The following is a 72089-nucleotide window of genomic DNA, read 5'->3' as shown; positions in this document are numbered from 1 at the left end:
TTTGGACGTAGGCTCTGAGGGGCCTTTCCCAAGTTACCCCAAATTATGATACCTTGACATGCTGAATATTTTAAGCTGAAGGAGTCTGAGGAAACAGTAGAAACAGGAAGGTCACTTTGACCTCTTCCTCCATCGCCCTTCGTCCCTGAAACAGGTTATAAAAACCTTGCGTGAAAGGTGCCCTTACTATACACAGAGGAGAGGAGCATCCTTATCTCTGAAGAGAAAGGTGTGCCAAGAGGAATCCTAACAAATAGGTCTTGCTAACTTGCTTCAGTAGAATTGCCTCATACTCCTTCACCTGTCATATTCTTCCACAACGATCCACTCTTCATCAAACCTAGTATACAAATACAGCACTGTTTCTTTGGGTCTCCATTTCCTTATGGAGACTCCCTTGTCACATAAAACTTAGATCAATTAATTTTGTATGATTTTCTCCTGTTAATCTGTCTTTGGTGGTTTAATTTTCAGACTCAGAGAGGAACTCTTAGAGGGTTAAGGGAAACCTTTTCCTCCCCTAAAATTTCAGAGTCTTGCTCAGTTTCCCTTCCAACAGCCCAGCTTGACCTGCTGGACGATAAGGAAACACTTGGAGTATAACTGAGCCATCAGACCACGCAGCCCCCATCTGACCTGGCAGCCAGCTGCAGACATGAGGCAGCCCAGAAACATCCAGCTGAGCCCTGCCCAAACTGCCGATCCACAGAATCATGAGCCCAATGAGCCTCTAAGTTTCCTGGCCATTTGTTAAACAGAAAATGACTATTGATGTACATATTTAAGCGAGGAAGTTAGATTTTAGCTAGTCCTTAAAATGAAATAAGAGACTGGCAGATGAAGAAGAGGGAATAGGGAATTTGAGGCAGGGCAATTATTGACAAACAGGCTTAGATTCATGAAAATTTTTCTTTTATTCTTAGAAAATGAGAAATCCAGTAAATCAGGATAATACTAATTACATGATGTAGACTATAGAATGTGTGTGTGTGTGTGTGTTTGCACGTGCATGCACGTGTGTAATCATGGTTATGCATGTTTGGGAAATGGGAGGATGTGATGAAAAATGAATCTGGAAAAGCAAGTTGGGACCAAAAAGCCTTGTAAGACCTATAAAATCTGATGAAATGGATCTTAAGTGTTTTTTCCTGATAATCTGTAGACTCTTTGACTTGGGCAAAAGCATTAGAGAATGAAGGGGGGGGGGCTACTAGTCATTGAAAGCATTCCGCATGCCACATGCTATGTTGGGTGCTTTGTACACCCATTGGTAACTCTTATAGTCCTCCCATCACTTTTAGGGATATTGCACTAGTCTATGGAAAGAGAAACAGTCTTAGAGGGAGGTAGGGAGACCATATGGTTTGTCAGGGAAGCCCTGACTTAACTTGTTGTCTTGGCAGACAACACTGCCTCTTTCACTACCAAAAAGTTGGCTGTTGGATGACAAGTCATATTGTTGTACTACTTAGAGGTTATATGAATTGCCTGATCTTGCACAACTTAATAGGTGGCAGACCTGAGGTTTGAACCTGTAAGGCATACTAACATTAATTATTTTATTAAAATGAAAATACCTCTCAATGTTTGGCACATATAGGTGGATTAAATATTTGCCCAGTATTTTGTTTTTATAAGTATTTGGGGATGAACATTTTTATCTTATGGAATGCATCTCTGGCATGATATTTTCAGTTGGAGAAAACTTGCCTCAATTTACAGAAAATCAAATGGACATAAGAATGTACCTCTTATACAAATTCAGATTCACCTATATTGACAAAAAAGAAGAGACTTTTAAAGATGATAGCACACGGACATGAAAAATGTATACAGATATGTGTGTGGTGTTGGTGACGGGCAGAAAGTTCAACCATTTTCACTTATCTCCCAGTCACATTTGAAGACTAATGTTAAATCAGTACATTTGGCATCGGGTTTGTTCTTGAACGGTGATCATATCTGCCTTTTTCTGCCAACCACCATAATTATCGAGTATATACAATTTAAGCCAATCAAAGCACAATTCTGACTCAAAAATTCAGTTAAGTGTCATGGTACCCGATTTAAGTTTTGATAATAGACCATATCCCTTTTCCTCTGTTGGGTCCCATGTGTACCTCTCAGCAAACTTGATGTTAATTGCTTTGTTCTAGAGTAGGTCAAGTGTGCTGTCACTTATTTCTGATTATACTTTTCCTGGAGCTTTTTAGTATCCAAACTTGTCTTGCTCTATCACACACAATTGATGTTATACATGAACAGCAAATTAACACACTGCCCAAACAATTTCCTGTGGTTATTAGGCAGTCTGATCAGGAGCTGCTCTAAACTTCAGCACAAATGAGTAAGTCTAATGTGAAAACCATTTTTTAAAAAATTGATGAAGCAAAGCTTTGAGCTCTACAGTGTAGAATATAATGTTTCCTTTATATAGAGGACATGTTGGATGTGGCATAGGTGTGTTTACACGAAGGATTATAACTCTGGGAGCCGTGACCCTTAACCACATGGGCTTTAAGGAAACTGCATTGAAGGGCTTCTGCATTGGGCTTAGCAAATATTCGCTGATCATCTGATGAGCTGTCACTGCAGGTATAAGAATCAGAAATAATTTTCGTCCATATGCTAGTGAAAGCAGCACCAAGTCAAACTGATCTGAGTTCAAATCCTACATTCCAAACTTCTCAAGGAAAATGTAATTGATTTTTGAAGACTAAATTTTTGTTTTTCAGATTATAAAAGTAAAACACTTAGAATTTGAAAAATTTGTAAAATTCAAAAAAGAATACAGAAAAAATGAACATATAGACTTGGCAACTGTTAAAAGTTTAGTTATTTCCTTTAGTCTTTTTTTCCTCTGTTTATACTTTTATGTATAATTATATCATACTTGTGTTTACTCTAGATCTCTATCATTTGTACCTTGCTTTTTACCCCATAGCATTAACAAAATGTGTGAACTTTCTAAGGTATTAATGTTCTTTGAAAACATTTTACTGGCTTCATGCTTTTCAAAGTTATGGATGCGCCAACATTTATTTAATCCTTTCCTTGTTTAGAGACAGATTATTTCCAGTCTTTATTATTATTAACTCCTTGAGGAGCATCTTAATACATTTGTGTTTATCTGTACCTCTGATTATCTATTACTACTTTCCAAGTTAAAAACTTAAATTTTTACTTTTATATTTATATAGTAATCCTGTTCATAATTTTTAAAAGTTCAGTAATTCTGATGGCTTTATGATTAAAATAGCACTGAATGTTTTTTAAACCAAAAACGAACCTGGCCTTTTCCTTCTTAGAAGAAATAACTTGCAAAATTTTTTGTTGTTTCTTATAGTATTTAACATCCTACCACCTAATAACATGCTTATATTGCTATATCATAATTTTTCAAAATTAGATATCAGTTATTATCCTTCTGGTGTGAAGACATTTAATTCTCTCAAATCTTGTCTCTTTCTACTCAGCATTTTATCAAACACTTCTCTCATTCACCCAGTTTAATTATAGCTAATTGGTTGCATCAATATTGTGTTTATTATTGTGTATATATTATTCACAGGTGGGTCAGAGTGTATATGTTAGAACTCATTTCTAGTAAAACTTGATTTTTCCTGAAGTTCATAATTGCCTTTTATTAAATTGATGAATTTTCTATGTACCTATGACCAACTCATCCCCATATTCTCTAATAAAACTCTAAAATAAGCATATAGGCAAATATAATAAGCAAATATGTAAGGAAGTATATAGCTTCTCTTTTTTATGTAGTATACCTCCTGAAGTCCTCTGACCATCTATATAAACATGGCAAGTTGTTCCAAGGGGATGCCAATTCCTGGTAAACACTGATCTGATTTCTTTCTTCATAATGTTATCATTTCAAGAATGATATACAAATGGAATCATACAGTAAATAAATTTTCTTCAGTCATCATAATTCCCTTGAGATCTATCTAAGTTGTGTGGATCAATAGTGTTCCTTTTTATTACTGGGTAGTGTTCCGTGGTATGAATGTACCACTATTTATTTAACTATTTACCCCACTGAAGGACATCTGGATTATTTCCCGTTTTTGGCTGCATGAACATTCATTTTCCACGAAAGTTGTCTTAATTTTTATGTCCAAAAGCATTACCATAGTTAAATACGTGTCTGCTCCCTCACTTATGAGCAGAAGCGTTTGGTAACCTATCAATGTCTGTGTCCCAGAACTTTGCATCGTTCTACCATATAATAAATACTCAGAATAAATTCAATTTCTGAATGTCATTTAAGATGTTCTAAGGCAGAAGACTGATAACCACTGTAGGACTCCAGACATCACTGTGTTTGAGGATTCTGTCATGGCTTCATAGAATAAAAGGAACTTACGTTGTCCTTTGCAGAGTAAACAGGATATGGTCAAGAGGCATGCAATGGGGAAACTATCCCATTGCTTAATTAAAGGTATCTTGCAAGGAAAGTATATTAAAAATAACAGAATGGATCAAGTTGGACAAAGAGTAGAGTGTGTGTAGATGAGTCAAGGGAAATGGGATGAAAAGATAAATTGGGACCATGGTGAACGTGGCCTTGAATATCCAGCTAAAGATTTCAACCTTTTTCTCATAGACTTCCAAAAGCCATGTCTGGCTCATATTTGGGGAAGGCACGATGAAAGTTGAATTTTAATAAGTCATTTGCTGGCATTTACTGCAAGAGTGCAGTTATTTATGTTCAGATGATATGTATATCCTTGTCTGTGTTTGGAGAAATCTCAAGTGCTATATTGTTTTTGGATAAGCAGTCACCACATCGGGCATCAGAACTTATGAAGGGTTTCTGATACCAATGAGAGGTAGGATCTACAACAGTGGTAGGAGCTCTGAAGGCAGTCACCAGAATCCTCACCAAGCAGAGAAGAATAGAGACTGGAAATTTTAGGCTCCTAAATTTGAGCCATTTTTGCCCTGCTTCCTGTCTTGGCTGTTAAAGCCTCATAATTATAGTAAAATATTGCAGCCCCCATGACCTGTGCTCCTTCCATTTAATTTACACATAATATATCTTTTAATCCTCACTGCAAGTTTGTATGGAAGATACAAACTTTTTACCCTCCTTCTAGAGATGAAGTCCCCTGGTTCTAGGGATGTGTCTTGTGGGGTTACAAATAGGTCAAGAGAATACTACTTGTCACAGGAAAAATAGGAGAGAAAGAGAGAGAGAGGGAGGGAGAAAGAAATGAGAAAGTTTGGAGGATATTCAAAAGTCAAATTAGAGCAATTCTGGTACCATCACTAAATTAAAAGGGCAGTAATGAAGTGATGCATGGAAGAAATTAAGTACGCAGAGCAGGAAGGAATTCGGAGTGAAATAGAAACAGACGACCCAAAGAGAGTGCTGGGGCAGGACCTCTGAAAGTACTGCAGTGATGCTGGTTATTTGCCTTATTGATCCCTGCTGTATGAGTAGGTTAGCTTGATTTAAAGAAACAGGATATATCTCTGATTCTATTTCTTGAAATTTTATTTTAAGGAGTTGGCTCACCCAATTGTGGCTGTTCGCAAGTAGAAATCTGCAGGGTAGGCCAAAAGACTGAAGACCCAGAGAAGAGTTGGTGCTGTGGTCCTGAGTCTGAATTCCTTCTTTCTTGGGAGACCTCAGACTTTTCTTTTAAGGCCTTCAACTGATTGAATGAGGCCCACCTCCACTATGGCAGCTAATTTGCTTTACTCAGTCTACTGATTTAAATTTAAATGTTAATCACATCTAAAGAATACCTTCACAACAACATCTAGATTGGTGTTTGACCAAATATCTAGGCACCATAACCTAGACAAATTGACACATAAAATTAACCATCACACCCTTTAAGCTTCCAGGCTACCTCAGGTCACTCTCCAAAGCCAGGATGAATTTTTTCCTACCAAGTGTTGGCCAGGACTCCTACTGCACTTCAGCTGTTACCAAGCCATCAGGATTGTCCAGAGCCTCAGATGGGGCTTAGAACCGTGCGAGGAAGATTCCCCCTCAGGGCTGCACATGGTGTTTTGTAGCAATGAACTTTAGACAGCCAGTTCCCTGAACTCTCAGCCACTTCACTGAGAGGGAGAATAGAGCCCTGGCAGAGAATCACAGCTCCATCCAGGACTGAGAGCACATTCTCCTGCCTGGGACAGATAAGTGTTCTTGGAAGGATAAGTGAAATATAGACCTGGCTCTCCTGCCCAGTTGAAGAGATAGGCATAGAGAGACTGACGCTGGCAGGGGCCCAGCCAGGCCTCATCAATCATTTTAGCTTCTATAATGAGGTCTCCGTGGGACAGAGCCATAGATCTAATACGGGCATGCAGAAACCCATCAACATGTTCTATGTGCTTATAAAAATGGACCAAACATGCACCAATGAGTGGTTTCTCTGGAGACTGGAAAAATCCATTTCCTTCCTGTGCTGGGGAGGAAAGAGTGACTATTTTCAAAAGCTTGATTGCTATGGAAATCGTGACAGGATCAGATGTGGGTTGGCAAACTATAGACCAGACACTGCCTGTAGCCTGTTTTTATATGACTAGTGAGCCAAGGATGGTTTTTACATAGTCAAATGGATGAAAGAAGAAAGGAAAGAAAGAGAAGAGGAAGAGGAGAGGGAGAGGGAGAACAGCAAGAAATAGAGGCCGCATGCGGCCTACAAAGCATAACCTATTTATTATCCGGCTCTTGCCAGCCCCAGACCTAGAAGAAGATGCACATGCACCAGAATTCAACATTTTACCAGGAGTAAGTGCTGCCTACGGTGCAACTCTAGGAAGGTTATTTTGGTTTTCAAGCCAGATGTCCCCATGTGGGGCACACTGCACACTGATCCTCCCTGATGAAAAGTCTTACAGGAAAGAAACGTGTGTAACTCTTCAATTCAGTATTTTAGAGGACAGCGACACAACAGTGGGATACCGTAAAGCTTCCATTTTGATAAGATTCAAAAATAGGCAAAACAAATCCATGATGTTAGAAGGAGGGTGCTGCCCTTATGGGGAAGCTCCTGGACTGCCTCCTCGGGGTGTCTGGAGTAAAGCTACCATTTTTTTTGTTGTTGTTTTGTTTGTTTGTTTGTTTTTCTTTTTTTTTTTAAGGAGTAAAGCTGTGTTTTTCTTTTTTTTTTTTGAAGATGTTGGGGGTAGGAGTTTATTAATTAATTAATTTATTTTTGCTGTGTTGGGTCTTTGTTTCTGTGCGAGGGCTTTCTCTAGTTGTGGCAAGCAGGGGCCACTCTTCATCACCGTGCGCGGGCCTCTCACTATCGCGGCCTCTCTTGTTGCGGAGCACAGGCTCCAGACGCGCAGGCTCAGTAGTTGTGGCTCACGGGCCTAGTAGCTCTGCGGCATGTGGGATCCTCCCAGACCAGGGTTCGAACCCGTGTCCCCTGCATTGGCAGGCAGACTCTCAACCACTGCTTCACCAGGGAAACCCAAAGCTACCGTTTTGTTTCTTGATCTGGGAGCTCCTTACACTTTTGTTTGTGAAAATTCATGAAAATTTATGTTCCCTTAGGAACACTTTTCTAAAAATAAATTATACTATATTAAAAAGTGCATCTAACTAGAAAACTTTTTTTTTTTTTTTTTTTTTTTTTACAAACTGCTTATAAAATAAATATTTTGCCAGGGCTTTGTCCTTTACAGAAAAGGGGACAGGCCAGGTAATTCTAACCTGACTTAATCTTCTTCCAAGAAGTCACACTGTAGATTTTCCAAACCAAACCCTTTTCCTACTGACTGTTAGCCCAGTGCTCTCCACTTCACACCATCTCCCACTTCTTCTGGACCAGGAGAACACCTTTCGGGTGGTTGGTGATGAGAAGGGGATTTAAGTTCTTCTTTGCCCATATGCTATCCCAGTAGGGTCAAGGCTTCCTAAAGATCTAGTCTTGCCCACTCCCTCCTGGTGTCTGGTTGTGTCCACTGTTAAAAGTTAGACTGAGGTATATTACAATTTTTAAGAGTTTATCTAAGTAAAAATCAACTGGAATCAAGCAGCGTCCAGCTGGATAGTTTCGAGTATTCCACCACTGACAGGAGCTCAGGAGAGACTTTCATAGAGAAAAGGCAGAAGCGGAGTAAGAAAATTATTGATTGGCTGTAGGTTACAGTCTAGATGGCTGTTTCTGATTGGTTGTCCTTAGCGTTTTGATTTCACAACCTTGAGGTATTTACAGGCTTAGATTTTGGCTGGCTTACTCACTTAGACTGCCATGGCATGAGACCTCCCTCAGTTTAATGGCTTCTTCTTTTAATTAGCTTAATACCACCTCTAAACACATACCCTGATCACACTGAACTTTTCCCTTTCCTGATCATGTTGAGATACTTCGCCAGGTCTACTCCTCATCTCCAAATGCCCTTCGCTTAATCATCAACTTGGGAAACTTCTGTTGATTCTTTCTCTGCCGATCAAGTGTTTCTCTATGTGGAATCTTCCCAGACCTACATCACTACAGAGCTAACCAGTTTCTATTGTGCATTACACAGATGCTTCTATCGGTGTGTCCATGACATATGTGATTATTTTTCGGTATGTTTGCTTATTCTGATAGTCAAGAGTTCTTTTTAAAAAATTTTTTTCTCTTTGTGTTTAAAATTATGCTTCTTCTTTTTTTTTTTTTAAGAATGAACTATGCCATTTATTGTACTGTCCCCATGCTTGACACCTAGTAGGGATCTAAAATACATTTATTGAATAAATGAATGAGTCCTTATTACTTGAAGATAGTATTTTAATATGATAGAATAATTAATTTTTCCCAGTTGTGTGATTCTCCCGAGGGAAGAAATATTCCTTCACCAATTTGTTACAGTTTTCTTTTAAAAAGCAAATGAATTATTATGTGTTAAACACATAATACTATGATTTTTAAAAAACTAAGTCATTTATTATTTAGGAAGCTCAAAAAAAAAGTTAAAGACTCAGAGAAGTATAAAAATGAGTCAGAATATTATTACCTAACTCTGGATTACTTTTTCCATGAGAGAGAACCAAAACCAAAAATAAGACAAACCAAAAAAAACCATTTTCATGAGCTATTAAAATTTTACCTCTAGGCAAAGGAATAATTAACTAGAAAATAATACAGAATTTGTTTTATAGATTAATTTTGAATTATTAAAAAGGTATTCACTGATAAATAGCAATGCAAATTGCAAAAATGTTGTTAGATAAAAATGAAATAGAATTAATCATGGGTCTAAGTAGTAAAATATTGTATGTGAGATGCCAATTATTTTGAACTATTTAAAAAACATCATTAACTAATGGTGAGACTTTGGGGAACATCTTTCAATTCACCTGCTTCAATTTCTCAACCTATAAAATAGTTCTGAAATGCTACAACTCTAAAATGAATCAAGATTTAACTTTACCTATTTCTATAGTATGTCAAAAAATGGTCTAAGACGTGATACCAAAACATCCCACTAGATGGCAGGGTTCCCATTTCAAAGGAAGCAGTTTTTTTCCCTGTTCAAAATGAGAGCCTCCAACAAACAGAATTTGAAATGTGTTTATTTGTACAGCTATAAATTATGGCTCATCTGATCCAGTTTTCCACTGGGTTCCATGTTTTTCAGTGACTTGTAGCCAGTGTTTTTCTATTTTTTTTTTAAGCCAGATTGAGGAAGTCATTTGATATGCAGCTACATTCCTTCCAAATAATCAAAGTTAATCCTGATTTCTTCTTTTTAATCAGACATTGCATGTCCACAGTGTCATTAGCTGAAAAAAAAATTATGGAACCACTCATTAAATAGTGTGTAATTTTTGAGCACATTTCCACAGAGCCCTCAGCAAGTGTGAGTGTGGACATCTCTGGAATTTCTTTACAGTTTCAGAAAGCCAAAGCAACACCTGCTAAATTTCATTCGATTCCTGACTGGCTGAGAGCAAATATTGTAAAGGTAAATCCAACTGAATTTTCAGAGAAGTGAAAGTGCTTTCTTTGATAACTAAATACATGTATGTGGCTAATCTTTGAAAAATAAATGGCATGCATGAAAAGGAAGCTATTTTTATTATTACCAGTTATCATGATTATTATTGTGGCTGACATTTTTGTTTCTAAAACCTTCAGAGGAGTGTTTTCCAAGAAACTTAAGAGTCAAGAAAAAGAAATGCCTTTCTTCCAAATTTAACATAGCAGACCCAATATGTTTTAACCCAAAGGAATTTTTTCCACTTACAGAGTTCATACTGAGTAATGCTTTATTAAAGAGAAAAAGGAATCATCCAGACATCTCTGAAAATTACAGATTTGCTTATCCCAATATTTATCAGAAATTGCTAGACTTTCTAGTTTAAACAATTGAAAATCATCCCAATGCAGAGTTATCTAAAGCATATATAACCCTGTCTTTCTATTTGCAAAACAACGCAACACACTAAAAAGAATCCCTTCTAAAGTAAAACACGGTGGTAATATCATGTAGTTTTCGGGGTAAAATATGAAACAAATACACAAAAGAGCTACCTCCCTCCATTAAAAACAAAAACAACAGCGACAACAAAACTAGATTATTCTTGAAACTACCCCCTTTGTGATGGACAATAGCGTTTTAAAATCCCTCTCCAACCTCTGGGCAGTGTTTAGACACAAAGTATTTTCGTATATCATGAGATCTCTGTCTTTCTGCCTAATCCTACTGTATCGTAATGCCTCATAACACAATGGAGATGCATGCATGCCTAATTTCCATAAATTACACAGCCCGATGTTTTCATAAAGACAAATTCCAATTGTAAACTATTAAACGTAATTCAGCATCTTTTGATGTCTCTGAGAAAAACTGTGGGGAAAGTTTAAGCATTCCCACATGGGAATGTGTCCCCTGGGGTAGGTGAATGGAAAGAAAGGAGGTAATATTCTGCCCCTCATATCTCTTCATTAACTTAAATATGCTCTTCTGAGGCTGAAGTTAGTCTCTTTATAGAAAACTTTTTAAAAAATTCTAAACACTGGGGACAAACTAACATACAACCCCTTCTCCTAAAATCTCTAAATCTGAATCAAAAGAAAGTCCGTTTCTCTGAGCTCCTGATCTGATTTCTCCTCTAAGGTGGAAACCCAGTCCTAGCTGCCACCAAACAACAGTCATACTCTTTGGATTATTTAATGTTAATTTTTTTCCTTTGTTTCTAAACTCTCTCCTCCCAGACCCTCTTGTGACTAGGTCCTTAGATCAAAGCAAACACCATCCAGGCTTCTCCATTCCAGTACCATCAAGTTTCATCATTTAGTTGTGGAATTTCCTCGACAGATCTTGTTCTCAGCATCCTGTTGACATTATTTAACATACAGGTTATAAAGAAGGGTTAACCTTCTCCCTTCCTGTTTACTTTCACTCCTCAATGGAGCCTAGTGCTCAGAAGCGGGCTCTTTTAAACCTAAAAGCCGGATCACGTCCCCCTGAAGCAGGAAAGGTGTCAAAAGCAAACAGAGGAGAGCAAATACAGTGGCTTTTCAGTAGTTCCTCAGTGCTGGCTGTATTCTGAGAGGTGATTCAAGGAGTGAGAATTCTAGCAGGAAGCAGGATGGGGACCATGGATACATTTCTGGGTCCTGCTGAGTTACTCCTTCACAGGGTGGCTTTGTTATGAGACGTGAAGTGTTATGAATTCCTGGAACCCCACACACACCAGTATGCAAATGTAAGCACAGAGAGAAGGCTCTCAGATTCAGGGCCACTAACTAGAACCAGTTCCTTGGTCCTATAATTACACTTGATGGGATAATCCATGCACACCTCTGGGAAGAGGATCCTTCCCCAACTATGTTTGTAAAGGCTGGCTGGAAACCCAGGGGGCTGGGCCAGAAATCTCCATGTGGGTAATCTCAGGTCCAAATGAGTCAGTGTCATAACAGAGAAGTAGTGCCGTAAGGTCCTTTAACAGCAAGCTGAACTTGGTAAGCGCAACACAAAGCAGCTGTTGATGGTCCGAGCTTGTGGCATGCAGGGGGTGTGAGCCCCAGGTGTTGGTGGGTGGGATGGATGTGGGTCTCCTGTGAGGTGGCACTTTGAGGCAGACAGAGAGAGACCAGGCAGATCAGAGACCCCTTTACATGCATGGCAACTGGTGGAGGGACACAGATTAAGGATAGGTAGGGCAATTCTGAGTTACCTGGTGCACCATGAAGATTTCCTTAAACTCATGTTGATAAGTTGGCAGCAAAAAAGCTGGCATCTGGACAAAGAAAGGACAAGGGGAGATCAGTACCCAGCATGGATTCTGGGCATCTGAATTCAAACTTAAACTGCAATTTCATCAATTCAACACACCCCTTTCTTTGTAAATCCACTTGTTTTAAAAAATTAAAGCTTGTGTGATATTTAAAAAAAATTTCAACATCAAGTAAAAAATGGTATGCATATGTATATTCTTCCCGAATAAAGTGGAAACTTTAATGTGGTTTTATTCTATGACTTTCAACCCAAATCCCAATTTTCTTTTTCATAATCTGGGACTTAAAACCCAGATACATAGTAAATGTGTACTTTATCTTATGTGATTATAACATTCTTAATATTATAGGTATAAAAATACTTATATATTATTTTTATTTATATTGTATTTATAATACTTTGCAAAAGTGTTTTCTCATTTGCTTTAAGTGTATAATCTTTAACAATAACTGTTTAGACTTACTCTACATTTGATTTTATTTCTTCTCACCAGTTGTTTGTAATACCATGATGCCCCCATATCTTCATGTCTATACTTTCATTCATTTTTCAGCCAACTGTCATGCATGTTTGAATATGTTTTTCTCAAAAGGTATGGGAGAAAAGTATACTCTCTAAATTCACATATGAGGTTGTCTTTCTGTTTTTCTCAAACCAGGACAACAATATGAATTGTTGTAGAATTTTTGGTCAAAAGTTTGTGTACTTAAAACACTGAAATTTCATTTCTTCATCCTATCTGTTGAGCACCTACTTTCTGCCTGTATCTCCTACATGCTGTGGACAAGTGAACAAGATTACAGTCTTTGACAATTTTAAACTTACGTTTTTTGGAGGTTAAAATACATCATTTATGTCCTTTCTCCCTCTGTCACTTCTTTCTCTTCCTTCTTATTTTGAGTAGATGCAAACAGTAGTTTTTCTCCTTTATTTTTGAAATTGAAAAATGTTATTGAGTATATATCAGAGACAATACTAATTTTTCCTGGTACTTGGAGGACCTGTCAAAGTGTGAAGTGTTATGTTAACACACTAATCACGCTTGCGTCTTCAAATTTTATTTGAATCTTTTCTCTCATTGTTTTTGTCTCTTTAGCTTTGCATTGTGACACCCAAGGTAATTGATTAGGCTAGTTCTTTTCTTCACTAATTTGTTCTTCCATCGTATTCAGTTGCTATCTACATTGCACTTTTTAATTCAGCAATTATATGTTTGATCCCTGAGAATTCTTTCCTGATCTTAGATGGTGCTTTTTTTTAGGACTGCCTAATTTATTTGTTTTGCGATGGATGTCTTGTCTAATTTGTTAAGAAAAAATTGAGATATTTTCAAAAATATCATTTCTTGCAGCACATCTCTTCCACTGACATGCACTTGCACCTTCCTCAGACTGTTCTCTTTCTTTTGAACCATGGTATCTTTCTTATGTCTGAATATTTCTCTCTTTTTGTTCATCTTTAAGAAGAAAGAGCTCTGCTGGTTTTGTGTAGACTGTGTAGGTGAAATGAGTCCTGTCAGTAAGGTTTCCTGTCTGATTCTTACAGGCCCAAATAAAGGGATAAAGAAAAAGTTTTGATTTATTCTATATCCACTTAGCCACTTCTGAGACCCAGCCATGAGGAATAGGGGGATGGTGGGGATTGAAAAGGGAGCTAATGTCAAAATTTTTTCTAGGCTGAGTAATCGCTTTGCCATTGTGTCGAGACTCCCAGGGGCCTTCTGGATAATTCTGTTTTCCTGACACCCACAGATGCTGCTATGGACTTTCTGCTCTCTGTGGCCTCTGGCATCAGAACTGTCCCATCTTTACCAGGGGTCTTTAAGAATTACACAATCCATCCCACCTCCTCCACTCCACTTTTGGTAGGCATGGTTTTATCAAGTTCTCTTCCATTTTTTTTTCACAGAAAACAGCGCTTCCTCTTCTTATGAAAGGAATTTCTCTCGACTTTCATATTAATCTATGAAATTATGTCCAAACTATACTTCAGCACAGACTGTTAGCTCTTCCTCCAGTAAATGTCTCTTTTTCTTCTACAGAATTAAATATTTTAGTAAGTCACATGGCTGACCTGCCAAAGACAATATAAACAGCCTCCCTTCCAGTTGGTTTTGACCAGATGATTGGATTGGGGCAAATGATAGAAAAGTAGGTGTGGTATGTGCAATATTATGCCTTTAAAAGGAAAGAACGTACAGTTTCCTTTTCTTTTCCCTTCCTGCTCAGTGGAATGTGTGTGTGGTGGAAGGAGCTAGAACAGTCCCCTTAGACATAGATGGGAACTACATACTAAGACAGCAGAATGAGATAGAATAAACCAGAGTTTAGCCACGTGCAATAGTATATTACACCTGGGATTCCTACGTTTGGACTATCCCGTGAGTGAGAAATAAACCTCTCCATTGTTGAAGTACTTTATATTTGTCTTTATCCCATCTAATAGAAATCTCTGTGCATGTCATCTGGCCCTGGTTTCCAGTAGGGGGTAAGTTTTTCCTTATTTCCTTATTATATCAATCATTTTCAGGGAATCTGAGAGGAGGAGAGGTCACCATTCCTCCCATTCTTGAAATGACTTCAAAGACTGGTAGAATTCTATGTCAAGACAATGTCACTTTACCTGTGAGTGGTTTCTCCCCTCCTTCACACCATACTACTCTAGTGGTGCTTTTATTAATTGATGAAACACACATTATTTAGAACCTCCTACTATCCAGCCTCTGCTAAGCACTAGAGATGCTTCAGGATTCCTCAAAGACCTTATCACTTAGTAGACAGAGACAGAGGTGCCAAACATAATTACACTAAAGCTTATGGGGAGGAATGTACAGGGGACAGTGAGAGCCTGGAGTTGGGGTGGCAGTTGAGTTTTGACCCAACAGGGCCCCTGCTGGTCTTATTTATATGCTCTTAAGAAGTTCATATCCCTTTAATATTTTATTTCCCTGAGACTCTCAGTCACATAGGGTGAATTTTTTCCCTCTCTTCCTTGTGAGGAAAGAGCGGTTAAAGGCAATTAGTTAATGAGCTTGAGATAATTGTTCATTAAATTATAAGCACTAGTTATAGTTAAAAGTGACTTTAACTAGTTGTACAACTCAAGAAATACCTAAGTACTAGCATACAGGATTCCTTCCCTTCTGAACTCCTACAACAGAAGATTTTCTTGTTGTAAGTTTTGCTGTAAGTTTATATACTTAAGATAAGGCATAGACCTCTCAGTGCTAAGTAAAGTGTCAGAGAAGCAGCAAAATCAGCAGTCATTTATTTAAGGAAAGAAGAAAAGAAAGAAGGAAGGAAGGAGGGAAAGAGGGAAGGGAGGAAAGAAGGAAGGAAACAGGGGAAAAGGAAGGATTTGAATGAAAGCATTATGGCATAGCCTATTTTACAACTAGATTACAAGAAACCACAACTTCTATTTCTTATGCATGAATTGATGCCCAAAAATGATGCTTATTAAGTATGTCTGATGCATTATTTAAATTGTTATTATTGAAGCAAAAATAGAAAACCATAGGTAGCTGTGTCATTTGAGATGGTGTCCAGAGACCTCAGTTAGATTCTCAGTTTGGCAGTTTACTAGGTGGGTGGTCCTTGGCATGATACTTAACCTCTGTGTATCTCAAACTCCACATCTATTGTTTGGGCATCGTATCTGTCCTGCAGTCATTTTGTGATAATGAAATAGGGTATCTATGAAACTACTTAGCAAAGATCCAAGCACATAGTAAATACTCAATAAATGTTAAGGTAATGTGCATTTTTTAAAAAATTTTTTTATTCTTTTGTCTTTGGCTGTGTTGGGTCTTCATTGCTGCACGCAGGCTTTCTCTAGTTGCGACAAGCAGGGGCTGCTCTTCATTGTGGTGCGTGGGCTTCTCACTGCGGTGGCTTCTCTTGTTGCAGAGCACGGGCTGTAGGCACACGGGCTTCTGTAGTTGTGGCTCGCGGGCTCTAGAGCACAGGCTCAGTAGTTGCGGCGCACAGGCTTAGTTGCTCCGCGGTATGTGGGATCTTCCCGGACCAGGGCTCGAACCCGTGTCCCCTGCATTGGCAGGCAGATTCTTAACCACTGCACCACCAGGGAAGCCCGGTAATGTGCATTTTAAAAATACTCCACTTTCTTTTTTTATTCACATTTTAAATTTGTAGAAAAGTACATATTTTCAATAATAAATATCCACTTTAAAGATATGCACAAACTCTCATAGTTGCTCAGTAGGCATCATTTTTTAATATCTTTGAAATTATTTTTCCATTACAATTTACCTATATATTGTCCCAATATATATTTATTTTGAAAGACTTATTGATCCACCGTCATCCTTTGCTGTGGCAAATATATGTAAAAAATTGGAAAGTAAAATTATTTTTGTGGACATCAAGCTCTAAGTGTTTTGTAGTTTCCTCTGGATGAGATTCTCAATTCAAAAATTAATATGTAATTGATAAATAACAACATAAACATTAAAATATTGCTACTATATGTTAAATGCAAAAGGTAAATTTTGTTGGAAATGTGTCTCTTGTTGACATGGGTGGGGCTGGATTATCAAGGTTTGATTGAGGGAGGCTTCCCTGACATTCCTATTTTGAACTGTCCTTTTGTTACATACACCAGAGGTTCCCCTCTGTAGAGCAACTCACCATAGTTACATTAGGAATGAGGGTATCTTCTTCTTTCCAGAAACCAAGGATAACTGGTTATGAAACAGGAAGTGAAGGGGGAGATTCTCCCAGTCACTTTCTTGGACAGTTTAACATTAGGAAACATGACATATGTTGAGGATACGGAAATTGATTCCCCACAAATTATCTGTGCACATTTAACCTTGAGGTGTGGGAAGTTGTGAAGAGGAATCAAAGATAAATAAGACAAATAAGAATAAAAACACAGCATCTTCCTTTTGTATATTTTTATAGCATTCCTTTTTTCAAGCATAAACATGCTAGTAGTAGAAATTTCTACTGTATAGTAATTTTTAATGGACAATTGAGGTACAAAAAAATACATATAAACCCAAGATTCTCTGATAAACACTATACTTTGTGTATTACACTTTTCAATGTATTGTTATGAATATATTTTCATTTTAAGCATTTTTCATTATACACTGTATATTAGTAAATAGATTTTCTTTTCCAAGATAAGCATTTAAATCTCCATATTTCTATGCAAGAGCAAAATTTTATGTTTTTCTTCATTATAATTCAGTTCAAAATATATTCGAACTCCCCATGTGATTTATTTGACCCATAAAATTTGTACAAATATGTTATTTATTTTCCAAATAATTTAGGTTTCTTTTTAGGCAGCCCTTGGTAGCTTTTTGTCTTTTCTTAAACAGCAGCAAGACTGATACTATTAATATGTAAGTCAGATTACTACATTCCTCAAAGTTAAGACAACACAGATTTTTACAACACACCATTATTTTATGTATGACTAAGTTAGAAAAAAAGTTACCCACTAACGCAACATTGATTTCTAGACATGTCTTTATTTCAGTGATGTTAAAATGTGAAAAACAAAACCAAAGCTATGCCTTAGAATTGATGAAATGTATTATTGTCTTCTCAGCTCAAAACTCATGACCTTCAACCTCTTAGCAGAATCCATAGTGATTACAACAGCCTGCAAAGCCCTCCTGTAATCTACCAAGTCCCCTCCCTGCCTTCTTACCTCTCTCCCCTTATCTCCTGCTATACTCACTCCTGCTCATATAGCTCCTGTCTCTGTGGTCATTCTTGGGGCCTTTCAAATATCCTATTTCTTCTCCCAAATGTTGATTTTCTCCCTGTGAAATTACCTCATGGTGTACTCTCTCTCCTCTCTCAATCTTTACTCATCTCTCATCTTCTCAGTGAGACCTTTCTCAACCACACTCTTGAACTTGCTAACACCTGTTTCCTCTCCCACCTTCCTGATCTTCCTTCCTGTTTCCTTTCTCTCCATTGTACTTATCAGAATTTAAGCTATGACAGAAAAATCCTACAGAATATCTCCCAATTAGTATTTTCCCAGTGGAATGAATACCTCTTCATTATTAATACCTAGGCTTCACAGAGCATTTTAAATGCAATAGTTTTTGGCCAATGTTTAAAAAGAAAAAAAAAATTTATGCCCACAAGTCTAAACACTGCATTTGTAACAAAACAATGTGCATGAACAGTCTTGAGTCGTATTCCAAATACAATTGGTAGAACATAAAAATTTTAAGAAGTGAGAGTTGAATGCCAACTAAGGAGACGCACATCATGATACTACACAGCCAGAAGCCAGAAGCCAGAAGCCAGAATATTTGTTAACAACATCATCAACTTTTTGGTGAGCAAAAGCAGTGTTTTAAGTGTTTCACATCCTGATGTAAACATTTGTCATTAATATTTTAGGCATTTGACTGTATTTTAATTATGTTGGGGGATAGTGGTTGGGTTTGGGGGCTGTCAGCTTTGAGTGGAACCTGGAGCAGAAAAGGACATTATAGAATGTCTAGATCAAGAGACAACCAGTGCTGCCATTGGATTCTATGGTCCTGCAGACTCTGTGGTGTTGGAAGTGTCTGTAGTGGGCAGGGGGGCAGTGTGGAGTCTATGGCAGGCTCCAGTGGGAGAATTGCCACAAAAACTCCTGGGATTCTGGAGTAAGACTGTACCATCGATCACAGAAGTTTGCATGCTATGTGAGAAACAGCTTGTGGCGTGTTATTAGGCCCTGGTAGAAATGGATCATTTTACCATTAGGTACCAAGTGACCCTATAGCCAGAACCTCTCCTCATGAGCTCGGTTCTGACATACCCACCAAGCCATGAAGTTGGACAAGTCCAGCTGCTGTCCATCATACAGTAGAAATGGCATATCTGGGATGATGGACTTATTAGAAGGACCAGAGGGCATGTGGATGCTACAAGTCACCCTCCACAGTTGCACAAATGCCCCCTCCCTGGCTTGCACAGTTAAGGGAGTTTTGTAAGAACATTTGAAAGAGGAAGAATAAAAGTGAGTTTGGCTTACGAATGGATTGGCTTGATACATGGGTGAAGCTGAAAATAGATGTTAAATATGTTACAGCCCCATTCGGAGGTACCCCCGAGGACAGTGGATGGGGAGGGAAAATCCTCCCAGTGGGTGGAGCTGCCAGCAGGGTACCTACTCATCTACTTGATGTGGAAGGAGTAGTGGCCTGAGGAGACTGTATACTGATTCCTGGGCAGTGGCAAATGGCCTGACCCTCTGGTGGTGGGAGGTGGGAGTGGAAGACAAGATTCTTTGAGATAGATGCATGGAGACGGACATAGGAAGGTCGGCACAAATTGTGAAGATGTTTGTATCATCAGTTAATGCCTAACAGAAAGTATCTACTTAGAAAGGGCACTGAAAACTCACATAGACAACATTACTCTACCAGTTAACAATTGGTCACTCAGAACCGGCATGATGGGCACATGATTGGAGTGGCACAGAGGTGGAGATGGAGGCTAGGTATGGTTGCAACAGGATGGACAACCCACCACTAAGGCTGATCCAGCTCTTTCTGTCTCTGAGTATCCAATTTTTCAGCAACAAGAATGAACATTGAGCCCAAACTCTTATATGGCACTTGTCTTCAAGGACACCATCTGGCCACTTGGTGCCAATGTGACACCCTCAGGCTCCTCCCATCTTCAAACAGTCATTCATCTATTTCAGGTATAGATGTGCTTTTCTTGCCTGCAGTGTCTTAGCTATGACTGCTATCCAGGTACTTATAGAATGCGTGATCCATAGCTCAGGAATCAATTCCACACAGCGTCCAACCAGGGGAACTTTACAGTGAAAGACGTACAGGAATGGGCTCATGGCTATTGGGTCCACTGGTCATATATCATGTACTAAATCATCCAAAATCAGCTGCCCACCCCTAGAACTCTAGAACAGCCTTCTAGCTGTACAGTTGAAGTACTAGTTCACAGGAAACACTCCAAAAAGATAGGGTGCTATTCTTTAGGATTTAGTATATCTATTAACTCAGAGACCTTTATACGGCACTGTGTTCATTCAAGAATAGGTACATGAACCAAGGCATGGAAGAAGAAATGGCTCCATTTACCATCACCTACAATGAGACACTAGGGGATTTTGTCCTTACTGTCTCTTTAACTCTGAGCTCTGCTGGGTCTTTCTGAAAGAGCCTTTTCCAAAAGTTAACATTTTTAAGAAAGGATAACTAATCATTACCACCTAGTCTTGTCGTAATCTGTGAATAGCACTTTCATGATCACAATAATGTAAACGTATTTAATTATGTTGGGAAGTAGAGGGTAATAAAAATATGGGAGTGTATGTGAGAGCTCGTGTGTGTGTGTGTGTGTGTGTGTGTGTGTGTGTGTGTGTGTGTTGACTTCCATGGAGAAGTCAACAGGTTAGACCTAAAACTTAAAAAGCAAGTAATAGTGGTAAAATTATGATATGAAGGAGAAGGCAAATAAGAATATTCAGCTCAAAGAAATGGAAATGATTGTTCTGGGGAAAGAAAAAATGAAGTAGAGTGAGATTACTCTTTGTTTTAAAAGAAGTTCTTAAATGCATGTGTGTCTATTTATGATTGAAAACAAAAAAGAACAAAAGAAAACCTGATTGCCTCTTGAGTAATATGAATACTTTAGGATGATTTTATTTCTTAATTTCTCACCCCACTTCTTCTTAGAATATCATTTATCTTCTGGTTCATGTTTAACTTTAAATTTGTAATGATTTTATAATCATATTAATAACATTTTAGACATAGCAATATTTGTTTATTCTCTCCCCACTTCCTCCTCCTTCCCCCGCTTTCTCTTTCCTTGTCTTTTTCCTAAATTTAATTTCCTCATTTTCCAGTTCTTTATTTTGTCTAGCTGGACTAAATCTTTGGAATATTTAATAGTACATTCAGGGAAGGCAAATGGCCCTTGCATCCTGGGATAAAATTCCAGAGACAGTATTATACAAGGCTATTATAGCATAAAAAGTGCTATATTTCAAGTAAGTGAGGATGATGTGCTTTGGTAATTGGTGTTAGATGAGTTGAAACTTATCTTCTATGATGATAAAGGCACTGATGTTGAATATGTATATGAACAATTAGAATAAAATAGATTCACAAAATATGAGTTCAAAAAGCAACATTTTAAATTCAAACACTATTTTCATAAAACATTATTTTACCTAGGAGTATATAACATATAACTTATTACAAGCATGTGTTTGAATATATATATATATATATTTTTTTGTGTGTGTGTGTGGTACGCGGGCCTCTCACTGTCGCGGCCCCTTCCTCTGCGGAGCACAGTCTCCAGATGCGCAGGCTCAGCGGCCATGGCTCACGGGCCCAGCCGCTCCGCGGCATGTGGGATCTTCCCGGACCGGGGCACGAACCCATGTCCCCTGCATCGGCAGGCGGACTCGCAACCACTGTGCCACCAGGGAAGCCCATGTGTTTGAATATTTTAAACATATCCATAAAAATGTGAAATAATCAAATTTGCCCAAAATTTACCTTTGGATATTCTCATTGAAGAAAATGTTCTCCGTCATTGTTTAGAGATAGATGGTATTGACTATTCAATCTACAAATGACCCAATAAGTTACAATCTTTACAGATGAATAAAGAGAGGCTAGAAAGCTAAACATATACTCAGTGTCATACAGCTAGTAGAGGGGAGGTGAGATTTGAATCCAGTTCTAACTCGCACCCAAGATACTCTTACCTTACTGTCATCTATACCAAATCCTTTCTTTAGGGGACCCAGTGTTAAAATCTGAGCTAGGGATGGGAAAGTCTGGGCAGACACGTTCCATGTACAGAAGAGTCTTAAGTTGAAGATTACAGTAGGGGTTCTGGGAGAGAAGAATAGAACTCTAAAGAGGTCATCACTCAAGTAAGGGGGCATATGGTAAAATACAACAAACCTGTGGACACAAGGTACTTACCTTGTCATTTTCTCATAAATGGTCTTTGCCATGGCTTTCACCTGTGTGACACCCCATCTTTTCTGTAACTGCCTAGGCGTCTCCTGTTTCTCCATTAAGGCCTTCTGAAGTTTCTTCTCTGTTGGAATACCTTCTCTGACCTACCTCCTCCTTCCTCGTAGCCCCCTGGTGCACATCACAATGTGATGCCATCATCATCTTCATCACCCAATAACTTATATGATAATAATTTATTTGCATGTCTAGCTCCACCCTGGATTGTAAGATCCTTGAGAGCAGTGTTTATGTTCTTTAAAACCATTTCTCTACTCAGCCTAGCTGAGTATCTGGAACAGATACTCTTCCACATGTGTAATATCTCTGAGCCTAACATTTGCATGTAACCAATAGTAGAGCTGGGCTTTGAACCTAGCTCTAGTTATTACATGAATGATTGAATGAATGATAAACATATTCCCTTGCAGATTTATGTGGGCATTGGGGTTTGGAGTACATTTGAAATATTTTTTTCTTGTTTTGGTATTTTTTACCCTGGAGAAAAAAATTTGTGTTGTTTCACAGGATGGTAGATTATGGTTCAAAACTCAGGTGATAATTTAATGTATGACAGCCTATCATTCTGTAACTTATTCTTCCAGAGCTAGTTGTGTTTTATCATCTTGAATAGTCAGACCTTACATAGAGAACATGAGGTATTGGGCTATTAGACTTGGGCCTAAAGGATGAGCAGCAAATTAGCATGTCAGGGTTGGGAGGACTGCTCCCCCACCATGAGACACTTATGGAAATTTCTACTGTTCTTAATCTGCAAGCTCTTAAAATTACAGAACCAATTTTCCTATTAGACCCTTCGACATAATTGAGTGAAAAAGAAGTAATTGCATTCAACTGATAGCAGAAAATGAGCCCCAGTTGGTGACTCTCTAGAGGTGTATGTCTGAATTGTCAGGGTGTCATGGTGCCACCAATTGTTCTTTGATCAATCAGTCTGAAGGAGAAGACACAGGGTTTGCTTTGGAGACTTTTTTTCAGAACAACTGATTGCTTAGATATTTGAGAAGCAATGGTGGGAGAGTACGCAGTTTTTCCTCCCAGGATGTGCTATCCTTCCCTTGGGCAGTCATTTTTATTCATGTTATAGAAACACAGCCACAGACTCTAAAATGTTTGTTCTAGGAGGTTATTCAATTCTGCAACAAACCAACATTTCTACTCTCTCCTATAAAGACGTCTCAAACGTGCTTTTTGTCCCTCACACCTAATTTATGCAAAGGATCTCTTGCCCTGGGGGCTGCTCTGTTTTTTAATGAATTCACTTAGATGACAAGTAAATGTGGCAGGTGTTTCAGGAAGCACATATAGCAGTTCATCCAGGGATAGTTTAAAATTCTTTCACATGTATAATATCTCTGAGCCTAACATTTTGGTTGAAATGTGTAGATTTTGTTTCCTTTTTCATCTCTTTCCATATGAAACATTATCTTCCTAACTTATCTTGAACCTCATTGCTGGGCTGGGAGTAAAGAAAAATTTAGTTTGCTCTGCCAAAAAGTGGCCATTTGACCCTGCATACATCACTGAGTAAGCTTCACTGTGCCTCAGACTTTGAACCTGTAAAATGAGTTGGTGACAGTAGGGGAAGGGGGTTGGATGAGATGATTTCTCCATGGCCTCAAATACCACTTCTGTGCTTAGGATTTATACATATGGATCCTCAGCCCAGTTTTTGAAGCACCAATGGACATCTTCGATCAAATATTCCCCAAACACCTCAAGACCGGCAGGCAAAACAGCCAAGCATCTTTCCTGTTGTCCTCTGTGTTTGTGAATAATGCCACCAGTTACCCAGAAAGATACTTAGACTTCATCCACAGTGTTACAACTACATCACCTATCGCATATCAGTCTGTGTGATTTTGCCCTAAATTTCTCCTCACTCACAGCTCCTGTGTTAGATTGGTAGTGATGAACTTAGAGTGGGATCATTGTTTAATAAAGACAATATTTCATAATTCTTCTTGATATATTTCCTCTTTGAAATAGCTACAACTTTTTGCATTTAAGACTAGATCATGACATTGAAGTAAGATGTTAGAGGGACATAACATAAGGAAACAGTGGCGAGAAAAGAGGGCATAGAAAGCTCTCTTCTGCCTTGGGTGTCAGCCAGGGGCTTCGGAGGAGCATTATTCTCCACTCATAATGACATAGCCTAGGGAAGTTTCAAAATTGCATTTAGCAAGACATCAGTGAATTCCGAAGCATGGGAAGTAGTTTACATGAGACTAAAGAAGATATCTAGATGGAGTTAAGTGGACTCCCAAACAAATGGAGGACTGGGGTTGAGATGAGAAGGACAGAGGGGCAGGGACTTGGATCTAGAACTAGTAGCTATGGCACAGATGTCAACATTGAGTAGAATGTAAACACAATCAGGCAGGGATTTCTGCCTCTTTTGCTTATTACTGTATATTTCCAGAACCTAGAACACTGCCTGGTATATATTAGGTACCCCTAAATGTTTATTGATTAAATAGGTACGACGAGATACCTAAAACACCACCAAGATACCTAGACACCACCAATTGCACTTCTGTAGACATCATTACAGGATATCCAGAGACCAGATAGGGTGAGGGGCATCTCTGGGAGATGGAAGAGGCATCTGATATCAACACATGGGTCTGGAGGTGAGGCCAGGTTGGTATGTAAATAGCCCATTCCCACCTCAAAACTTAGTTCCTAAGTTAAGGGCAGGAGAAAAGGAAACAAATTCTGAGTTCCTTTGTGATTAAACTGATAAAAGAGATTTTAAAACTATAGCAGAGCATAAATTGTCCTACAATGACTAATTTAATTCCTTTTATTTCTTGAGAGAACATGAAGTCAGTTACAGAAAAGGGAGTTGTAAGTTATGTCTTGGACCTCACTGCGATTCCTATCATCTCCTGACTTCTCTCTGCTGCTGGTTTTGTTCTTTTGTAAAACCTCTTTAATGGCTCCACATATCATGGGAGAAAGTCTAGTTCAGAACCCAAATGGCTTCACTATGTATTCAATCTTACCTCTTGTCCTTTCTCTATCTCTTTTGCATTCTCTATTTCAAGGCCACAACATTAGGTATTTGCCCTAGGGGAGAGTGACTGCAAATAGCTGGTCCAGTTAGGGGCACACTTTTCTGATTCACATTATTATGGGCTAGTGATAGCCAGCTCTCCATTGCCATCACCTACACACCAACTCTCTCTCTCTTTCTCTCTCTCTCTCTCTCTCTCTCCCCCCCTCCCTCCCCACTCCCCCTCTCTTTCTCTCCACACACACAAACCAAATCCCAAGTCATGTGGAACTATTCATAGTTTCACCAAGTCCACAAGCCTTTAGTTATACTAGTTATCCACCCATCACCTCTTCACTCCTCGCTTCTACTTCAACGAACACCTATACATTTAAAAAGTTCCAACTAATGTGGAATTTTAGTACCTCCTCTCTGAATCTCTCCCTTTTCTGTGCCTGGTAGCAAAATTAAGTATTATTTGTTGTACAGATGATTAGCATTGTAATGTTATTTGGAGCCATGGATCGTGTCTTACTCATCTTTGTATCTCTAGGACCTAATGCGATCTCTGGTCCATAATAGGACCAAATAACGGTTCTTCAATGAATGTTCTCTGCAGTTTCTTCCAGCTCTAATGAGCTGAGATTAAAAGAGTAATGGATTTTACAACTAGAAACACAATTAGATTGAGTTCCTAAAGCAACATCTTAGACCTCAGGTTTTACCTGATGTTGATGATATTTCTCTCAGCATTTTCTAGGCCTGAGGTAAATAAAATTAGTTCCAATGTTAAGATGTGATACAGTGGACAGCATGTGACTAGATCTGAGTTTTGACTCTCATCTTGGCTGCAACCTAGATATATGCAACTCTGGGAAAGTCACTGGATATTTTTGTCTTCAATTTCTTCTTTCATTTAAGGAAAAATAATATCTATCTTCAAGTGATGGTTTTAAGTAAAAAAAAAATGTGCTAATGTATGTGGCGGCTCTTTGGAGATTGTAAAGCAATATTCTTTCTCAGGATAATGCATTTGGGGAAGTTATTTGTCCCCTTTTTACTCCTCCTTAAAATCAGAAGCAGGAAAACAAATCCTAGAATAGAAATTGAAGAGTATTGATTGGGAGAATAAAATAAGAAACATTTTTATAATAACTAGTGCTGCAATCACTAAGATTGGCTCTCATTTCGTAATGAAATGTGATTCTGTGAAATAGTAGTTAGCTAAATGTCAAATGAAGGTTATTCCATTAAAATGCTCTTCTAGTTTAATCAAGCAAAGATAAGCTCAAGCCTTTACAGAGTACAGCTATTAGTGTTTTTTGTGTCTATGCAATTTTCTTTGGCTGGAAGAGTTTCCGCTATTCTTTATTCAGTCTTCCTATAGTAAAACAGCTTGGCTGGAAATCTCTGTGTTAGTGAAATTTACACATTTCAACATATAATACATATTAAAGTAACTATAGTGCAATATGTGTGTCTTTGTGTGTCTGTGTGTGATTCTAATCTGTTATTTCAAAATGGGACCACGTATTAAGGAATAAAAACTATACAGTGTTTTGTCTTGATACAGAGCTTGGTGAAATACAATATGCTCTACTTTAAGAAGAACTAGCTTTAAAATCAGATAGCTGAATACTTGTCTTAGGTACTACACTTAAATGAGTTTGGGCAAATAATTTAAACTTTTTGGGTCTTAGTTTGCCTCTCTATGAAATTAAAGTTATAATGTCTCAACCTTGTTATCGCTTACTTGTAAGGTGAAAAATAATTAGATAAGTAAAAAATAATTAAATTGAAATGTACAGTAATAGATGAAATAAAAGGTGTTATTATGAAGCCCAGACCATAGCCTTTGGGGCATACATAGCACTGGGCTCATACTGTGTCTCTACCAAGTATTAACTGGATGACCTTAGGCTGGTTACTTAGAACATTCAGTCTTCTATAACCCCATCTATTAAATAGTGGGAAAGAGATTGGTCTTACAAAGTTGTGAGGAATCCATGGTGACATTTGTAAAAGACCTCACATATGATGGACATTAACATATTAGCAATCCCAGGACTCCCCCCTTCAACAGTGCCTGAGTCTAAACAAACTAAGCTTTGAAATTTTTCTGGAAAAACTAGTGGAACACATTCTTACTTGTAGTGCCCATAACTTGTTTCTGATCATAGTTGTGGCAGTTCTTTTGATTTTTTGCTTTTTACCAAACAAGGTACCTGGGCTAGAACCTGGATAAATTGAGGACCATCTCTCCCACTCATTCCACCTTCTTTGGTCACATTGACTTGACAAATGAGTAAGTGGAGATGAGTCAAAGGCTCTCTTAAAGTCCCACACTAGTGTACTTTCCCATCTCATACTTTTATGAAAAATGAAGAAAAGGTTACTTTATTATTTCTTATTATTTTATTCTGTTTTATTTAGGAGGAATTTAGGGCCTAGAAGAATCTAATAAAATAATGGACATAACAGAAAACATATTCATTGCTAATCCATCCCATCTTAGCTTTGTACTCCTTGTTGACAAGTATAGAGCGATGGCTTCACCAGCCGCGTAATGATAAATATCTTCATAAGGGTCCATTTCCTTTGTCTTTTTAGTGCATAAATGGAAAAACTGTTTTATGTCAACTCAGTGGAGTCAGTTCCATTTCTACCATATCTCTTTGTATTTTTTCTTGTTCTTTTTGCTCCTTTAAAGCTTCTATTTCTTGAATGTTTCATAATATATACATAAATGCATATATATCTCTATATATGCATATGTATATATGTATACACATACATGAAATACATATGTATATATACAAAATGTGTGTATATGCACATATATACACATCTGGATAGGTGCATCTATATGTACCTATATATCCTAAGAACCAGTGTTCAGTATAATTCAGTATAACTGTCTTTTCAGTATAATTCAGAGCCTCACACACAATTCTAGAATTTTAGAATTGGCAGGTGGCATTATTGGTAGCTGGCATTATTTTTTCTTTCATAAATAATCCTTTTCAGAATTTCCTCTAAAATAAGCCACCAGTACATGTGAGTTATTCCTAGCCACCATGGCAAATGACTCTGTTAATGGCGAGCCATGGAATTTCCTTCTTAATTTCTCCTTATTTGGATAAGTATAATACGTTGGATCCAAACTACCCACAGAAGGATGCAAGATGGACCTAGGCATTTCCTGAGCTGGACAGACACATAGAGGGTCTCTGTTTAACTTCACTTCAGAGTTCAGAGGAAGAAATAGGGGCACTGGACACTCTCAGGGGTGTAGCCGAAGTACAATGTGCTTAATACCAGAGTCCAATCCAGTGTTGCCAACAACAATCACTTTTTCCTTTTAAAGCTTTCTGTGTAATTTTGTTCATGGTAGAAATTAAGAATATTTTCTACAGTGAAAATATTTGCAGCCAATATGGATATTGTAATCAATTCTTGTCCTAAATGTCATAAAACACAAGCTTTAGAAGAAAGATTAGCTTATGAATTATGTGAGCCTTTGACCATCTATTCATCCATCAAACCAGCCATCCAATAACACTGATCATTTACCTTGAGTACAGATCTATGCCAGGCTTGAGAATGAACATAGTGATGAAGACGTAATCCATGCTCTGAAAGTGTTTACAGCTTCCTGGAGGCTAAAAGGCAACGGAAGAACAGGCTGTCACTGAGGGTAATGTACAGTAAGTGTCTTGAGAGAGGTGTGGTAAATTGCCACTGGGGTATGAAGAAGGAAATGTTACTTTTAGCTGGGGCTCCGTCTGAAGTGGGCAGGATGCCTTGAATCCAACAGTAAATGAGGCAGATAGTTAATTCTGAGAACAAACTGGATAATCATACAGAGATAGGGAAAACATTGAAGAGTGAGGAATGTTGGAAGGTTTCATACATGAAGGAGGTAGTGAGAGGTAAAGCTAGAGAACTGTATGGAATTTGATCTTGAGGGGTATTGAATGTCAGGGCATAGCATTTGATTATGATGCATTGAGGGGGTCATGTTTCATGCTTAGTGGCTTGGGGAGGAAAATGAGTCCACGGAAACCAATCTCCAGAGGGGAAAAGTGTCATTTTATGAGATAAGAGAGGGGGAATTTTAAATAAAACGTGGCAAACAAAGACTTTGAATAAGATTGGTATGATGAAAACACACACATACATAGACATTGGAGTAAGTGACTAGAATGTGACATTTGAGAATAAAGTTAATTAGAGTAATTGTGGTGGAAGCCAGGTTGGATTCAGTCAGGTTGTAAGAAATAGACTAAATGTTGTAGATGCAGATGTCTTGATAAACATTTTGAGAAATTTGTCAGTGTCTACCATGGTGCCTATCACATTGCAAGCGCTCAGTTAACATTTGTGGAATAAATCAGTGAAAGATACATAAAACTTGATAAACCACACATTTTCTCTCAGTGGAATTAGCTATGGCTGCACTTATCACATACGTAGAACCAGCCATCTGGTTCCTCAAGGAAAACACAAATCTGCACGTCTGACAATTTGAAAGTGTGTATCTAAGTTTGAAAATATTTACAGAAATTATAGAAATTTAATATGGTGAGGATAAAAGAGTCAGACTACCTGAGTTTTAATATTCCCTCTAACGTAGGCAAGTCCTTTAGCCTCTCTGTGCCTCAGTTTCCTCCATAGAATGGAGGTAATAAAGCTGGTAGTTCTTCGCCGTGTAATGAGAAATAGGCATTAATACGTGTAAAATGCTTAGAAGAGGCTCTGATACGTGGCACTCATGGTATTAATGTTTGGTCATTATCATTGTTATTTTAAGAATGTACTTTTTAGAATTTAAACGGCCGCTTGAATTCCACTTCAGAATGTACAGGCTATGTTCATATACAATATCTTAACTTATTCCTTCATCCCAATTTCATTCCTTCCATGCGGTCAGTGAGGAATCTTAGGATCTGTCAGTTTAATTGACCTGCCTAAGGTGGAATTGAGTCTCGAAACTAGATCTTTTAGTGAAGGCCATTAATTCCTAAAAGGTCATTGTGTACCAGGCATTGTTTTAAGAACTTGGTCAAAATAATCTCATTTAATCATTTTTAAGCAAGAGTAGGAACCAGAGGATCAGAGAGGTTCAATGCCTTACTTAAAGCTACATAGCTAGTAAGCTACTAGCCACATAGCTAGTAAGTCATGAGGGGGAATTTAAGTCAGGTCCTATGTCTTCAAAGCCTGTGCTCTTAGCTATCAAACCAGAAGTGTCCTAATGTGAAGTGAGAAGAAGAGAGGGATCACTTGGTCAAGGGGAAGAAAGGCATCTCTAAGTATGTTCAGTAGACTAAGACTTCTCAGCCTCCCTAGGATCTGGGTTCAGCATCCCTGCTGGGCACAGATGTTTTTCTGAGTTCTGGCATGCCAGAGCTAGGTTCTTCCTCCACCTTCACTTCTGAGGCCCATCTCTTTGACTCCCCTGGCCCAGCTCTGCCTGGGCTCTGAGTAAACAACTGCAGCCATAAACCTTTCAAGTAGGTGCAGAGAAGAGCTGTTTTTCATCAGGTCATTGTAGGCAGCTTGGGCTGCCAACTTCCCATCAAAGCCTCATAAACTCTTTTACGAGGCCCATAAAATGCTGCCAACTCCTGTTAGGGGAGAGGAGGATAACCATGAGAACCAAATCATGCTGGTTTCAATTGCTTCATTTCCATACATAAGACTCCTTGGAAAACCAAAGGCAGGCCACAGTCAGATAATAAAGTGGTCCTTGTGTTCCTGTGGTGTTCCTTTACCAGGCCTCCCAGGCCCTGGGATGCACAGAAGTGTTTGATTACCATGGAGAGCAATTCTGGGTGGTGGAGTCAGCAGCAAGTATTGCAGGGAATCATGTCTCCCATTCAGAGCTGGAGAAGTGTTGGCTGCCGGGTGGGTTCTGCTTTCTCTGCATGCACATTCGGAGAGAATGCTTCCTGACAATATCTTATGGCTTTTCGACTGCAGTTGCACATAGAATCTGCCCCTATTTGTATCTATGTTCCTGGCATGGATTGCGGTTGCCCAAAAGAAAAGATAACCACCTTGTTAATTAGGTTCATGGAGCTGCCCAGCTTCCAAGGTTTTCGTATCCACCTGCCCACATAATGCTTCATCTTCTCTGCTTTGTCACAGAGAAACAGGCAGTTCTGAAGTCAGGAATGGGAATATAGTCAGAAGGCAATTTGCAGGTAATCCACCTCTCTAGTTAGTAGGTGTTTCATCCCACTCTACTGTAAGCTCCCTCAGGGACAGGTGCTACTTCTATGTTTTATTGACAAGTGTCTACTCTTGTGCCTGGTATATATACAGAGAGAGTGCAAAACTGTTCAATAAATCACTATTATAACATGTATCAGTCAGCATATGCTAAATTATGCTGTGGTAACAAACACAGCACTGAAGATTTATGTATTATTCTTGCTGTAAGCCCATCTCAAGTCAGTTGTTCCATGCCATCTTTACTCTGAAATCCAGACTAATGGAGTAGTTTTTACTTGGAATATTCCTAGTCTCTTGGCAGAGGAAAAAGAGGACAGTGATGTGAACCACATGCCGGTTTAAAAGTTTCTGCTTGAGAGAGAGACACCTTACTTCCACTCACATTTCGCTGGCCAATTCAAATGAAGACCAGGTCTGACTTCAAGGGGCTGGAAAATTAAAATTCTCTCCCACACGATCCCTTCCCTTATGTTTTGTCAGAGTTTAATATTTACTTGCAGTGTTGCCCCTAAGATATAATTTAAGGAACACAATATTTCATTGTAATTCTAAACAGCCAAAACTAATCTGAAACCTTGAACAGTAGATATATGTTTTGTGCTCAGCACCCCAATCTTATACGTCTACGGTCCTGGCTAAGAAGTGATGCCACGAGCACTGGAATGATAGTCAATCATTAAAGACAACTTCTGTTATTGCCATCAGCTAATAGTTACTAAAGCAAAGCAAAAACTTGGTATATCTTAGGAAGATCTTCAACAAAAAAGTAATTGAAATAAACACAAAAAGGTTTTCTACTGAAGCCATTTTTCAATTCCTACAGGAATATAGGAATATAAGAACATCACATTCAGGAATGGTTTTATTCTATTTCTTATATTATTCCATGCAAGAAACCATTCCCCTAAGTAAATGACCTGCAGTAAGATTATAACTGAGGTTGAAAGAGTTGGCTAATAGACTAGAAAGGGAAAAATAAAAATGAAATTAAAAATGAAGTCCTTAGCAATAAAGTTAAAAAGGCATTCTAAGAGGAACTGTACTTCAAATCAATATTAAAGATTGAAGAGGAAAGAGAGAGATTAACATTGACTGATTTAATGTCTGCAAAACATTGTACTGCATGCTTCTTATATATGGGATTTTATAATAAATGACAGTGCAGAAGTTACCACCTGTGAGAAATCTCTTCCTTTACCCTTCAAAATCAGCTAATGATTAAATATAGTAACAGCTAATACGTGTTGGACACTTAATATGCGCTAGATCAGTGGTTCTTAATCACCTGTGTGATTTTGCTCCCAGGAGACATTTGGCAATGTTTGCAGACATTTATCGTTATCACATCAGGTGAGGGAGGATGGAAAGTGTTGTGTTAGTGGATTGAGGCCAGGGCTGCTATAAACATGCTGCAATACACAGGACAGTCTCCAGTACAAAGAGTTATCTGGCCCACAGTGCCAGCCCACAGTGGTAACTAATTTAATCCTTACAATAGTTTTATAAATATATAGCATTGTGATTTACCTTTTACAGATGAGAAAATGGAGGCAAATCTTATTAAGTAACTAACTTACTCAAGGTAATATATCTAGTGAGAGTTGGGGCCTGTGTTTGAAGACAGACAGTCAGGCTCCAGCCTACAAATTCTTAACCACTGTCCCCTGAGTCTTCCCACTGTCATGTAAGTCTGTGAGAGTAAGAATTCTGTATATGCACTACTGTTTCCTGTCAAACACTTAGTACAATGCCTATAATAGTGTTTATAAAACAGCTGTTCAGTGAAGGAATGAAATAAGGTGTCCACCGTCACAGTTTACCAGGAAGGTTCTAGTTAGTTAAGAATGTTGTTCCCAATTTTCAGTCTTAAAGAATTTTTTACATAGTATTCTTCTACAGATTGTCTTCTTAGGAGCTGGGGAAATTCTAGTGAAAAGCATGAGACTTACATTCAGTTAGTCTGTGTATGCTAGATAAACAGATTGTTTTCATCAAATTTTAATAATGAGAAAAGCTTAAGGACATCCCCATCCCCAAATCCAGTTATCCCAGATTAGGAACCACTGAATGATGACAGTACATACTCTACTGGTTTGATAGCCACATGGGAAAAGGGAAAACAAAACAAGACACCTTTTCATTCCCCTAGAACTGGAGTTGAACACTCCCATTCCACAGGCCAAATCAGGCCCATGCAAGGTTTTGATAAATAAAGTTTTACTGGAACACAGTCATGCTCATTTGTTTCTATATTGTCTATGGTTGTTTTCACACAAGAGCAGAGTTGAGTAGTTGTGATGGAGACCATGTGGCCTGCAAAGCCTAAATATTTACTATCTGGGTATTTTCAGAAAACATCTGCCAACCTCTGCCACAGAAAAAAGCTGCCAATACTTGAAAAATAATATTTTTTTGTCAATTACACGGTACAGTATTATTTTTCTTCCAGTAGTATTATCTATTATCCAGACCTATTATTTTGGCTTTGGAAAGTACAAACAACCTGGTGGTTGGGCTCTTGTTTTTGTAGAGATCTGAATGACTGTGGCTGTGGCCTGATAAATCCGTGCACCTGCTTTACCGAGTAAGTAGAAGGATTTTTGGAAGCACAATAATATGGCTATATACTTTTATCCATAAATGAAAATGCTTAGAAAATTCTAGGAGGTTTAATTTCTGCCAGAGTTCCCATGATAAATAAACCAATATATTTTTAAAGCAACATGCCAACAAATCTAAAAGAGATCTATAATTAGTTGTTACTACATATGGATTTCAGCACAAATTAGATGAAATACATCAAGGTGACCAGATTTCCTTGCTAGTGTTTTGCCTCCAAAGCACATATTTTTATTCATAAGTTTTTAGACATCATTTAAAACTTTTCACACTATTTAGATTCTCTTAGTGAATAATTTTTTAAAATATAAATCTTATGACTTTTGACATCATGGCTTTTGCTATAGTACTGAATATGGAAAACTAATGGACATAGAGGCCACTTTTATAACTTTATACTGAAGTACAACACATGTACAGAAAAATGGACATATGTCCAGTTCGATGTATTTTCACAAATTAAACACATCTGTCTAAACAGCACTTAGATCAAGGAATAGAGAATTACCAGCAGCCCTCTCATGCCCGTTTTGAGTTAAAACCCACCACAAGGGTAACCCTTACCCTTACCCTTCTAACACAATGCATTAGTTTTGCCTGCTTTTCTTTACTTTTTTGTGTCTTTTACTCAACCTGGTGTCTGTGAGATTCATTCATGTTTTTGCATATAATAGTGATTTGTTCATTCTCATGACTGTAAAGTATTCTATTGCATGAATGCGTAATTTTTATTTATTCTACTGTTGAAGGGCATTTGTGTAGTTTCCAGATTGAGGATATTACAAATAGTTACAATGAGCATTCTATTACATGCCTTTTGTTGAATATATATATATATATATATATATATATACATTTTCTCATTCTTTTTGCACAGTGGAATCATTTATATATATATATATATGTAAAAGGAATTACATTATATATATATATAATTACATAATGTAATTAAAGGAATTACATATGTAAAAGGAAATACATTATATATATATATAATTATGTAAAAGGAATTAGCCTATGTAAAAGGAATTATTGTCTTTTAATATATTATTTCTTGCTTAGAATAAAAGAGACTAATTCATTTGGAATTGTTCTTGATAACACTGTCATAGAATCATTAAATCTCATCTTAGATCTTCAGAGGTCATCTCCAGGTCATCTCCAGGATTAATTTGATGGATGTGTCACTTCTCTAATATTCTCAACAAATTGGCAACCAGCTTCAGTTTATTTACCTCCATGTTAAAGAAACTCACTTTCTGAAGAGGAAGCTACTTCAATTTTCCCAAAGCTCAAATAAACTGAAATACAGCTTAGTAAATTTTTGATTCTAGTTCTACTCTCAAAAGTCCTACAGATTTCCATTTAATTTCTCTTCTGCTTGGTGAACTTGATATTGAGAGACACTAATTGTGCCTTCGAAAAAAACCATTTTTCCTCTTTTTTTGTATTAGTAATTGTTTCTAGATTCTTCACCATTGTGTAAACATTACATTGACATAATCTAGTCTGTCACCATCTCTTTTAATGATTGATGTTCATTTAAAAGAGAGAGAAAGGGAGAGAGACTGGAAAACAGATGCAATAGTCATCAACAAATGTTATTTCTGAATGTTAGGACAGCAGATAATTTAAATATTTTTTGGCTTATATTTTCCTAGGAGTTCTAGATTGAACTTAGAAACTTTTAGGAAAATTAAAAAAAGCCATTAAACAATACAGTGTCCAAAACTGAGGAAAATTCCCTAGAGAATCACTAATCCAGTGTAGAATAGAATGCAACTATTTTCTTTCTTATACCGAACCTGAATTTTTTTATAAACACGGGTTACGTTAGTTATTTTTGGCAAATGTGTGTAATTATCATATCATATGTGAGACATAGTCAATGAAAGTCTTGTGATAACTTTCGCTTTTTCATTCAACATTGTTTATTAAACATCCATTGACCAGACAGCATGACTTACTCGAGGCTCTGTTCTTAAGAAGCAAGTAGCTGGTGAGGGAGGTAGATTTGTATATTTCCCAGTATAAAACTATGACCATAGATGCAACATTGGTGACCACAAAGTAGCACATAAAAGGAGCACCCAGTCCATTTCAGAGCCATTCACGAAATACTGAGCCCAGAAGTGAAGATACTCAAGTTTTCTTAAGAGGAAAACCAGTGAATGAACAACATGCTCTGAAGGGTGGAGTGTGGGTGTGATAGGATCCTGGAAGAGGGTTCGGAAGGTGGGGTGAGTGGAGTTTAGAGAGAAGGCTGAAGGGTCACCCTGAGATCATACACTTAAAGACTTTCTGAAAGGTATCCTGAATTCAATGGGGCATCAGTAAAACATTTAAGCCCAGAAGTGACTTGATCAGACTGGGTACATCCAAAAACTCATTATGGCTCATACCGCTCCATTATAAGTCAGTTTTACAAGAGTATATATTTACTCTTAATAATTTCGATTTAGACAGAAATTTCATCATAGAACAAATAGCATTTCTATAGTCAATATATAGTTAACTTTAAATGGTCAGGGTGAAAACTAATGGAATTAGTTAGGAATATTTTTTCCTGAACCAGATTTGAAATTTTCATTTTTCCTGGCTCTCCCATAGAGGATAACTTCAGACTTCAAATATTTATTTAATTTTACTGGTGTTGGTGGATTTACTATCTTTGAAAACCAAGTGTGACATAACTTTATTTTGTATTAATCATGCTGTCTGAGCTTGGTTTCTATGACTCTTGGATACATTTGGAATATAAAGACGATCTTCTGGAAGTGGAACAAGACCTTTGCAGCTGTGCTTGTGTTCAGTGGTTTCAGTCCAAAAATAATCATGCTCTAATATTACCATAGGGCACTGGGCTTTCTTTTGTGTTCAACATTGATTTGGATCTGTAAAATTTAGTATGCCAAGTTTGTCATCAAATGCTTGGAACTTAGGAGGGAGAATGGAGTTTGAGGTTAGGTTGCAGAAACAGAAATTTTTATTAATATTGGAAAATAACCACACTGATTGAAGGAAGGGTGGAAAAGCAGTACTGTGTCTCTTTCAGTTTGAAACAACATTCAATCTCTTGCAAAGTACTTTACTCCAAAGAGCTGAAAATGTACAGTGTTGGGCTGCCTGACAATTAGCGCTGGAGGGAGGAGGAATAATTGAATAATGTCTTTCCACCAAAAAATGTCAAGCTCTTCGCCTGAGCAGGCTCATTTGCCCACTGCTCTTTGGCAGCCATCAAATCCAGCTCTTGAATGTCAGTCAACTTGTCTAGGTGATAAACACAGAACTTGTTCTAGCCAATGGCTCTGTGCCTGCATTTTCACGTTTGGCTTCTTGGCCTGGGTTTCTTCAGCAGGCCGTCACTGGAGTGAGTAAAGGGAGAGATTACGCCCTCACAGAACCTCGCGTTAAAAATTACTTTCCTCTTGGAAACCAGTTCAACCTACCTGTGCGCTGGGTTATTGGTGGTTGAAATAAGAGAACCTTGTTATTACCAAGCCCTGCCCTGCAAAACTCCTGCCTGGTTTGCACCTTTCTTTTATGGATTCTGTTATTCTGTGTTATGGGTTGAATTGTACATCCCCTCCCTACAAAAAAAAGGTGTTGAAATCCTGACCCTCAGTACCTCAGTGTTGAAGGTACCTACCCCCACTACCTCAAAATATGACCTTATTGGGAAAATACGTTGTGACAGATGTAATCAGTTAAGATGAGGTCATACTGAAGTAGGGTGGGTCCATCATCCAATAGGACTGTATCCTTATGAAAGGGGGACATTTGGACGCAGAGATACACACACAGGGAGAACTCCATGTGGAGAATGGAGTTATGCTATCACAAGCTAAGGAACTACCACAGGCTAAGAGAGAGGCTTGAAACAGATTCTTCCTTAATGCCTTGAGAGGAATCATGGTCCTCTCGACACCTTGATCTCAGATGTCTAGACTCCAGAACTGCAAGACAACAAGTTTCATTTGTTTAAGCCACTCAGCTTGTGCTACTTTGTTATGTCATCCCTGGCAAATGAATACTCTGTTTACTCAAATCTCTCTCTCTCTTTTTTAAATTTTGTGTCATGTGCATACCCACTGAGCTAAAGATAAGCTTGACACCTTTGTATCTTGGTTTAGAAAGCAATCTGGGCTTCCCTAAGGTTGTTCTCTTTGAGCTGTTCTAATATAATTGCTCTATTTAATTGGATTTGAGACTAACACCCAGGCTCATTACCAACCAGCAAAGTGGCAACTGTGCCAGGCTTATTCTAGATGCCCCATGGGAGTGATTGTAACCCTCCAAAGTCCAGCAGTAGGCTACAGTGGTAGACCCTTCCTCATGCCAGGCAGGACAGACCATGTTAAAAACCTTCAAGCATAGTCCTGAAATTACTTCCACTGGCCAAACTAGTGCCAACATTCATTTTTATTATATAGGTCCTTTAGTCTATCTTTAACTCTGGAAATAAATTTGCCAACTTAGAATGTTAGAATTATTTTAGAAGTGGCTTTAAAACTATCAGGGTAATTTAAGATGAGGTTAACTATACTTCTATTTAGAAGAGTCTGGTAACCAGCCCCCAATCTTCCAAAACTCTCTCGGTGGTGTGTTCAACAGACACATTTGAATGTTAACCATATTGGCACATTGTGTAGAAGATACAAAAGTGAGTGTTTAAGTGGAGAGCTTCTCTATACATCTAAATTAATACACATTTATTAAGTGAGACTAAATTAAGGCAATTATTAACTCACTCAACAGTGAATTACTTGGAACTCACCTTGTGCTGGGCACTATGCTATGCCTTGTAGGTCATGGAATGCGTAAGATAAAATGGACCCTGCTCTCAGGAACTTTCCATTGTAGGAGAGAATCTCTTTTCAGTTCTCAAGGACTGTGTCCTCTAGAAGGGAGATAAGATAAATGCAAAAATAACTATATTAAAATCAGATGTGAATAAAGTGACTTAAGTGATAGGCAAATTTCTGTGAGCAAATAGAAGTGAAAATAGATGCAGTTATACAATCAAAAAGGAAGTGGAACAAATCACTGAAACATTAGTCCAAACCAAGGATACTAATTGCATCAAATTAAGTTTTTAGGCCCATGTGCTGGCAAACTATAAAATGTCTGTGCTGCTACTATTCTACTACTCCTTTCCACCCCTTAATGCCTTTCCCTTTTGCCCCTATTCCAAATTTGTAATCTCAGAAACATGCTTTTATAAAAGATACTTGGTCAATTTATAATGGCACAGACAACAAGCAGAATATTATTAGAAAATTTCTGAGGTTGTTAGCACAAAAATGCAATTATAAGTTTTACTGTACAGTAGAGGGGTGATGAGGTCAGCACAGCAAGGGCATTTCCTTTTTTACCAATAGTCAGTGGAAGGGGACGTGATGCTAATTTACTTGAGAAAATCTGCTCCAGACTGCTATACCAGAATGTGCTATTATAATTAAAATCACTAGTTTTAATTACTGTAAAAGTAGAGTCAGTTTGGAGAAAACATTCTAAAATGGAAAAAAATCTATTTATTTTTTAGATTTTAATTTCTCTGTGTCAATGCAGATAATTACCACTAATGATTCATCTAACAAGATATAATGAATGGAGGTAAGAACTTAACAGGGATCTTGAAGACCTGGTTTCTCGTTTTGGTTGTGCTACCAACTTTCTGTGTAATTATGGATAAAATGTGTTCTCTCTCTGAGCATTATTTGTATCATCTGTAGAATCACGTGCATTGGACTGGATGATCATTAAGTTTTTTTTCAGCAGTGGGATTCCATCTTACAAAATTAGGGCAAGAGGCCCATGATGCACATGTCTTGGATTCTCTCTGGCTGGATGTTGACCAGCTGCTCTTGCCCGCATAAAGCTTAGCCATCTCCAATAATGTAAGTTATTGAGGAAAGAGCTAGTAATAATAGGGAGTATTTGTGCCAGACACTATGCCAAGACTCTATTGTGTGATTTTTCACCATAACCCAGGGCTTGGGTGCTTATATTATCCACATTTTGTAGATGAGAAAAGTGCTCTGGGTCATTCAATTGGGAAGTAAAGACCAGATTTGAATCCAGGTGTACCTGACTCCAGAGTCTGTGCTCTGGAGCTCAAGGCTTCTGTTCTACCTCTGGAACCTGTGAATATGACCTTATTTGGACAAAAGCTCTTTGTAGATGCAAGTAAATTAAGAATCTGGCGATAAGGTCGTTCTGGATTTAGGGTAGGTCTTAAATCTAATGACAACTAGCCTTAGACAGAAGAAGGAAACTCACAGAAACACACAAGAGAGAAGGCCGTGTGAAGGCAGAGGCAGAGATTGGAGCTGGGAGAGGCAAAGGGGGATTCTCTTCTAGAGTCTTTGAATGAAGGATGGCCCTGAAGACATCTTGATTTCAGACTTCTGGACTCTAGAACTGTGAAAGAATAGATTTCTGTCGCTTTATCTAGCAAGTTTATGTAATTATTTTATGGCAATCCTAGGAAACTAATACAACTTTCAATCTGGTGGATCTTTAAAATCATAGGAAGTTTTTCTTAAATGCAGACATAAGGGCTTGGGTCAGATAAACTGAATGAGAATGATATTTGTACACAAGGCCATTCAGTTGCCACCAGCCCACAAAAGACTGTACCCTGAGAACGACCCATCCGCTCCCACCCCATGCCACCACCCTACACTACCATGGCTCTCACTTCTGTCAGAGTGACTGCAATTTGCTACGTCCCGGGAAACAGACAGCATTCTACACCGTGAGCTCCCTGAACCTTCGTCAGGCTTATTGTTGCTAGAAATTACTGACAAAATATTACAATGGTTCGGTACAATTTTAATTTTAACTATAAAATAAAATATCGACATACCCTAAAAAGGGAAAAAAAGATTAAAGTGTTGGTCACAGTGTTCATGAAGCTGTCCCTTTTCCTGATCACCTGAAAGGTAGATCAAAATTCTTTAGAAGGATAGTAGGAAAGTCAGACTGGAACTCAGGTAAACTCTCCAATCTCAAATCTCAGCGTGTGGGTGTATTTATTGTTTAGTTTTCTCATAGATATTTGGTTCAGTGTAGAAAGATCCTTTGTAGAAATACAATCTTGGCTAAAAAGCGACCTTGTTCCCTCTTTATAAAATTCAAAGCTACCATAATTTGTCAAACTTCTAGGGAAAGAAGGTTTTACTTCTGGGAAATCCCACAAAAGGCTTAGATAAAAGTACTGTGATAATATAAATCTACGTATATCACAGTAAATAAAATAATCTCAGAGAGATAGTTTCCTAGTCTGTAAAAAGGTAATGGAAATGACACCTAACTTGCAGGAATCTTTGCAAGATAACACTGAGAACCAGATGATACCTAATACAGTGCTTGACACAAATAGGTGCAGCCCATATTGTTTTTATTTTTACTAGTGTCTTTTAATGGACTTGACATAGATTTTTCTCTTTCAATCTCATCTGCTTTATGTTTTCCTAAGTACATGTTTCTCATAAATAACTTTTTAGCAAGAGATTATTCTATAGTAGTCTATATTTATTAATATACTTTTAGGAATTTTTGTTAGGTGTTTATTTAGAAAGCATGTGTGATCATTGTTTTAATGGAGTAGTCATAAAGGCAATACTCTAAAGAAGGAAAGATAATGTACTATGGTTAAGTAATAATTTTAATCTCTTTACATGCTTGATTGAATCAAGAATACTTTTATTTGGTTCTATACAGAAGAGGAAGGACCCTCATCCATTTGAACCGCAAGGACTAAAAGCAACTGAAGTTTATTCTTGATTTTCTTGTACTAATGAGCTCTTCAGCAGAGTCAATTTTGTTTGGGTTTGGGGAAAGGAGATGTTCTCAAGGAAAGAAGATTTTTTAAATTTATATTTGCCTTGATTATTTGGTAAAAATAATATTTAATTAGTTAAGGATTTGCAAGACCAGCTTTTTTTTTTCTTCTCCCTACACCTTCATTCTCTTGTAAGTATCACAGAAGATCCATCTGATAATTCAGTAGAGTTTGTTAATCACAGATTATTGGAAAATTATTTTTTGGTAAATGATAAGATTTGCCTATTTCACTAGAAGACAGTAAGTAATGCTCAGTGAATTTTATCAGTACAGTGTCACAGGAAACTGTTTTAGGTCTACAACCTTAGGCTGTCTATTGGTGCAAAATGGTGTAACATGTAATTGGAATTCCTTTAATAATTTTTACAGTAATACAAGTTAGTATTTACTAAAAGCTTTCTGAGGTCTAGGCGTTGTACAAAACCTTTGCATATATAATCTCATGTAATCCTCTTCCTATGTCCATTTAAAAGGTGAGAAACTTGGAGCGCAAAGAAATCATAATTTGCCTAAGGCCACACAGTAACAGTTAGTGATTGCAAACAATAGTTACTAACAATAGTACATAAGATAGTGTATTACTGACCCAAAGTGTCAAGACAATACATGATTTTTTATTATCACTGCGCTTCATCAAGGAACGTTTCATGCTAAACTGCACGCAGATCTCCTCATGCCTATTTTGGTTAAGCATGTTTGGTTAAGCTAAATGTTTTGGTTAAGTTTCATTGACACATAGTAATGTCAATGCAATCAGTTAAAGCAAAACATTTAGCATTAAACTGAGAGCTGGCAGAGGAAACTGACAAGCTTTTATATTAGTTATCTATTTCTACACGAAGTAAAACAAACTTAAGGACGTACCACGCATTAATTTTTCTCACAGTATTTGTAGGTCAGGAATCTGTGCACAGCTTTCCTGGGTCCTCTGCTTCAAAGTCTCTCATGAGGCTCTAATCAAGTGAAGGCGGGGGATAGGGTCTCATATGAAAAGGTGACTGGAGAAGGGTCTGCTGCCAAACTCACTTATGTAACTGTTTGCAAAATTATGTCCTTTTTGGGTTGTTTTAGGGTCAGAGTTTCTAGCTGGCTGTTGACAGGGGATTTTTCTTAGTTCCTTGCTACATGGGCCTTCCCAACATGGTGACTTAGTCCATCAAGGAAGGGAGGGAGTCTGCTACCAAGGTGGAAGTCAGAATTTTTGTAACCTAATCACGAAAATGACTTTTCTAAACTTTGAAAAATTCTATTGGTTACTGAAGGGAGTGGATTATGAAAGACTGTGAATATCATGTGGCAGGAATACACTGAGGGCCATCTTAGAAGCAACCTAGTCTAAATCTTTCCTCTGTTTTTTGCCATTTTGCTATTTCATGGAATGCTATATTCTTGATACCTTGCTGGAAATAATTAAAGAAGGAGCAAGGTTCTTAAATTGGGTTCCCTGTCACTGAAATCTTTTTCCTGGTGCCTATGACATAATTTGGCTTTCTACCCTTTTGCATTCATTAGCTATAGACTGGACCTTCTATTGTCACATCAAAGTATGTAGTTCTTTTTTTAATAGACTTTATTTTTTGGAGCAGTATTGTATTCACAGCAAAACGGAGCAGAAAATACAGAGATTTTACTTATACCCTCTGACTCCACACATATACAACCTCCCCACTGCCCATACCATTTGATACAATTGAATTCAATTCAATTGATGAATTGAATAATGTACAGTAATACATTATTAGTTCTCAAAGTCCATAACTTATATCAGGGTTCATTCTGGCTGTTGTGCATTCTATAGGTTTTGACAAATTTATAACATAATCCACCGTTATTGTATCATGCAGAATAGTTTCATTGCCTTAAACTTTCTTTTCACTTCCCTGACAACCACTAATCTGTTTGATTTCTCCATGGTTTTGCCTTTTCCAGAGTGTCATATGGTTGGAATCATACTGCATGTAGGATTTTAAGATTGGTTTCTTTCACTTATAATATGCATTTAAGTTTCCTCTATGTCTTTTCATGGCTTGAAAGCTCATTTCTCTTTAGTGCTGAATAATATTCTGTTATCCAGATGTATCACAGTTTCTTTACCCATTCCTCTCCTGAAGGACTTGGTGCTTCCAAGTTTTATAAATTATGAATGAAGCGGCTATAAACTTCTTTGTGCAGATTTTTGTGTGGATCTATCTTTTCAATTCATTTGGGTAAATACCAAGGAACATGACTGCTGGATCATATGGTAAAGTATGTTTAGTCTTACAACAAACTGCTCAACTGTTGTTCAGAATGACTGTACTATTTTGCATTCCCACCAGCAGTGAATGAGAGTCCCTGTTGCTCCACATCCTGTGTCCTTGCCAGCAATCTGTGTCAGCATTCCAGATTTTTGCCATTCTAATTAAGTTTGTAGTGGTACCTCGTTGTTTTAATTTGCAATTCCCGAATGACTTATGATAAGGAGCATATTTTCATATGTTTATTTGCTATGTATACCTTCTATGTTGAGGTGTCTGTTCAGGTCCTTTGCTTATTTTTAATCAGATAGTTCATTTTCTTATTATTGAGTTTCAAGGGTTCTATGTATATTTTAGATAATAGTCCCTTATCAGACAAGTCTTTTGCAGGTATTTTCTCTCAGTCTGTGACTTGTCTTCTCATTCTCTTGACATTGTCTTTCACAGAGCAGAAGTTTTTAATTTTAATAAATTATTGTTTATCAATTAATTATTTCAATTGTGCCTTTTGTGTTGTGTCTAAGAAAGTCATCATCAAATCCCAAAGTCTTTTAGATTTTCTCCTATGTTACCTACTAGGATAGTATTATTATAGTTTTGAATTTTACATTTAGGTCTCTGATCCATTGTTTGCTAATGTTTGTGAAGAATATAAAGTCTGTGTTTAGATTTGATTTTTTTTGGCATGTGGATGTCCACTTGTTCCAGCAACATTTGTTGAAAAGTCAGTCTATCTTGTCTCCATTATATTGCATTTACTCCTTTGTCAAAGACCAGTTACCTGTATTTACGTGAGTCTATTTCTGGGCTCGCTATTCTGTTCCATTGACCTGTTGTATATTCTTTTGTTAATACCACACTGTTTTGCTCACTATAGCTTTACAATAAGTCTTTAGGTTAGGTAATGTCTGTCCTCTGACTTCGTTCTTTCCATTGTTAGCTATTCTGCATCTTCTACATCTCAATATAAACTTTAGACTTGGTTTGTTGATATCCACAAAATAACTTGCTGGGATTTTTTTTTCTTTTTATTGGGGTATGGTTGTTTTACAACGTTGTGTTAGATTGGGATTGTGTTGAATCTATAGAAGAACTGACATCTTGGCAATATTGAGTCTTCCTATCCAGGAACATGGAATTTTTCTCCATTTATTTAGTTCTTCTCTGATTTATTTAGTCAGAGCTTTGTATTTTTCCTCATATAGATCTTATACATTCTTCATTTTTTGAAACATCCAACAAATAGTGTTTTTTTTTTCAGATTCTTTTCTATTATAGTTTATTACAAGATATTGAATATGGTTCCCTGTGCTATACAGTAGCACAGTTTATCTATTTTACATATAGTAGTTTGTATCTGCTAATCCTAAATTTCTAATTTATTCCCCCTCCTCTTTTCCCTTTGGTAACCATAAGTTTTTTCTATGTCTGTGAATCTGTTTCTGCTTTGTAAATAAGTTCATTTGTGTCATATTTTATATGCCAAATATGTGATATCATATGATATTTGTCTTTCTCTGTCTGACTTACTTCACTTAGTAAGATAATCTCTAGGTCCATCCATGTTGTTGCAAATGGCATTATCTCATTCTTTTTTATGGGTGAGTAATTTTCTATTGTATATATGTACCACATCTTCTTTATCCATTCATCTGTTGATGGACATTTAGGTTGCTTCCGTGTCTTGACTATTGTGAATAGTGCTGCTATGAACATTGGGGTGCATATATATTTTTGAATTAGAGTTCTTGTCTTTTCAGGATATATGCCCAGGAGTGGAATTGCTGGATTTATGGTAACTCTATTTTTAGTTTTTTAAGGAACCTCCATACTGTTCTTCATAGTGGCTGTACCAATTTACATTCCTACCAACAGTGTAGGAGGGTTCCCTTTTCTCCACAACTTCTCCAGCATTTATTATTTGTAAACTTTTTAATGTTGGCCATTCTGATCAGTGTAATGTGATACCTCATTGCAATTTTGATTTGCATTTCTCTAATAATTAGCACTGTTGAGCATCTTTTAATGTGCCTATTGGTCATCTGTAAGTCTTCTTTAGAGAAATGTTTATTTAGGTCTTCTGCCCATTTTTTGATTGGGTTGTTTGTTATTGAGTTGTATGAGCAGCCTGTATATTTTGGAAATTAAGCCCTTGTCAGTTGCATAATTTGTAAATATTTTCTCGCAGTCCATAAGTTGGCTTTTCATTTTGTTTATGGTTTCCTTTGTTGTGCAAAAGCTTATAAGTTTGATTAGATCCCATTTGTTTATTTTTGCTTTTGTTTCTATTGCCTTGGGAGACTGACCTAAGAAAACATTGGTGAGATTTATGTCAGAGAATGTTTTGCCTATGTTCTCTTCTAGGAGTTTTATGGTGATATGTCTTATGTTTAAGTATTTAAGCCATTTTGAGTTTATTTTTGTGTATGGTGTGAAGGTGTGTTCTAACTTCATTGATTTATGTGGCTGTCCAACTTTCCCAACACCACTTACTGAAGAGACTGTCTTTTCTCCACTGTGTATTCTTGCCTCCTTTGTCAGAGATTAATTGACCTTAGATGTGTGGGTTTATTTCTGGGCTCTCTATTCTGTTCTATTGATCTATATTGTACATACTTCTTTTTAGATTTTTACCCAAGTTTAACTTTGGGGTGTAGCTAGTGTAAGATTTTAATTTCTAATTCCACTTTTATATATATAAGTAAACAACTTTTGTATATTAAACTGGATCTTATAACCCTGCTATAATTGCTATTAGTTTCAAGACTTTTTCATTGTTTCATTGTTTTTAGATCCTTTCAAATTTTCTACACAATCATGTCATCTCTAAACATAGTTTCATTTCTTAATATTCTAATTTATATGCCTTTATTTCCTTTTCTTGTCTTATTCATTAGCTAGAACTTCCAATATTATGTTGAAAAGGAGTAGAGAAAAAGTACATTCTTAATTTTTTTCCTGATCTTACAGGGAAAGCTTATAGTTTCTCACCATTAAGTATTATATTAGGTTTAGGTTTTTTGCAGGTTTTTTAAAAATCAAATTGGAGAAGTTCCCTTCTATTCCTAGTTTTCTGAGAGTTTTTACTCATGAATCGTTGTTGGATTTGTCAGTTTTTTTCCAGGTATTTATGTGATGGTGTGACTTTTCTTCTTTAGCCTGTTGATGTGTAGTCTATTATTTTTTTCACCTGGCTCTATTTTGGAGGGTACCTGCAGTTTTGACCTACTCAATTCAAGAGAAAGAAATACAAAGCCTGATTTTGCTCACATTTCCAAACATTCTTCTCCAGTGCAGTCTTATGTTAGTAAAACTAATATTTTCATAGCTACCTGTAGTTTCTCAATTGCTTTAGAATTTGGAGAGAGGAAGGAGTATGACTGATTTTTGCCATATAAATAGAGCCCTCAGAATTCCTAACAAAAGTAGTAACAAACTTATAAGAATGTTAGGTGTATTAAGTGAGATTTGTTTTCAGTAAAGGTAAGTTAAGTACTTGGTACATGGTAAACAATCAATAGCTACTTCTTTTTCTTATTTTCCTTTTCTTCCTCTTCTAATAATGATGATGATAGCTGTGATCAAATTGAGTTTTCTAAGTATTATACTACATATTTTTTACTACCTAGACTACATATTTATATTTCCAAGGTTGTACTACATGTGCTAAACATTTTTAATACATTATATATCCTACTACATATTCTCAGGTAAGGTAGAATATAAAAAATACAAAAATAATATAAATTTTAATAAAGGTAAGTTTATTTATTTTTATCCAGTTAAAGGGAAAATATGGAAGGGGTAATAATACATCAACTTTCATGAGAGAAATACAAGTAAAGAATACTCCTATGAAATGACATACACAAAATATTATCCTAGTAGGAGCATCCTGGCTAGGGAGATGAATAGATACTTGGAAAGGCCATTGACAGGCTGAGTCTCTGGTGCTTGTGATTCCACTGTGCCTTGGATTGAGAGAGTTGGAAAATAATCAAATTACTCTTTAAAAAGAAGTTGAGAATGAGATTTAGAGACTGTATAGCAGAAAGAGATATGCAGTCTTTCAGGTGATAGTAAAAGAAGGATGGTGATGGGAGCAGGATTTTATATTGGTGCTTGTAGTTTGGTGTGCAACACAAACTCCTTTATTTACCACAAGCTTTTTCAGTAAACTGCAATAAATCTACATTGTTTATGAGCAGTTTGATAAAAGGATATGTTCTGAAGGAAGAACATGCAGGACTAAATCTTTTTTTTTAAAGATTGGTTTGGTGTGAAAACAAAGGCTACCCATTGAAAAATAGGCACATGTTAACCAATAATTCATATTCTCTGGTATGCATGGTAAGGTGCTACCTACTGTTGATACAGAATTGAGCATGATATAGACCCTGCCTTCACACCTTCACAGAGGTCACTATCCTTACTACAGCATATCTTGTAAATCTCACAGTGAATTAGCTGAAAACCTGTTTGAAGAGTTACTGACAAATGTGCCTTGAAAAAGGATTCCTTAGTTAAAGAGGTTTGGAAAATACAACACACTCTAACTCTTCTTGGAGATTCCCAAAGCTCTTTAGTACATTAAACACTGAGACATCTGTAATTAAATGTACTCTATAGTCACATGTGCTTACTTAACTCTGTCAAAGCCAGTCTTTCCCAAATGTATTTGCTCGTGAAACTCATTTTTTTTTAACGTCTTTATTGGAGTATAATTGCTTTAAAATGGTGTGTTAGTTTCTGCTTTATAACAAAGTGAATCAGCTATATATATATCTCCATATCTCCTCCTTCTTGCATCTCCCTCCCACCCTCCCTATCCCACCCATCTAGGTGGTCACAAAGCACCGAGCTGATCTCCCTGTGTTATGTGGCTGCTTCCCAGTGGCTATCTATTTTACATTTGGTAGTGTATATATGTCCATGCCACTCTCTCACTTTGTCCCAGCTTATTCTTCACCCTCCCCGTGCCCTCAAATCCACTCTCTACATCTGCGTCTTTATATCTGTGCTGCCCCTAGGTTTTTTTTTTTTTTTTTTTTAGATTCCGTATATATGTGTTAGCACATGGTATTTGTTTTTCTCTTTCTGACTTACTTCACTCTGTATAACAGATTAGAAGTCCATCCACCTCACTACAAATAACTCAATTTCATTTCATTTTATGGCTAATATTCCATTGTATATATATGCCACATCTTCTTTATCCATTCATCTGTTGATGGACACTTAGGTGGCTTCCATGTCCTGGCTATTGTAAATAGAGCTGCAGTGAACATTGTGGTACATGACTCTTTTTGAATTATGGTTTTCTCAGGGTATATGCCCAGTAGTGGGATTGTTGGGTCGTATGGTAGTTCTACTTTTAGGTTTTTAAGGAACCTCCATACTGTTCTCCATAGTGGCTGTATCAATTTACATTCCCACCAACAGTGCAAGAGGGTTCCCTTTTCGCCAGACCCTCTCCAGCATTTATTGTTTGTAGATTTATTGATGATGGCCATTCTGACTGGTGTGAGGTGATACCTCATTGTACTTTTGATTTGCACTTCTCTAATGATTAGTGATGTTCAGCATCCTTTCGTGTGCTTGTTGGCAATCTGCATATCTTCTTTGTAGAAATGTCTATTTAGGTCTTCTGCCCATTTTTGGATTGGGTTGTTTGTTTTTCGGATATTGAGCTGCATGAGCTGCTTGTAAATTTTGGAGATTAATCCTTTGTCAGTTGCTTCATTTGCAAATATTTTCTCCCTTTCTGAGGTCTGTCTTTTTGTCTTGTTTATGGTTTCCTTTACTGTGCAAAAGCTTTTAAGTTTCATTAGGTCCATTTTTAAATTTCTTTTTTATTTCCATTTCTCTAGGAGGTGGGTCCAAATGGATCTTGATGTGTTTTATGTCATAGAGTGCTCTACCTATGTTTTCCTCTAAGAGTTTTATAGTGTCTGGCCTTACATTTATGTCTTTAATCCATTTTGAGTTTATTTTTGTGTATGGTGTTAGTTTATTTTTGTGTATTAGTGTTCTAATTTCATTCTTTTATATGTAGCTGTCCAGTTGTCCCAGCACCACTTATTGAAGAGGCTGTCTTTTCTCCATTGTATATTGCCACCTTTATCAAAAATAAGGTGACCATAATTGCATGGGTTTATCTCTGGGCTTTCTATCATGTTCCATCGATCTATATCTCTGTTTTTGTCCCACTACCCTACTGTTTTGATTACTGTAGCTTTGTAGTATAGTCTGAAGTCAGGGAGCCTGATTCTTCCAGCTCCGTTTTTCTTTCTCAAGACTGCTTTGGCTATTCGGGATCTTTTGCGTTTCCATACAAATGGTGAAATTTTTTGTTCTAGTTCTGTGAAATATGCCAGTTGTAGTTTGATACGGATTGCATTGAATCTGCAGATTGCTTTTGGTAGTATAGTCATTTTCACAATATTGATTCTTGCAATCCAAGAACATGGTATATCTCTCCATCTGTTTGTATCATCCTTAATATCTTTCATCAGTGTCATAGTTTTCTGCATACAGGTCTTTGTCTCCTTAGGTAGGTTTATTCCTAGGTATTTTATTCTTTTTGTTGCAGTAGTAAATTAAGTGTTTCCTTAATTTCTGTTTCATATTTTTCATCATTAGTGTATAGGAATGCAAGAGATTTCTGTGCATTAATTTTGTATCCTGCTACTTTACCAAATTCATTGATTAGCTCTAGTAGTTTTCTGGTAGCATCTTTAGAATTCTCTATGTACAGTACCATGTCATCTGCAAACAGTGACAGCTTTACCTCTTCTTTTCGGATTTGGATTCCTATTATTTCTTTTTCTTCTCTGATTGCTGTTGCTAAAACTTCCAAAACTATGTTGAGTAATAGTGGTGAGAGTGCACAACCTGGTCTTGTTCCTGATCTTAGAGGAAATGGTTTCAGTTTTTCACCATTGAGAATGATGTTGGCTGTGGGTTTCTCATATATGGCCTTTATTATGTTGAGGTAAGTTACGTCTGTGCTTACTTTCTGGAGGGTTTTTATCACACATGGGTGTTGTATTTTGTCCAAAGCTTTTTCTGCATCTATTGAGATGATCATATGGTTTTTCTCCTTCAATTTGTTAATATGGTGTATCACGTTAGTTGATTTGCGTATATTGAGGAATCCTTGTAATCCTGGGATAAACTCCATTGATCATGGTGTATGATCATTTCAATGTGCTGTTGGATTCTGTTTCCTAGTATTTTGTTGAGGATTTTTGCATCTGTGTTCATAGATATTGTGATATTGGCCAGTAGTTTCCTTTCCTTGTGACATCTTTGTCTGGTTTTAGTATCAGGGTGATGGTGGCCTCTTAGAATGACTTTGGGTGTGTTCCTCCCTCTGTTATATTTCGGAAGAGTTTGAGATGGATGGTGTTAGCTCTTCTCTAAATGTTTGATAGAATTCACCTGTGAAGCCATCTGGTCCTGGAAAGTTTGTTTGCTGGAAGGTTTTTTTTTTTTTTTTTGTACGCGGGCCTCTCACTGCTGTGGCCTCTCCCGCTAAGGAGCACAGGCTCCTGACACGCAGGCTCAGCAGCCATGGCTCACAGGCCCAGCCGCTCTGTGGCATGTGGTATCTTCCCGGACCGGGGCACAAACCCGTGTCCCCTGCATCAGCAGGCAGACTCCTAACCACTGAGCCACCAGGGAAGCCCTGCTGGAAGATTTTTAATCACAGTCTCATTTTCAGTGCTTGCGATTGGTCTGTTAATATCTTCTATTTCTTCCCATTTCAGTCTCAGCAGGTTGTGCTTTTCTAAGAATTTGTCCATTTTTTTCAAGGTTTTTCATTTTATTGGCATAGAGTTTCTTGTAGTAATTTCTCATGATCCACCGTATTTCTGCAGTGTCAGTTGTTACTTCCCCCCTTTCATTTCTAATTCTATTGATTTGAGTCTTCTCTCTTTCTTTCTCGATGAGTCTGGCTAATGGTTTACCAATTTTGTTCATCTTCTCAAAGAATCAGGTTTTGGTTTTATTGATCTTTGCCATTGTTTTCATCATTTCTTTTTGATCAGATCTTTATGATTTCTTTCCTTCTGCTAACTTTGGGGGTTTTTGTTCTTCTTTCTGTAACTACTTTAGGTGTAAGATTTGGTGGTTTATTTGAGATGTTTCTTGTTTCTTGATGTAGGACTGTATTGCTATAAACTTCCCTCTTAGAACTGTTTTTGCTGCATCTCATAGGTTTGGGTTGTCGTGTTTTCACTGTCATTTGTTTCTAGGTATTTTTTGATTTCCTCTTTGACTTCCTCAGTGATCTCTTAGTTATTTAGTAGTGTATTGTTTAGCCTCCATGTGTTCGTATTTTTTACAGATTTTTTCCTGTAATTGATATCTAGTCTCATAGTGTTGTGGTCAGAATAGATAATTGACACAATTTCAATTTTCTTAAATTTACCAAGGCTTGATTTGTATCCCAAGATATGATCTATCCTGGAGAATGTTCCATGAGCAGTTGAGAATAAAGTGTATTCTGTTGTTCTTGGAGGAATGTCCTATAAATATCAATTAAGTCCAACTGTTTAATATATCATTTAAAGCTTGTGTTTCCTTATTTTCATTTTGGATGATCTGTCCATTGGTGAAAGTGGGGTGTTAAAGTCCCCTACTATGATTATGTTACTGTCAATTTCCCTTTTATGGCTGTTAGTATTTGCCTTATGTATTGAGGTGCTCCTATGTTGGGTGCATAAATATTTACAGTTGTTATAGCTTCCTCTTGGATTGATCCATTGATCATTATGTAGTGTCCTTCTTTGTCTCTTGTAATAGTCTTTATTTTAAAGTCTGTTTTGTCTGATATGAGAATTGCTCCTTCAGATTTGTTTTGATTTCTATTTGCATGGAATATCTTCTTCCATCCCCTCACTTTCAGTCTGTATGTGTCCCTAGGTCTGAAGTGGGTCTCCTGTAGACAGCATGTAATTGGGTCTTCTTTTTTTATCCATTCAGGAGCATTTAATCCATTTATATTTAAGGTAGTTATCGATATGTATATTCCTATTACCATTTTCTTGATTGTTTGGGGTTTGTTATTGTAGGTCTTTTTCTTCTCTTGTGTTTCCTGCCTAGAGAATTTCCTTTAGCATTTGTTGTAAGGATGGTTTGGTGGTGCTGAATTCCCTTAGCTTTTGCTTGTCTGTAAAGGTTTTAATTTTTCCATAGAATCTGAATGAGATCCTTGCTGGGTAGAGTAATCTTGGTTGTAGTTTTTACCCTTTCATCACTTTAAATATGTCCTGCCACTCTCTTCTAGCTTGCAGAGTTTCTGATGAAAGATCAGCTGTTAACATTATGGGGATTCCCTTATATGTTATTTGTAGTTTTCCCCTTGCTGCTTTTAATATTTTTTCTTTATATTTAATTTTTGATAGTTTGATTAATATGTGTCTTGATGTGTTTCTCCTTGGATTTATCCTGTATGGGGCTCTCTGTGCTTCCTGGACTTGATTAACTATTTCCTTACCCATATTAGGGAAGTTTTCAACAATGATCTCTTCAAATATTTTCTCAGTCTCTTTCTTTTTCTCTCCTTCTTCTGGGACCCCCTATAATTCGAATGTTGGTGGGTTTAATGTTGTCCCAGAGGTCTCTGAGACTGTCCTCAATCCTTTTCATTCCTTTTTCTTTATTCTGCTCTGCGATAGTTATTTCCGCTTTTTTATCTTCCAGGTCACTTATACATTCATCTGCCTTAATTATTCTGCTATTGATTCTTTCTAGAGAATTTTAAATTTCATTTATTGTGTTTTTCATCATTGTTTGTTTGCTCTTTAGTTCTTCTAGGTCCTTGTTAAACGTTTCCTGTATTTTCTCCATTCTGTTTCCAAGATTTTGGATCATCTATACTATCCTTACTCTGAATTCTTTTTCAGGTAGACTGCCTATTTCCTCTTCATTTGTTTGGTCTGGTGGGGATTTTACCTTGCTCCTTCATCTGCTGTGTGTTTCTCTGTCTTCTCATTTCGCTTAACTTACTGTGTTTGGGTTCTCCTTTTCGTAGGCTGTAGGTTCATAATTCCTGTTTTTTTTGGTGTCCACCCCCAGTGGCTAAGGTTGGTTCAGTGGGTTGTGTAGGCTTCCTGATGAAGGGGACTGGTGCCTGTGTTCTGGTGGATTAGGCTGGATCGTGTCTTTCTGGTGGGCAGGACTGCGTCCAGTGGTGTGTTTGGGGGTGTCTGTGACGTTATTATGATTTTAGGCAGTCTATCTGCTAATGGGTGGGGTTGTGTTCCTGTGTTGCTAGTTGTTTGGCATAGGGTGTCCAGCCCTGTAGCTTGCCTGTTGAGTGGAGCTGGGTCTTAGCACTGAGATGGAGATCTCTTGGAGAGCTTTTGCCATTTGATATTATGTGGGACTGGGTGGTCTGTGGTGGACCAGTGGTCTGACTCAGCCCTCCCACCTCTGAGGCACAGGCCTGACACCTGGCCAGAGTACCAAGACCTATCATGTCAGCCACATGGCTCAGAAGAAAAGGGATAACAAAAGAAAGAAAGAAAAAAGTAAAATAAAGTTATCAAAATAATAAATTTTAAAAAATTATTAAAAATTAAAATAAATTAAAAAGTAATACAAATGAGAAATAAAAAAAAAAAGGAAGAAGGAAAGAGGAGGCAACCAAACCAGAAAACAAATCCACCAATGATAACAAGTGCTAAAAATTTTACTTAAAAAAACCGAAAATTACAAAAAGAAAACGGAGAGACAGGACCCTAGGACAAATGGTAAAAGAAATGCTATACAGACCAAATCACACAAAGACGCATACACATACACACTCACAAAAAGATAAAAAGAAAAAAAATATATATATATATAAATTTTAAAGAAAGAGAGCAACCAAATCAATAAACATATATCCCAGTGATCATAAACTCTAAATTCTAAACTAAGATAAACATAAAACCAAAGACAAATTAGATGGTAAAAGTAAACCGGAAGTCAACAGTTGCTCCCGTTGTCTACTTTCTCAGTTTGGGATGATTCGTTGTCTATTCTTGTATTCCACAGATGCAGGGTACATCAAGTTGACTGTGGAGATTTAATCCGCTGCTTCTGAGGCTGCTGGGAGAGATTTCCCTTTCTCTTCTTTGTTCGCACAGCTCCCAGGGTTCAGTTTTGGATTTGGCCCCGTCTCTGCGTGTAGGTCGCCGGAGGGCGTCTGTTCTTTGCTCAGACAGGGCGGGGTTAAAGGAGCAGCTGCTTCTGGGGCTCTGGCTCACTCAGGCCGGGGCGGGGGGGGGGGGGGGGGGGGAGGGGGGCACGGAGGTGGGGGCGGGCCTGCGGCGTGACGTTGCAGCAGCCTGAGGCGCGCCGTGCGTTCTCCCGTGCGTTCTCCCGGCAGTGGCGGGCTGCACAGGCTCCCCGGAAGTTAGGTGTGGATAGTGACCTGTGCTAGCACACAGGCTTCTTGGTGGCGGCAGCAGCAGCCTTAGCGTCCCATTCCCGTCTCTGGGGGTCCTCGCTGATAGCCGCGGCTCGCGCCCGTGTCTGGAGCTCCTTTAAGCAGCGCTCTTAATCCTCTTTCCTCGAGCACCAGGTAACAGATAAGAAGAAATCTCTTTCCTCTTCGGCAGCTCCAGACTTCTTCCTGGGCTCCCTCCCGGCCAGCCGTGGCGCACTACCCCCCTGCAGGCTGTGTTCACGCCAGCAACCCCAGGCCTCTCCCTGCGCTCAGACCGAAGCCAGAGCCTCAGCTCCCAGCCCCCGCCCTCCCCCGTGTGTGAGCCGACGAGCCTCTCGGGCTGGTGAGTGCTGGTTGGCAGCGATCCTCCGTGCGGGAATCTCTCCGCTTTGCCCTCTGCACCCCTGTTGCTGTGCTCTCCTCCGCGGCTCTGAAGCTTCCCCCCTCCTCCACCCGCAGTCTCCGCCCGCGAAAGGCCTTCCTAGCGTGTGGAAACCCTTCCTCCTTCACGGCTCCCTCCCACTGGCGTAGGTCCCGTCCCTATTGTTTTGTCTCTGCTTTTTCTTTTTTCTTTTGCCCTACCCAGGTACGTGGGGGACTTTCTTGCCTTTGGGGACGTCTGAGGTCTTCTGCCAGCGTTCAGTAGGTGTTCTGTAGGAGTTGTTCCATGTTTAGATGTATTTGTGATGTATTTGTGGGGAGGAAGGTGATCTCCATGTCTTACTCCTCTGCCAGCTTGTAGGTCTCTTGTGAAACTCATTTTTAGTAGAACATCCCTATTATCTCCTCTTGGACAATATTCCCTGGGAAAATCTTATTTAGAAAATACAACTTTAGGAGGAAAAATAAAATATGAATTGTTATGTTTTTGTAAGGGGGCATGAATTTGTTAACATAATAGCATATTGGAAAGAGCCGTCTCTCTTTGAAGTTCTTTGAGGATGTGCGCCTTGTTAGTTCATTGTATAAGTGAAGGTAAGTAATAAGAGCTACTGTAACAAACAATTCCTAAATCTCAGTGACTGAGACTAATAAAAGTTTATTTCTTGTTTACATCACAGTTGTAATGCTGATTGGCAAGGAGCATTGGTCTGTGGAGGCATTCTGTAAGTCAGGCTTCCTGAAACCATATTCTGAAGCTTCAGGGGCTTTCCCTTGATCCTGTGCAGCCTGTTAGCATATGAGTAGATGAGATTTCTCACAGAGAATTATGCAGCTAATTTGGGGAGCCATGCCTAGAAATGACAAATTCCACTTTTGCCCACATTTCATGGTCTGGAATTTGGTCATATGGCCTCACGTCTATTTCTGTGCCAAGCAAGAAGAGGAGAACACAGATAAGAGTGGGCATTTGCAATTTCTATCAAAAATTTTGAAAAGTGTCTAAGACTTTACTAGTGGGACCAACTAGGTAAGAATATTTTAGGTACAAGGAGCTACGTGAATAAAGGGCATGGATTCATAAAATAAAAGGAAATTTAGAAGAACTATGAAAAGTCCAGGTGGCAGATGAGTCTGGAGAGAGAGAGTTTGGGAATAGATTGTAAAGAATCCTAAGTCATTCTAAGGATTTTAGACTTTGTATTGTAAAGGGTTGGGAATCAGTGGAGGTTTTCAAGGTGAGCACAGGAGTACTTTTATTTCATATAAGCAGCTCTGAGAAGAGTGTCCAAGATGGACTGGAGAGATAAGAGACTTGTGGAAATAGAGGATAATAGACAGAAAGCTTTTGAACTTACCTGGAAGAGATGGTTCATGTTCATTATGAGGATTGTATTGGAGATGAAGAGGACAACCAAACTTAGACAAATAATTTCTTGGAAAAAAATCAGTAAGATTTGATAAAGGGTTTGTTTTGGTGAGGGACTGGAAGAGAGAAATGATTTTAAAGTTTCTGGTTTTTGAGCTCGAGAGGATGGTGTCATGATTTACCAAATATTTTAGAGCTGGAGCAGGTTTGGAGGTAAAGATAATTAGTTTATTTTTTCTTATTGAGTTGAATGTAACTGTTGGAGGTACATGACTGGAGTTTGAAAAAGAATAAACTATTGCTTGGAGAGAAATAAGCACATAGACTCAATTTGAAATCTTGAGATTCAGTGAAGTCACCCGTGGGTCACAATTGAGGGAAAAAAATGGAAAGAGAACCAAAGAGAGAACTCTAAACAATGCTGAGGGTTAAATGATGGGTAGAGAAATAAAACAGTGAAGTTGCCTTAGTGATCAGAAATAAAAGTTTACCCAGGGTAACATGATGTCTAGTAGAAAAAAAATGCCCGTTCATGAAACACGATATCCAAGAACTTTCCTTCCTTGAATAAGATAGACATTTTTGTCTATGTCTTGGAAAATAAAATGTATTGCTATTGGGAATGAAAATATTAAACCTCTGAACCATTACCTAAAACATGTTTCCCAACTTGTTGTTTGACTAATAGAAAGCATTTGTGTTGAAAACACAGCAACTTATATCACTTTTTCTCCATAGTATCAATATTTGGTAAACACAGATTTTATTGGAAAAATAAGGAAAAGCAGTTTCAGTACCTGTAAATGCATTTTATGGGATAAGTGATGGTGCGGGAAGTCAGAATGCTCCAGTAGTTTTTGACCACTGATGCTGGCATGCAGACTTTGTGGGAAGCTGGAAATGATTGTCACATTTTAATTTACTCAGAGGAAGAAATATGAAATGAGTTTCATGACAAATGCATATCCAAGAGATATTTCTGTGCAGGAGAAAAGAAATAGCTGCTAAGTGGATCCTGATCTGGGGCATAATCAAAACTTGACAATTTCCATATTTATGTTTTTGTGAACGTTTCCTTTGTGAACATTTAAATAGACATTTATAAAAGGTTTAGTATTTTTGGCAGGGGAAATGCATAAAGAATATGTTGCCATTTTGGAACTTGAATAAGGAAACAAAAATACTTTATCCATTTCTTTGTTTAAAGCAAGAGAACAATATTGAGCATTAGCTATGTTATTAAATTAGGGCTCCCTATAGATCTGTGTATTATCCAACCAGATGTATGTGCTGTATGGCCTCGTTGCTCTAAACATTATTTTTTCTCTTGCTCTCTCCCTTGCTTCTAGACAAGGTGAATTAGTAGTGTTCCAAGTAGAATGAGAGTGGTATGGAATAGAGGAAAACTATGGAGAGAAGTTTATCTCTACTTTCTGCACGACACAGCCAAAGTTTTCCAAAAATTTGCAGTAGTCACAATTCACTTCACTTGCCTCTGGCTTAGACACTTTCCTACTCCTACATTCCATCAAAACAACTCTGAGCAAGACTGCCAATGATCCCTCCAAATAGTGGACCAAGTACAAGATGCTTTATGCATCCACCCAGTTGAGAGCTCTCTTGTTTTGCTGCTTTGGCTTCCAGGAAGCCACTCACTGCTGGTTCTTTCCTTATTCTATAGCCACTCCCTCTTGTTTCTGTTCCACATCTAGCAGGGCACTCAAGTATGGTTTGTCTCCAGATTCCTCTCTGCTGACTCTGTACTACCACATATTCCTAATTTTCTATGTATGGGTTCATGACATTACAAAATTAGAAATTTGGTCTTGGAGTTCATATTCAAATGGATTAAAGGACTCAAAACAACATTAAAAAGTTGTTAATAATTATGACACAATTAGCTTAACAATATTTCATGATGTGGGATAAATTCATAGTCATTGTATTACTTAAGTAATACACTTAAGTGTATTACTTAACTGTTGTCCAAATTATGTACTCCCATTGACCAGCCAGATAGGCTTCCAGCACATCCCAGAAAACCTCTGGTCATTCTTTGTGTTAGCTTGACATTATAATAGACCCATACTTGTGTCATGTTGTACCTCATCCTACAAAATAACACCATCCTACCAAATATCACACAGCCCATTCAGGTCATTGTTCTGCCTCTTAGAATATTCCACTGCAGCCTGTTAGGTTTTACACACAGATGCAAATGCAGTAAAATTGTGAAGGTGGTTTTGAGATTCATGTATCTCCTGGGACCCCCTGCTTGGTTGCCATGCTCCTTCTGGTCATATTTTCAGCACTCCCCAAGGAGCTATACCTCCTTCTAAGTGCCAGTGGCTCCCAAGGAGTATTTCCATCTGCCTACTTAGAATTTCTAAATGATAGTTTTATATCCACATCAGGATAAACTTAGGTCCTTACTTTGTATCACTCCTTCATCACACCCACCCGCCTGTGTTGCTGATTCAGTTTGTAGCACCACTCCCACCATCCTGCTGAGTGTGCATTGAGAAACTGGGCTGTCATTTTAATTCTCTTCATATGCTTTACTATCCCCTCTGCTTTTTACTCCTCTCTCTTTATCCACCCACCTTCTACCTAATCGTGTACCAGATCTTTGGGGGTCTTATCAGTTGTACCCCAAATAGTTCATGATTCAGTGCCCTGGTTTCTATATTCACCATATATCCAAAGTTAACTGATAAAGTTGCTAGTATTGTATGACAGAGATATGAAATTATGTCTTGGAGCTTCCCCATATTTCTCAACCTCCCTATGATTAGAGATTAGAGACACAGAGCAGTTCTGGCCAGTGGACTTCGAGTGGAAGTGACATGTGTCTCTCCCAGCCTAAGAAATTTAAAAGTAGAAATGATTTCTCCATGCTGATTTCCCCCCTGCTCCAGTAACCTTTGAGGCCAAATCTTCCAGCAGGTGTAGCTTCAAGATGGCTGAGGACAGTCTGTCATGGATCAGAGATGGTGGGGACAACCTGTGAGATTTCAGGGTTTCTTTCTTACTGTGGCATAGCTTAGCCCATCCTGACTCATACACTTCATAATAATTCTTCTGATTGCCAGTGTTCTTCCTCTTCACTTTTCTTTTCCTTTCTACTCTTTGCAACATTACCAGCTATCTTTCTAAATGCATCTCACTCCATTATGTTTATTATATGATTTAGTGGTCCCTCATGTCTTTAAAGTCAAGTCTACATGCTCTGCTAGCACATGCAAAGTCCTTTAGGATCTGGCCCATGAGTACATGAAGACCCTTACCTCCTATAAGCTCTTCCTGCATTTCCTCTCTGGTCATATCAAACAACACACAGGAGCTCATGTGCTTCTTTTCTGAGCACATGCTATTTATTTTTATATAAGTAATAGATAAATAATTCTCACTGAAAGAAGTTAACTTAGGGTATTTAGAGGAAAATGTAAAACATTCTCTTTCTCTTCTTTTCCTTATATTCATTTCCATGCTCAGAATCAGAAACCATAGTGTATCAACGTTTTGGGGTACATTCTTTCAGTCTGCAAATGTGTAAATGTACATATTTATGTACATCTTTTTCTAAGCATAAAAGGTATTGTATTTATATATCATTCTGCACTTATATTCTTATTGTCTCTGTTATATTTTATATTCTATTCCTCTGCTTCGAAGCTCCTCTACTTATTCTGTGGAATGCACATTTGTCTTTCAAGATGCAGCTCAAACATCAACTTTTGCGTGAAGTCTTCTCCTAAACCTCTGACCTGCAGGCTAAGTTCTGCGCCACTTTATTCCGTATACATTCCTCCATCAGAGCTCTTATTGCATTGTCATGTAATTATGGGCTGTGAAAAATACTTGACTCATTTAGTAACTTTTCATGCATGAAGTGGACATTTATCAAATACCTACATAAATTAACTCCATCATACATTCAACAAACCTTCCAAATTTTTTGCTTTAACTTAGCACCATGCCTAGTATTAGAAAGAATAGAAGCAGTTCTCTGATAAGAGGAACTTAAAATCAAGTTTAAAATCAACCCAGATTTGAGTAAATTTGACTAAGATGCCAAAATTCAGTGGGATAATTCTGAATTCAGTAATTGGTATGACAGTTTTTTTTCTTTCTCTCTTTAGTCCTTTCAATATATTTTCTAACTGGAGCTATAGTAATTTCACTTCCTTAAAGTCAAAACTCTTTTATCTTGTGCTTGTAACTCTTCATTTGACCCCCTGCTCTCAAGAAGACTCCAAATTCTTTTGGAGTTTTATGATCAAGCCTCTTTCTGTATTTATTTCTTGCTGCATCTTTTATAGTACTATTGTACCTTTTACTTAAGCTTACCTTAACATTCAGGATACTCCATTAAAGTTGTCTGTTCATTTATGTGACTTGTGCGCTGGAATATGAATACCATCAAGAATTGGACACTGCCCTGTTCATTAATATAGTCCCAGGGCTTAGTGAGAGAATGATAAATGCGTAAAATAGTTTTTCGTGGAGTTGGAATATACTTTTATTACACATTATTAAATAGCTACTACTTATTGAATACTCATTTTTTGCCAGATAAAGCACTAAGTGCTTTAAAATAAAATGACATTAAGTTTTCATGCTAATTCCGTGATGGAGATGCTATGCCCATTTAACAGATGATGAAACTGAGCCTTAATGAGGTTAAATAAATTGGTTAACATCACATACCTCATAAGTAAAAGAGTTAGGCCCACCTGAACTCTAAACTGAACGTTATGACCCCTGCACTGTACTTGGTGGTAACGTATTGGGTGGGCCAAAAAGTTCGTTCGGGTTTCCTGTAACATCTTATGGAAAAACCTGAACGAACTTTTTGGCCAACCCAGTATATTTGTTCCACTCTTTTTTCTCATTTGAAAGGTTGTTTTTCAAATGTGTTGTTATGGACTGAATGTTTGTGCCCCTCCCAAATTTCTATGTTGAAATTATACCCCTAGCGTGATATTAGGAGGTGAGGCCTTTGGGAAATAACTAGGATGAGATGAGGTCACGAGAGTGGAGTCCTCATGGATGGGATTCGTGTCCTTGTAAGGGTCATGAGAAAGCTTACTTCCCCTCTCTGCTCTTAGTCACGTGAGGATACAAGAGAAATAGGCAATTTGCAACCTGGTCGAGGGTCCTTATCAGAATCCGACAATGCTGGCACCGTAATCTTAGACTTTCCGCTTCCAGGACTGTGAAAAATACATTTCTGTTGTTTATGAGCCACCCAGTCTATGGAACTTTGTTATAGCAGCTGGAACTGACTGAGACATATGTCATACCATAGCTTTAAAGTATTTGCCCTAGAAGCTCCAAATTTTTCTTCTTTCCTTTGTATCTCCTTTCTTTTTTTCTATTTCTTCCATCTAAAGTTTTATCATTCATTGAAACTTTAAAGACCATGCTAGTCAACATCTGCGCAAAACAATGACTCCAAGAGGATCTCAGGTCTCTTGGCTGGATGTGAAGTTTTAGGACGAGATAATCCATGGTCATTTTAGTGTTTGCCTCTAAGGCTCCTCCCCAGGGACCAAACCTGAACATCGTCTTTTCTTCTTTTCTTCCTTCCAAGCATTCCAGAGACCTAGGCTGCTCTCTTCTTTCTTAGTCTGCCACCACTCCCTATATTCTTTGGGTTTCTTCTCCCCCTACACCTGGTTACAGAGAGAATGCATTTCTCTAAATGCTTTTCTTCTAGCCTCCCTGAAGGCAAACTACGCAGTACTAAATTTTAAAGATCTCTTTTAGATTTCAAAACAGTTTTTTTCCAGCTCTGCTGAATTTAATCTAAAGATTCAGGGTTTTTTCTAGTGTTCCAACATTTGCATTTCTTTATTAGTAGGTAAGGACAGAAAAAGAGACTCAAGTCCGTGGAGGAAACCTGGAGTCAGTTTCACTGGGGCTACTGTTTAGAACTCTTTACATGACAGCGTGAACTCTAAGCCTACAAGGAAATAAAAGCTACAAGGTTCATTTTCATGCATACACAATATTTTCATGCTCTTGAGTTGGCAACAGAAAACCAAGTGCTGTGTAACATGAGATACCCACTCCCCCGGGGCAGAGGTTCACACGGTGGGTGCTGCTAAATGCTGTTGATTCACTATCTGCTTCTGGGAGTGTAGGGAGAAACATTATTCCTCATGCATATTGTTCATTTGTTTATTCATGCATAAAATATTTATTGAGCAAACAGCACTACAGAAGAAACAGCACATGCTTCTAGAAGTTCACAATTTACAGAAGACTTCCCCCATTCCCCCGGCTGCATCTTATATCCTGGTTGGCAATTACTGATAGTCACTCATGGAGAAACTAGCCTGTCTTGCAGCCATTGGTGATACCAGTACACAACACAATTAACCCCTCCTTATGTAGAGCTGAGTTATTTACGAGCCCATCAGCTGTTCCAGGGACAACAGTAATCTTTGATTGTGGTGTTACGCCTTGCTTAAGAACATCAAAAAACATCTATGACTCCCTTTTGCCTTCGGGACCAAGTGTGAACTCTGTTGTCGTGGAAGAGGTTCTGTAATAACCGAGCCTTGACTAATCTTGACTCATCTGTCACCACTCTCTGGTTTGTGCTTTGCTCACAAACAAAATCAGACTTCTGGAAGTTCCTCCCACACATCAACATGTTTCTCATTTCCTTTCATTCCTTTCTGCCTGTAATGTTTCCCCATTTCCATGACCCCCTTTCCCATCCCCAACTGCACTTTGGTGCAGCACCTCCAATGGGCTAACTGCTAATGATCTTTAATGGTTCAGTTGGTCATGACCTCCACAAGAAATCATCCTTGACTCCAAGAACATTGGATTTTGATCCTTTTCTGTATTCATTAAACTCTATTTAGTGTATGGCAATTGTAACAACCCATTTCTGTGTTTGCCTGCTCACCTTGCTGTGACCGTAAAGGCAAGAGCTCTGCATTATCTATTGTTTTATACCCGTGTTGGTGTATGGTGTCTGACACATAGCAGGAATGAATGAACAAAAGAATAAGTAAACAGAAGAATAGTGAAGCTTAGCCTTATATCAGTTTGAAATTGCATTTGGTATTGGGTAATCCTGGCATCTCGAAAATTGTGATTCTTCTATAATATGAGGACATAGGTGGTCCCATGTTGGTACGTGTGATCCACATGTGTCTTCAACGAGCCAGAGTTTTCTTCAACGAGCCAGAGTTTTCTATTGATATAGTTTTGTTCTTCACCCTTAATAAATGATATCCTCCAGATGTTCTCATGGTCACAAGGTGAGTCCTTAGCTCCAGTGATCATGTCTGCATCCTAGGCAGGAAGAGGCAGGAAGAGTGAACGGAAACAATTACATGACAATTGAGTGATTTTTAGCCAGTTTCTCCAAAAGCCGACTAACTACTTCTGCATATATCTCATTAGCTAGAATTTAATCACATGGCCACTTCCATCTGAAAGTGAACCTTGGAAATGCATAGTTTTTGTTGCATAAATTGTCACATCCAACAAATCCAAGTTCTGTTAGGGTGGAGAAGAGGAGCGTGGATATTGTCTGCCCCAGGCAATAAACAACATTTGGATGTTTAATGTTACGAGTTGATTTAAATGAAGGCTATCATTCCAATCTTCCAATTGAATTGAAATATGGAAGTTATTTGTATGGCTATTCTATAAATTATTGTCTAGTTAGGGAAACCGATACTATGGCTCAACAGGAGAGAATTAATACACAGGTTTTGGAAAAGCCGAAAGGCCATAAAGGGGACCAAGAAGCAATCCAAGGTTCACCAGTAGTAGGAAGTACAGCCACCCTTTCCTGGTATAGGTTAAACAATGTGAGAAGGTGGCTTGGGAGCCAAAGGTGCCCACTGGGATCTTGGACATCAGTGGGAGTTGCCTGGGACCAAAGAGGAGATGTAGCCACTCCCAGACACAAGAAAGAGACGATAAGAAGTAGTCTAGATTTTCACTCCCTCCTGCCTTCAGTCTCCACCAATGCCTCCCATTCACTGCGCTTAGTCAGAAGCCTGTAGTTAGGGCAGCTTGGGAAAAGTTTGCAGGGTCAGCCCACTGAATGGATCTGAGAGAAATGGATCTGAGAGAAAATGAGCAAATGTCTGGCACAGGCACTGGTAGTTGGTCTAAGAACAATCTCTTCCTAAATGCAATTTTTCATAAATCTATAGGGGAAGGAGTACAGGGTAGTAAGGCTCGCACTCACTTGTAGTCAGAAGTGAATTTATGTATTACCTCCTCCACTTATGAGCTGTAGGATTTTAGCAAGCCACATAAACTTCCTGAGCCTCAGTTTCTTATTTTAAAAAATGGAGACGTTAAAATCTCGTCTGCTTTCCTCAAGGCATACCTATGAATGTTGAAGAAGGCTAAAACACCTGTCTGCATACATCATAAAGGATGTATTTGAAGATAACTTATTAATCATCTACTATGTGCCAGCTATTGTCTATGTGCTTTACTCACATCATCTCATTTAACCCTCACAAAAGTGTTTATAGGCAGAGATAAATTGATCCATTTAAAATCAAAATTGAAGAGCATGGTAAGAATTGAGGCTAGAGAAACTGATGGGAACTCGATGATAAAAAGTCTCATAGATATTGTTAGAGTTGAGTTTTTAAATGCTACGGGGACCTTTGAAGCCTTTTGAACAAATGAGACACACGATGAGATCTAAATTTTAGAAATATCAACCTAGGTGGCAGGGAGGAGGGTTGATTGGGGGTGAGAGGAAGTGGTAGAATGGAGATGGCAGGATCAACAATACAAAACTTGCTTAATTGTTTTTTACATCCACTGTAATCCTGAATTTCAAGTTATTAGGTTTTATTATCATCTAAGAGAAAAAACATGCTATACACAGGTTTTGAAGTAAATGTTTCACTGAGTAGATTCCCTAAACCTCAAACAAAATTGATATCGAAGGAAAGATTAAGGTTAGATTTTCCTTGGAAGTTTTGGTTTTGCTTATTAAACTCTAATACCTTTATGGTGCTAAAGGGCATGGGTTTGACTTAAGGCCATGTCCATTCTGGTCAGTAGAGAGTTTGCCTGTGATCAGAATCAGGGTGGAGCATGTGAGTTTGCCTGTTTTGGGGCTTGTGTAGGTTTACATGTTTTTGTACATGGTCCCCTGCACCTGCTTCCGTGTGTCTGATTTTGTGTGTATGACAGATGCATACTCAGAGGACATTGCAGAGGGAAAAAGGAGCAGCTACCATCTCTGGAAAACCCCAAATCTGCTTTAGAATAATCAAACATGGATTCTTTTCAGGATCACTATTGCAAACAGATATATTTATTTTTATTATTTTATTTGAAAATATTGATTGATATAAACCAATGTATAATCTCTTACATTGGGATACATCATATGCTTGATGGTATAATGGTCCTCCGAACCTTTCTCAGTGTCCCTCTTACACTCTCTTTGGTGTCTCAGAGGCTAAAAGACCAGAAGCTACGTTTCCTAGTATTTCTTACTATGTTTCTGGTTTGCTTTCATCTAAGAAATGCATTGCATTAGTGTAGGAAGGAGGAAGGAAGCAGAAGCCATACTTCTTTGTCAATGGCAGGAAGCACCTGAGCTTTAGCAGATGTGAGGTTCAGTATCAGCAATAGTCTCTGGAAACACCTTTAAAGTCACCTGCCTCATTGCTCTAGGAAGCAGTGACTATTTGACAGTGGTTTCCTGGAGTTCCTGACTTGGTTGAAACTTGCTGATTCTCAGAAAGCTGGGCTGGTCAGCCTGAGAGCTAGTGTCCGCCTTCCCTGATCTTGGTTCCTTCCGCCCTTCTGACAGTGTTATTGGCACCAAATTCTGTGTATTCATTCCTTTCCTGCTTGAAATCCCTAGAGCAGCGTCTGTTTCCCAAACGTGACTAGTATACCCCATGGATCCTGGTACCCACCATGTTACTTATTACTGATTACTCATAACAGTGCTCATGGTACATTGAATGGCAATCAAAGTGACAGAATCAAGTGGATACACTGAGACATTCCTCCTATCCAATGTGGCATCACATTCCTTGAACCAAATCTTTGAAAATTCACGATCTGTTCCCTTGAGTTATGGTTTCCACACTCCAGATGCCTTCTCGCTTTCTTGTAGAAAACAATTTCTTGTACACCTTGTCTGTAACTCCTCCAGACAACCTTATAAGAATTTTAGGGTGAACATAATGAAAGTATCACCTGAGACCTTTGTTATACATGTGTGAACAGTATATTAAATAAGCACAACTCATAGCTTATTCAAAACACATCTCTATTTTGGTATTCCTCCATGTTTTTGCTCAATATTAGATAAAACACAGTCTAATAGTCACTTAAAGAAATAAAAAATATCCTAATTCAGAAATTTGGTGTCTAGTGTAAATTATTAATCAAAATTCTGAATATGGCTTCATGTGAATCTTCTCCCCTCCTCAAACTCTAACATGCTTCAGGGTGTAAGTCTGTAATGGTTGGCTACTATCTTATTTCTTTGCCTGCTTCTCCTCATTCACTCCCATTTGTTTGCTTCTGAGATTCCAAGAGTCTAAGTTTAAAGGAAGCAGGTGGAGGAGTGGTTACATATAAGAAAGGACAACTTGAACTTGTTCTCATGTAACTGGCTTTGTGTTCTCTGGTCCTGTCTTAGGTTTAAAGCTATATCTTTCTTTATCATAGGGTCACATTTTTGCCTTTTGTCAGGGCCCTCTTTGACTCCTCTGACTGTAGTTCCCTTGATCTGGGTGCAGATGCATCTCTAGTCTAGCTTTTTGCCTCAGACTCTTTCTGAACCTCTAACAAACCAGTATTCATATAATATCTACCTTCCTCATGCTAGGTTTCCTCTGTCTTTACAGACCAACTTATTGGAAAGATACCAAGAAGGTCACAAGCCAGTTCTCTGTCTCCTGTTTTCCTACATCAGGTCCATGGGAAACACCCATGGATTCTCTTCACTGACAAACTCAAGGACCACAGCCATCTTTCCCTCCTCCTTCCAAGTTTTCCTGACACATGTGATCTTTCCTGCCCCTCCTTTTCCATGAACATCTGCAATGGTCTTTTCATTTATTCTTCCATTTGAGCCTCATTAGTTCAATACCTTTGTTCAGTTATATTGAATCTGAGTATCATTTTCCATGCCCATGTAGGTAGTTTTTATTCTGTACCATTCTTTCCATAATAGAATTTTTAGATCTTGATTTCTAGAGCCAGAGTAACTCTTTGGAAGTCTTTCTGTGACCTTCACCAGCTGCATGACCTTGGATTAGTTATCTAACCTCCCTGTGCTTTGCTTTCCTCATCTGTAAAATAGGGATAAAAAGGTATCTGAACAAAATTTCTTGTAAAAAAAATAGCTAAAGTGATCCACGTGACGGCCTTAGCACACTACCTTGTGCTCAATAAATATTGGATTTTTGCTATTATTAACTATGTCCAATTACACTTTTGCTTCCCAGGGTGACAACTCCTAAGAGTTACCTTCACAAGGTAAAGATTGGAGTGATTTGTGGGAGAGGAGTCTAGTCCCCTTCTAATTTCAGGGTGTCACTGGAAGGTCAGGAACATGTTAACATCACTTGTATGGAGGAAGGATATGACTGAAATTCTAATGTGGAGAAAATAATACATGAGACCAAGAACAACCCTTGGAGTTTAGTGTAGGAGAAAAAACTAGCAAAGTCAACAAACAAATAAGCAAATTGAACAGTCAGTATCTGGTAAGAAATAGGAAAACTCAGTATGCAAATTGTGAAATGAGAGATGTGCTTCAAAGAATTGATGTCAGTATTACTCATTACAGTAGAGAGGTTAAGGAAATCAACTTCTACTTCAGTAAGAACTTCAGCTACCTTTAAGTGAAGAAGAGCCTGCTATGCACCAAGGAATGACTCCAAGGCAAACCTAGAAGATCCAAACCATATCTTTGGAGCTTTGATTAAGAAATCCTTTCCTAAAGATAGCAAAAAGAAAACCATCTGTGTCCTGTTTGAATAGTGGTTCTCAATCTGGGGAACTTTAAAAAATACCTGTGCCTGGGTTTCACCCCCAAATATTCTGATGTAATTAGCCTGAGAAGGCTGGCATTCTACAAAACTCCCAAGTTAATTCAAACATTTAGTTAAGTTTGAGGATCATGTACTGGTGAGTGGTTCTCAAAGTATGGCCTGGACCAGCAGAATCAGCTTCACTTATACATTAGTTGGTGATGTGAATTCTCTGATCATTCATCATTCCCCACACATACTGAATCAGAAATACTTGGAGGGAACCTGGCATTTAATCAAGTTCTCTAGATTATTCTGATGCACACTAAACTTTGGAAACCATTGTATCAATATAGAGATTCAGTGTTGTACTGAGTGATAAAAAGGCTAGATTGCTGGGCTTTGCATAAAAAATTTATGATAAGAAAATGAAGGTGGAATATATCCATAGTTTGATGGTAGGGGATGGTTTTGCTGTTTCTCCTTCTCTTTCTGCTTCCACTTTGTCTTCTGGTTTATGCAGCTTTGTTCTATTTATTTAGGTATTAATGTTATTTTTCTTTTTCTTTTTTTTTTTTTTTTTTTGCGGTACGCAGGCCTCTCACTCTTGTGGCCTCTCCTGTTATGGAGCACAGGCTCCGGACGCGCAGGCTCAGTGGCCATTGCTCACAGGCCCAGCCGCTCCGTGGCATGTGGGATCTTCCCGGACCGGGGCACGAACCCCTGTCCCCTGCATCTGCAGGCGGACTCTCAACCACTGCGCCACCAGGGAAGACCCTGTTATTTTTCTTAAACACTGCAGATAAGCTGAGCTGCTGTACACACTTCGCTCCCGGTTAGAAAATGCTGTGTAATTTGACATAGAGACTAGAGAATTGGAAGGGGAACATGAGCATGTCAGTTCTCAGATAGGTTAAGTAACTTGTCCATTGCTTCTCAGCAGATCACAGAGCTGGGATTAGAATCCAGGGCTATTTCTCTCCAAAATATGTGCTTTCCCTCAATTTTTGCACAGATCAATGTCTTCTTCTTTCTGGACACACTCGTAGACTATGATGCCGTCTTTCTTGCAGTGAGATGTAGCCATGTGTTTAGTTAATGTGAGAAGAAATGAAGTGCATCACTTCAAGGTTTGGTTTATTAAAATATCACCCCTGATATTTCTGATGGCTTTTTGCAGATATTCATGGGACTCCATTAGTGAAGACGGTGCAGCAAAAAAGATGGTCGGAGCCTAGATCCCTGAATCAGCACTTCTGACAAACTTTGGACTTCACATAGAGATAAAGAAAAAACTTCTGAAATTCGAGTGGTAAGTGAAAAAGAAGCTGGCACAACCCTAAATTACCCCAGATCTTCAATGATTACTCAGAATACTTCTGCACTGGTATTAAACATGTCTTCCTCCTTCTTATCCCTCCTGCTCACCATCACACATGACCAGACTAAAAGAGTCTGATCCTTTGTGTCTCACTTGCTGTTGCATTTGCTGTGACTGATTAATTTCTGCCTATAATTTGCCTGCTTTGTGTAGATTTAGGAGTGAGACTTTTGCTTCCAGAATAGACTTCTGGTAGGACTCAGCATTCCACTCAGCAGTTAGAGCATGGCCAATCAGCTAAGAAGTGAGTTGATGTTTGTGCAATCATCTTATTAGTCTCTCTTAGAGAACTTTACTGCTACACTGCTGATCTTTGATTCAAACCTCCTATTTGCTTCAGATATATTATTGAACCAAGCTTGGAGAGCAAATTAAGCCCTAAGGACTTTCTGGAAATTAGCAAAACAGGTTTTTCAGCCCATTAGACATTCTTCAACAACATTCATGAGGTTAGTGTCATTAGAAAGAACATTCAGGTTATCTGCCTTCCTATGTATTTTTTAATGCATTTTAACAAAATAGAATCTGATGCAACTGGTTCTCATTAAGCATGAATTACTTGCTAAATCTGATTCAGAAGAACAAAGAAATTTTGAGTTATTCAAGGACAAAAAAGTTGCAATTCTCAAAAATATACATTTTTTACATTCCTACTACTCAAAAATAGCTAATACATATTTCTTCATATTTGAGGGGAAAATCTCCCAGGCTAAGGAATTTGTTCCAAGTTTTGTCAAGGAAGGAATTTATGCTTTAATTTGGTATCTTAAAATAGAAGGAGTTCCCTGGTGGTCCAGTGGCTAAGGCTCCATACTCCCAATGCAGGGGGCCCAGGTTCAATCCCTGGTCAGAGAACTAGATCCCACATGCTGCAACTAAGAGTTCACATGCCTCAAGTAAAAATCCCACACACGGCAACGAAGATCCCGCATGCCAACTAAGACCCAACACAGCCAAATAAATAAATAAATGTTGTAAAAAATAGAAGAAAGTTGGAATAAGGCTATGGTTTTGGTTCCAAAATGCCTTTATTTAATAGTATTTTCTAGCATGATTTTTGACGTTGACTTTTTATCTTGATTTTGACTTTCCCAAAGTGTAACTCTTGATTATCTATTAACATAGATTTTTTTTTCCCCAAGTGCTTATGGACAACTTTTCGTGTTATGCACCTTCTTTGAAATTTGCAGTATCACCAGCATACTGAAAGCTCTGGCACGTCCCTCTGTAAAGACAACCTCCCCATTCCCTGGCAAACTTGCAGACTTTGTTCCACAAAAAAACCTGTTTCCTAAACATATTTAGCCCCTTCTGTGTTTTCCTACACT

This window comes from Lagenorhynchus albirostris, chromosome 4, assembly GCF_949774975.1.
Source record: "Lagenorhynchus albirostris chromosome 4, mLagAlb1.1, whole genome shotgun sequence".
Taxonomy (NCBI): Eukaryota; Metazoa; Chordata; class Mammalia; order Artiodactyla; family Delphinidae; genus Lagenorhynchus; species Lagenorhynchus albirostris.
Note: the sequence above shows the minus strand (reverse complement) of the source record.